The 72,089-nt window shown below is 40.5% G+C and overlaps 3 protein-coding genes across 3 annotated transcripts in view; 1 reads left to right on the top strand and 2 right to left on the bottom strand.

The window, feature by feature from the left end:
* Positions 1-42,282: 42,282 nt before the first annotated feature.
* Positions 42,283-47,941, bottom strand: LOC106095903 (odorant receptor 88a-like). The gene is made up of 4 exons (XM_013263351.2): positions 47,133-47,941; positions 42,681-42,882; positions 42,467-42,622; positions 42,283-42,397 (listed from the first exon to the last, which is right to left on the bottom strand). The coding sequence occupies exons 1-4, from the start codon at positions 47,939-47,941 to the stop codon at positions 42,338-42,340; spliced, it is 1,227 nt and encodes a 408-aa protein (XP_013118805.2). The 3' UTR covers positions 42,283-42,337.
* Positions 47,942-53,713: 5,772 nt separating this feature from the next.
* LOC106085305 (uncharacterized oxidoreductase SSP0419-like) lies at positions 53,714-60,606 on the bottom strand. The gene is made up of 5 exons (XM_059369857.1): positions 60,442-60,606; positions 59,827-59,982; positions 54,471-54,647; positions 54,036-54,388; positions 53,714-53,786 (listed from the first exon to the last, which is right to left on the bottom strand). Exons 1-5 carry the CDS (start codon positions 60,604-60,606, stop codon positions 53,714-53,716), a joined length of 924 nt encoding a protein of 307 aa, XP_059225840.1.
* Positions 60,607-71,745: 11,139 nt separating this feature from the next.
* The window catches only part of LOC106085314 (uncharacterized oxidoreductase YoxD), a 17,715-nt gene continuing 17,371 nt past the window's right edge, over positions 71,746-72,089 (top strand). Inside the window, exons 1-2 of the mRNA XM_013249518.2 lie at positions 71,746-71,951; positions 72,020-72,089. The exon at positions 72,020-72,089 is cut by the window's right edge and continues 86 nt beyond it. Coding sequence (XP_013104972.2) covers positions 71,751-71,951; positions 72,020-72,089 — 271 coding nt within the window. The 5' untranslated portion in view covers positions 71,746-71,750. The remainder of the gene's footprint in view (positions 71,952-72,019) is intronic.

Below are 72,089 nucleotides of genomic sequence, written 5' to 3'. Positions count from 1 at the left end.
TCAGGTAGGGTGGCTAATGGACCAAATCGGTCATTATTTAGATTCCATATGGATCTTCCGATTTGATTACTTATGCCCCTGGAGGACATATTTCTGTTCTGATTAGTCTAACATTTCTTATATCATACTAGCCGAACCGGGCCCGCTCAGCTGCCCCTTCTTTAACTCTCTAATTTTTTTTAGGGTGGGGGACACTTCGCTCTGAATGCGGATATCGAATTCGTGTCATTGTAGCCCATGATGCTGAACGCGTTCGAATCTTTGTGAGAACATCGAACAAAGCGGTGTTTATCCCCTCTTAATGTTAGCGACATTTGCGAGGTACAATGCCATGCATGGTCATGTAAAAAATTTTCCCCATAGTGATGTTGCACTGCGGGACACCGTTGGTATAAAAAAAGGTCCCTTATCATTGAGTTTAAACTTGAATCGGAAAGCACTCATTGATGTGTGAGAATTTGCTCCTTCTCGGTTCCTAGTGGTAATGTTCTTCCTTAAGGTAATGTTCTCATTAGGGGAGATATGGCATCTCAGATATTTCGACTCAAATATGGATATCAAATTCGTGCTGCACTTCCAAATCCACATAATTTGAGCCCCATATTGTCATGCCCGGTAAATATGAACCGTTTGGAGGGTGTTTTGGGGTTGGGGCGGCCACCGTCACCTCGCACTGAAAATAGATATCAAATTCGTTCTTTATTCCCTACGGAAATTAAGTTCAGTTAAGGGGGTAGTTTAGGGCGTACCCCAAAACACTTGACTCCAAAATTGAATATCAAATTCGTTTTCTACTCTCAAATACCTTTCATTTGAGTCCCATATGGTCATAATGGTTCCATTAACCCATTTGGAAATTTGGGACAGTGAGTTGAGTGAGGCCCTTTGACATCTTTTTATAATTTGGCCCAGATCGGTCCATATTTGGGAATAGCTGCCATATAGACCGATCTATCGATTTAAGGTCTTGAGCCCATAAAAAGCGTATTTATTTGCTGAAATTTGGGACAGTGAGTTGTGTTAGGCTCTTCGACATTTTTCTGCAACTTGGCCCAAATCTGTCCAGATTTGGATATAGCTGCCATATAGACCGGTATGTCGATTAAAAGACTTGGCTCCATAAAAGGCGCATTTATAATCCGATTTCACTGAAATGTGACACAGTGGCTTATGTTAAGTCTTTCGACATCCTTATCGTATATGGTTCAGATCGGTTTATTTTTAGATATAGCTACTAAAAAGACCAATATTTTGTTATACACAATTGAACAATGACTTGTACCTTTTAGTATTTCGTCCGAATCGGATCATATTTCGATATAGCTGCTATGGGATATAAGGTATGCATTCTTCACCGGATTTTGACAAAGGTGGTTTACATATATACCGGAGGTGGTGGGTATCCAAAGTTCGGCCCGGCCGAACTTAACCCCTTTTTACTCGTTTTTTGTTGCATAAAAAGTTGCGATGAAACATACACTCCCTTTGTATGATAATGGGTTTACTAATTTTCATTGTGCTCAAAAATGTTTTAATATTGGGTTGCCCAAAAAGTAATTGCGGATTTTTCATATAGTCGGCGTTGACAAATTTTTTCACAGCTTGTGACTCTGTAATTGCATTCTTTCTTCTATCAGTTATCAGCTGCTACTTTTAGCTTGCTTTAGAAAAAAAGTGTAAAAAAAGTATATTTGATTAAAGTTCATTCGAAGTTTTATTAAAAATGAATTTACTTTCTTTTAAAAAATCCGCAATTACTTTTTGGGCAAACCAATATATGACAGAAAACCGGTATCATTTGCTTTTAATGGTAATATCCTTTGAACTGTAGCAAAACATTTGTTAAGATCCCTTTTATACGATCTCAACACGAGCGAACACCTTCCAAGGTGTTTTTTGCATTTAATATGAAAATCTTAAAACAAAACGAAGCGAAATTGCATAACACCAACGGAAATTGCATGTTCAACATGCAACAAACACCCGTCAAGGGGTGGTGCTACAACATGATCTCATTGTTTGCTATTTGTCCTCCAAAGGACATATTGCACGCTTTCGATGCCCTCAAAAACGGCTGTTGCCGTCGTAAAAAATGTGTGGCATGGCAACACCACCACTAAAGGATGTCATTTGATCTTGGATTAGATTACTCGGGAGATTGTGTGCTGCCCTTGGCATACAGCACTCACAAGTAGGTGTTGCACAAGCACCCTGTCTGCTGCAATAGGTACACTGGTAACTCTCATTGCTGTTATCCATTTCCGGTTGCTGAAGATTTGCTTTTTGTTGCTCGATTTCAAACGCTTTTTATTGTATTTTTTAACGGGTGTTGTTTTTTTTTTCCTTTCCATCTCAATTGAGATGTAAACGAGTAACATTTACAGCTGCCCAAATGCAACACCATTGCTGCGTAGCATGTATAATGGCAATATTTTCGATTTTCTTTTTCCACCAGCCTAGCTCGGAGTTAAAATTGAATCTAAATTACCACAAACACCCATCATATAGGACGACGATTATGTTGAGGAGCAATAGTTGAACTTGCCAATGCATTAACTACGTCCGACGCTCGTCCAATGGGTGCTGCTTAGCTTTGCGGCCAGTTGCACCTGTGGCGTTTTTACCACCCAGTTAAATTTAATATCCCATCAACCTGACCAACCGAACGAACATTCGTTCATGTCGAGTCCAAGCAAAACCACAAAAATCTTCTATGCTGCACTTATATCTTAATATCGAATGGGGGGTAATGGCAACAAAAAACAAAACAGCAGTTGCAGACTAGAGCATTGAGCCGGGGAATAGACCATCAGCAGCTTCAATAGCTCCGAACATCCAAATGAGTGTAACCAAATAACCGTCATAATTGATTTCTAAATCGATGGCTGAACTGGTTTCTATGTTCAGCATCATGGTATTAGGCGAAAAACCCAAACGATAAAAATGTGAATGAACACAAAGATCAAGTGGTTGAACGTTTCATGACAGTGGTACTTGAAGAGTTGCTTGAACCCCTTGTTTTTCATTATTAATATGGCTTTAAAAAAATTTATTTATGGTCGTTTGGAAAAATGTTGTTGCGCTAGCTCCTCGAAGGGGCACCGCGCTCTCAACCAAATCTAGGGGCTTGGTGCGACTGATGCTAAGTTTATCGCCATTATATACCTCAATAGGCTGCATATTCCCAATCGCACTAAAACTGTCTGCTGTGTGAACCTCAGCGAGCCCATTATTCCGACGCAGGTCAGTCACCCTGTGGACTTGGTGGAATAAGTGCGATTCGCATCACACTTCGAATCGAGGACTAGTCCCAGGTAGGTGAGGATAGGTTGAAAAAAGCGTGTCCTATGCCACTATGTTTTTTAGTTCTTACCGTTGAACCATCCAGATCGCGTTAAAAAGCCCAACTACTTGCAAATGTTCACATCCGCTAAATCAGACAGGTTCTCAAAGAAATGAGAAACGAAAGTGGAACTCCTCCTGACTGCTAATGCGGGACACACTCACAGAAGGTGTTCTATAGTCTCTTCTTCCGCGATGTCCTCACAGCTCCTGCAAAAGTCGTTGCTGGCAGCCTTCAGTCTGTCAGCATGTTTTCCGTTTAGACAGTGACCTGTCATGACGGAGACGTCTGTTCTAGCCAATGACAGCAAAGCAGTAGACCTCTTCAAGTCTAGATGAGGCCACATAGCTTTGGAATGCTCATAGCCCCCTCATTGTGACCATCTATCATTCGCTGTCCTTCGGGCTTGGTCCTGAAAACTTTGCTTACATGTCGCTCGAGTCATACCCACAGATTCCAGTATCCCTGGAATGTGCAGGGTAGTTCTTAGTCTCGCAAGCACGTCCGCATTACAATTCCCTGGGATATCCCTGTGGCCCGGCACCCAAATAAAAATTTTGCCCATGAACATTCTACTAAGGAGCTGGGGCAAACTTCTCACATATCAATGAATTCGCTCTGATTCAAGTTTAAAGCTCAATGATAAGGGGCCTCCTTTTTATAGCCGAGTCCGAACGGCGTGCTGCAGTGCGACACCTCTTTGGAGAGCAGTTTTATATGGCATAGAACCTCACAAATGTTGCCAGCATTAGGAGGGGAAAACCACCGCTGAAATTTTTTTCTGATGGTCTCGCCAGGATTCAAACCTAGGCGTTCAGCGTCATAGGCGGTAATGCTAACCTCTGCGCTACGGTGGCCTCCGGCACCTGGCTGCCTGTCTGCCTGAGAAGATATTTATGCTAATCATCATAATGACATTATATCTTAGCTATTCCACCACTTCCTTAATTGCAAGGATCTCCGCTTGATTCACACTACAGTGGTCGGGTAATCTTTTCGATATGACCACTTCTAGATCTTTAAAGTACACCCCAAAGACCACCTGGTCGTTTAGTTTGGAACCATATGTATAGAAGTCTATGTTACTTCTATTACCAGGGATATCGTAGTTCCAATCGATTCTATCAGGGATAGTGGTTTAGTAATTTTTATCAAAAAGCGGCTCAGGCAGGGTGTAATCCACACTGCCCGGATCATCGGATGTTATATCAAGGATAACACAGTGTCCATAGCCGCCACATGACCAATGAGAAAGCTCCCTTAACCTCACGGCAGTGGTCGTTGCAATTTGTGAAGCCACAATGTCCAGAGGCATTAGATGTAGCATTAAATGCTGTGCATCAGATGGTGTCGTCCTCAGTGCGGCTGTGATGAACAAACAAGTCATCCTTGGGATTCGTTTAAGTATTGAACAGTAGGTGGACTTTTGAATCACCATCCACCAGACCACAACACCATATAAAAATATAGGTCTGACAACTGCAGTATATATCCAGTGCATGACGCGCGATCTAAGCCCCCAACTTTTGCCAATGGCTCTCTTGTAGGTATAGAGGGCAAGAGTCGCCTTTCTTGCCCTTTCCAAAATATCGGATTTGAAGTTCAATTTCCCGTGCATCAAAACACCCAGGTATTTTGTGCTTTCTGTAAACGGAACATTCTCTCCTCCCAAAGAGACAGGTGCCCGCTGAGAAGAACCACTTCTGTCTTGCACGGATTTATACCTAAACAAATTTCGTTAACCCACTTCGCTCTTGTACCGAGTGCTTCCTGAAGTATAGCTCTTAGAGTGGAGAGAAACTTTCGCCTAACCGCAATTGTCACGTCATCAGAATAAGCGACCAATTTTACACATTTTTGTTCCAAAGACTGTTAATGGCTATATTCCTAATTAGAGAAGACAGTACACATCCTTGAGGTGTTCCTCTGTTGACCCATCTTTTTCGATCCATAGATTCCAAGCCTGCCGTAATGCATCTTTAAGTAAGTAAGTTATTAATAAATTTTCTTACGCTAGAGTTGATGCCTTGAAACTCCAACTCCTTCCTGATTGACATCGGTTTTACTTCATTGAAAGCACCTTCAATGTCAAGAAATGCTACCATTGCATATTCCTTGACAGCGAGAGAACCCTCTATGAAGCCGATCAGGGCGTGAAGACCTGTTTCAGTGGATTTAGTCGGACTTAAATTTCTCATTTCATTCAAAAGTTGCCCACATATGTTGAAATCAATTTCAATAATAATTTCTTTTGCACCACTGTGCCATACAAAATCTAATGGGCAAAGTGTAAAAACCTCAATGGACAGCATTCATGGTCTGTACGTCCATCAAATATTGTAATGATCTTTCTTCCTAGTCGTAACCGGCTAGTGCTGTTACTTTTACGAGTTTGCTGTGCTGTTGATGCTGTGGCCTTTCGCTGTTACATTCTTCATTAGTTTCTATAACCATTCACTGTTACTATGGCACTGAGCAGATGTATACCCTACACTATAACTTTGTCATAGGGTAATATTAACTGCTGTAGTTGTTTGTAATGTCAATTAGGAAAAGTGTATGATAGAATGGTTAAAATGCTAATTAACTTAAATCTCTAAGGATTTTAAGTAAATCTTTTTCTACAAATCACGAAAACAATTTTCTGTTGTAAGAAGTTACTGAGTTCCTTAAGCTCCTTATCGAAAAAATAGAGCAATCTTTGCACAACAAACAAAATAATTTTCATTTCTCCCAATATATAGACAACAACAAGTTCAAATCAATTCTAATTTGATTTGTTTAACCTTTATGTCTGCAAATACATACAGGTTAGTAGGGTCTCGCAAAGTCATCATGTCCAGTAAAAGCCTTTCTTTTATTATTTGGCTGTTGGTAGCATCAATCTCCTGGCAGAGATGCGATTGTCTTAGTGAGTCTTCTCACAGCCTGTATGGGTTTGAGGGGTTTATTATCAAAGTGTTGAAGTATATCTTTTTTTATAATTTAATGCTTGGCTTCTGGTTAATTACCACTTTTGTTGTAACATGCTCGATACGCATGCGCACAAGAAAATAGAAAATAAAAGCACTCTCACATAGCCGAGCCTACATAGAAAGCATTGTTAGGGTAATCAATGGACATGAGTAAAACCCGGTTAAACGGTTTTTATAACCTCCAACATAGGATGGGGGTTTACTTATTTCGCCATTCCGTTTGTAACACATCGAAATATTGATCTGAGTCCCAACAAAGATAAGTCAGGTTTAAACAGCTCACGCACGTTTCATTTTTTGTTTCACTGTCAAACATCTTCAGTTTGGTTTATAACTTAAACATGAATCGTCTTACAAACGAACAACGCTTGCAAATTATTGAATTTTTATATTACAATGCGTGCTCTGTTAAGAAAGCTCAGTTAAGTGAGGCAAGTTAAGTAAGACGAAGCTCATTTTTGGCTTAATGGGTATGTAAATAAACAGAATTGTCGATTTTGGAGTGAATATCAGCCAGCGCTACCATTGCATCTAGAAAAAGTCACAGTTTGGTGCGGTTTATGGGCTGGTGGTATCATTGGACCGTACTTCTTCAAAGATGATGCTAATCGTAAGGTTACTGCGTATGGTTAGCGCTATCGTAAGATGATATATAAAATGCTAGAACTTGACTTGCATGACATGTGGTTTCAACTGGACGGTGCTACATGCCACACAGCACGCGTAACAATGGACTTATTGAGAGGCGAGTTTGGTGAATATCTTATTTCTCGTGCAATTTAACGCCTTAAGACTATTTTTTGTAGGGCTATGTTAAAGCTCATGTCTATACAGACAAACCCGCTTCAATTGACGCCTTGGAAGACAACATTGAAGCATTTACTTGTGAGATACCGGACGAAATGTTGGAAGGAGTATGCCAATATTGGACTAAGCGGATGGACCATTTGAGGCGCAGTTACGGTCAACATTCGCATGAAATAATCTTCAAACATTAAATTATATGGACCGTACATTCGATTCAAATAAAGATTTCATGCATTTTTCTGAATTTTATGTGCTTTTTTGAAAAACTTTTCAATAGCTTAAAAAATCACCCTTTTTAAATATTCTTCTTCTTGGGCCTCTATAAGGCGCACTTATTATACGATATGGCTCAAAGTTTGTACAAAGTGTTTTATTATGACTTCCAACAACTTTGCTAAATATGGTAAAAATCGGTGCATAACCTGATATAGCTGCCATATAACTCGATCTCCCGATTATAGTTCTTGAGCCTTTAGAGGACGCAATTCTCTGCCGATTTCGTACAACAACTTCTCCCATGACCTTCAACGTACCTGCTTAATGTGGTATGAAGCGGTCCATTAGCTTATATAAGCCCTATAGAAACCGATCTGCCGATTTTATTTCTAGAGCCTCTTCAATACCTGCTTAATATGTTATGAATCGATCCATTAGCTTATATAGCTCCCATAGAAAACGATTTGCCGATTTTATTTCTTGAGCCTCTTTAGTTCGCCCTATCCGATATGGCTGAAATGTGGCACAATGACTTCTACTGTTATCTGCAACATCAAAACCTAGTATGGCCCTAATCGCTTCATTACCTGATATAGCGCAAATAGCAAAGCAATTCATATCTGTTATGCTCTGTTTGACTATAAAGAAATACCAGGCAAAGAACTTGACAAATGCGTTCCATGGTCGAGGGTATATAAGGTTTGGTCCGGCCGAACTTAGCACGCTTTTACTTGTTTCATTGTGATTGCAACACATCGAAATATTAATTTCCGCACTTACAATGTATATATTATTCCGATCGTTATAAAATTCTAAGACGATTTTATGATATCTGTGAGTCTGTCCATCCGTAAGTTGTAATCACACTATAGCGGGCCAAATCGAATGATATTCCACAATAGGCCATATGGGGCTATCTGCCGATTTGGGACCTATGCAAACTGCATTTATTAGACAATTTCGATGAAATTTAGAATAGTGTGACGCACTAGACCCCTCGATAACCCCACCGAATATTCAAATTCGATCATATGTAGATATAGCTGCCATATAGACTGATCTGTGATTAAGTGTCTTAAGACCTTAAGATTATTATAGTCTATTAGATTCTTCGACACCTAATTCAGAGCCTTGAGTTGCATGATCGATTCAAAATCATTTTCAAAGCATACTCGAAGAGGAAGAATACAAGGCTACTTGATTGGTTGATTGGATGAGGCAGATAGGAAACTGAGATATGCGGTTTTCGTAAATAGCTCCTGGAGCCTTAAAAGACCTCTACAAGTCTAAAAGAGTTGTAATCTGCGGATTCATTAAGGTTGGGCTAAAGAAGCAACGAAGCGGTGGAGTTTGCTGGAGACTTGCCTGAGAACTATCGTCCACATCTCTTATGTCTGGTGGATTGGTAAAATTGGAAACATTGCCCATGAACATTCCACTAAGAAACTGGGGCAAACTTCTAACATATCAATGGGTTCAGTCCGATTCAAGTTTGAAGCTCAATGAAAAGGGGCCTCCTTTTTATAGCCGAGTCCGAACGGCGTGCCGCAGTGCGACACCTCTTTGGAGAGAAGTTTTACATGGCATAGTACCTCACAAATGTTGGCAGCATTAGGAGGGGAAAACCACCGCTGAACATTTTTTCTGATGGTCTCGCCAGGATTCGAACCCAAACACTCAGCGTCATGGGCGGACATGCTAACCTCTGCGCTACGGTGGCCATACCATGATTAAGCAAGTAAAAACGTATTGAGGTCAGCCATGCCGAACTTTGTATATATTAATCACCCATCTACAATATCCATAATTATATCTATATAAGGGTTAGTCTGGATCATTTTAGATTCAGGTCCCGAGAACTCTTATACACGTCACAGTTTCAGCAAAATCGGGCAATAAATCTGCTTTTTACATGATTAAGACCTTAAATTGGAACATCGGTCTATATGACAGCTATACCTAAATGTAGTCTCATCTAGTTCATATTCTGGTCGAATGGCGGGAGACTTACTACAAGGCACTATACCTAACTCCAGCAAATTCGGATAATAAATACGTCTTTTACAGGATTTAGAAAATATGTCTGCAAATTGGTCTATATGACAGCTTTATCTAAATATCGAACGATCTGGACCATACTTGGGTCAGATGTCGGAAGTAGAGGTGTGCATGTGAGTTGTCGCTACTAATCAAAACTCACGAGAAAATTACGACTCAGGAAACACTCATGACTCCGTACTTTCGCGACACTCACGAGACGCTCAGGACTCATGAGAAAATCAGGACTAAAGTTTAAAACAAGTAAGAGCGTGTCAAGTTCGGCCGGGCCGAATCTTATTTACCCTCCACCATGGATCGCATTTGTCGAGTTCTATGCGCAGTATCTCTTTTTAGGCAAACAAAGAATATTGAATAAGAACTGTTATGCCACTGGAGCTATATCAAGTTGTAGTCCGATTCGGACCATAAGTGAATGCTGAACATAATAGAAGTCATTATGTAATATTTCAGTTCATTCGGATAAGAATTGCGTTTTGTAGGGGGCTCAAGAAGTAAAATCGGGTGATAGGTTAATATAGGAGCTGTATCAAGCTATAGATCAATTCAGACCATAATAGACACGTATGTTGAAGGTCATGAGAGAAGCCGTTGTACAAAATTTCAGCCAAATCGGATGAGAATTGTGCCCTCTAGAGGCTCAAGAAGTCAAGATCCCAGAGCGGTTTGTATGGCAGCTATATCAGGTTATGTACCGATTTGCGCCACACTTTACACAGTTGTTGGAAGTCATAACAAAACACCTCATGCAAAATTTCAGCCAAATCGGATGAGAATTGTGCACTCAATTGGCTCAAGAAGTCAAGATCGAAGATAGGTTTATATGACAGTTATACCAGAGTATGAACCGATTTGAAACATACTAAGCACAGTTATTGGAAGTGACAGCAAAATTTCAGTCAAATCGGACGAGAATTGCGCCCTCTAGAGGCTCAGACAGCATGCCGAGCGTAATCCCTGATCTCGGTGCAAAGGACGGCGATTCTCATATCATCCTATGGGTCAGTGGTCATATCATCCTAGAGGTCAGTGCCGAAGCCCGCAGCCCTTGTAATAACTGGAATAGATCCGAAAGAACTCCTGGCCATGGAGCGCGTCAGGCTCTACACCGCGAGGTACAACACCCACACAGGAGAGGGTGAGATTCAGGGGCCCCCTATAGGGGGGAAACAAACAGATAGAAACAAAGTTGAACGAATAAGAATCGGACAACGGAATCCGTCACATTCTTCCACTGCGTGGGATGGGTTGAAAGACACAGGAAACTGGAAAGAGCGGTTGGCCTTCGCCTCAGACAATGCTTAAAGACTAGAAGAACTGGGGGGCAGTGATGAGCTACGGCGAACAAGTACCGAACAGTAAGAAGAAAAACCTGGATGCAGCGGAGTAGAGTATGAATGCGGAAGTTTGGGCGCGGACACAATAAAGATAATGTGGAAAACACCTGATATGGGGTCCACCTTGAAGTAATGTGTAACATCAGTTCCGAGGTGGCATTAATCCCCTGGTGTGACACAGGGTGGTTTTTTGAGCCGGTACCGTTGGAACGGAGTCCGGCAGATTTTTCCACTGCGAGGGGGGGGTCAAATCACGCAGGGAACTAGAAACAGCGATTGGCGACGTTTCGCCTTCTCCCCAGAATATGCTGGAAGACAAAATGAACTGGGAGGTGATGATGAGATACAACGAACAAGTATTGCGCAGTAAACAGAAGAACTTTGACGCTGTGGAGTATAGTATGAATGCGAAGGTCTGGGCGCGGACACAAAGAAGATGATATGGATCATCACCAGGTAAGGGGTCTACTCTGAAGTAATGCAAAAGCGGTTCCGAGGTGGAATAAATCCCTTCAGATGACAGAGTAGGTTTTAAGCCGGTACCGTTGGAAACAACGGAGTCTGGCATAAGGCGAGAGACATGTGTAAAGCATTTTCCCACCGATTGAGCGTCTACAAGAATCAATTCTTATCAACGGATATAAAAAAATCCATCGGGATTTCATATTTTGACCACGCAAAGAACTTGATAAATACAATGCATGTTAGAGGGTGTATAAGATTCGGCCTAGCTGAACTTAACAGGTTTTTACTTCCCTTCGGGAAATGTGTAGTCAATTGCCCCAAATACACCGATACTAAACTGGAGAATTAGTTACCTGTCACCGGACATATCCTACAGGGAATGGAAAGTTTCAATTGTCATTACTTATGATTCTTAATAATTATTTGTATACTCTCCACCATAGGATGGGGAGGATACTAATTTTGCACGTGGTATTTTTGCATCATTTCCAACAACTGCGCTAATTATAGCTTAAATCGGTCCATGTTTTGGTACAGCTGCCATATAAACCGATCTTGGGTCTTGACTTTTTGAGCCTCTAGAGGGCGCAATTCACGTCCGATTACTGAAATTTTGCACGTAGTGTTTTGGTATCACTTTCAACAACTGTGCTAAGTATGATTCAAAGCGGTTTATAATCTGGTATAGCTGCCATATAAATCGATCTTGGATCTAGACTTCTTGAGCCTCTATAGCACGCAATTCTCATCCCATTTGGCTGAAATTTTGCACGAGGTTTTTACGTAATTAAGCGATTTTATAAGACCACTAAAAATCCGGTTATCTAACAGCTTAACACCACTCACTTTTAAGAGAGTATTTTGCACTCATATGCTATAGACTACGAAATGATTGATTCTACGCTTATCCATGTGGTTATGAGCTCCAGCATCATCTTCATCATGAATGGATTTAATGAATGGCCCATCGAATGCCGGCGGATGTTCCATCAATGGTTTGGTGTTTTTGTTTTTATACATTGCCATTGCCGTTGCTTGGCCCAACTGCCTATTCCAGCTGAGATATGGTATGCGAGTGTCTATAAAAATTTACTTTCAACGCTTTGATGTCTGATTAATTTCTTTTTCTACGCATAGGCTAGGGATTATCTTTTATTTTCTTCAGTTTTAATGTTGCCTTTTTCCCCTATGTCGACATTGACATAATTTGAAAAGCTCTAATTGAAGTTTCATGGTCATTCATTAAGTACATAATTCTCAATAAATACAACCGCCATATGTAATGAAAACTTAATTTTCTAGGAAAGTATGTATTAAAACAAAAGTAAGATGTGTACTTACTACATACATTCGGTACCATTTGTTTTCGAAAACTCTTTTGATCAATAGTATTAATCACAAATGTCACCACCTAAGTACCGGTGTCTGATGGGAGCGAAAGCCGGGCAATGACAAAGGAAATGCTCCAATGTCTCATCATCGTCCCCTCATGCCCTACACATGCTATCACTTGCCGTACCGGTTTTACATAATTGAGCTCGTAGTCCTATGTGTTCCGTTATGATACCAATAGCTATACTGACCTCCTTCTTGCTTCCTTTCAGTAATACCCTCGTCTTCTCACGATCTGGATCCCCCCATAGGATTTTCGCCGTCCTACCGACCGTTTCATTATTCCACAATGTTGCATGCGCATTCGTCGCCCACTCCCTTTACACGGACTGCGTCGACCCGAAAGGCTTTGGGTTAACCAGGTTCATTGATGGCAGTCCTTTGGCCTTCACCGCCAAATCGTCTGTTCTTTCATTTCCCCTTACTCCGTTATGGCCCGGCACCCAAACGATGCGGATTTTGACATCCTCAGAAAAGGCGTTAATCTCCTTCTTACACTGCAAGACTATTCGTAACCCCACCGTCCTGGTTGTTATTGCCCTTATGACAATTTTACTGTCGTTAACATGTTCACAATCGACATCCTCGCGTTAGTGCCACACCACTTCACGCATTCCGTGATCGCCCGGATCTCCGCCTGCAGGACCGTATTATGGTCAGGCAGTCTAAAACAGATCTCAGTCCCTGGGTTCTCAATGTAAATCCCCAGGGCCTCTCTGTCCTCTAGCTTTGATCCATCAGTGTAACATGATCCTCTAGATGGCAATACTAGGGTTCCGTCAATCCAAGACTGTGCCGATAACAGCAGTGCCTCGCATTCGACTTCAAGGTTCATCTCAGGTATCCGATCGGAAACCTCTCCCCTTTCTTCCAGGTTTCCGATCATCGTCTCGATAATACCGCGATTGTATGAGCTGCTCCCATCCTCAAGCCCTTCTTCCATCGCGTTAAGTCTCATAGTCGCAGTAGCTGCCTCACAATTAATCTGTATGTCAATGGGTCGGATATCTAGAATAGTCTCCAGTGCCCAAGTGGGCGTGGTCCTCATCGCTCCGGCTATGCCAAGACATCATGTTCTCCGAACCTTTTGTATGGTCCTTATGTTACACTTTTTCTCCATAGCAGTCCACCAAACAACTAAGGCGTAAGTAAGTATTGCTCTAATCACGCTCCTGTAGAGCCAGTGGGCTATCTTCGGATTCAGGCCCCATTTTGAGTCTACGGCCCGTCTACATAGTGTCCAACATCTGTAAGCCTTCTCGGTGCGTTGCTGAATGTTAAATTTCCAATCCAGTTTCCTGTCCAATATCATTCCTAAGTATTTGACCTTGTCAGGTATTGAAATCGTCTTTTTGAGGAAACGTGGTGCGTTAAATTGGTCCACCTTCCTCTTCTTCGTGAATAGGTGAACAAGCATATTTCAGTCTTCTCTGGGTTAACATTGAGATCTCTGGGTCTATCCCAGTCATATGCCATATGCAGGACCCTTTCGGCCCTTCTGCATAGCTCGTTCGGATCCTTACCCCTTAGAAGTATTATAACATTGTCTGCGTAGCAGACGGGTTCAAATCCCTCCTCAGTCAGCATCCGTAATAGGTCATTTATGGTGGAATCCTCATCGGAGTGGCGATAAAATGCCCCCCTATAACGTGCCCTATACCACTTTCTCCCTTATATTTATGCCATGGGACACACAATTTGTCCACCTGTTCCGTTGCATATGGTTTATCCAGTCTCTAAGGAACGGGTTCACCCGGTACTGGTCTAAGGATTGGATCAGTGTGTCGCTTCGCTCATTGATAAAAGCCCCCTCGATTGTAATGCATACCGTGTGGACGTTTTGGCATCGAAGAATTCTTCTATTCTATGCACAATCTCGTGCAGGGCAGTCTCCACCGACCTAACCTTGACATAGGCATGCTGTTTGTATTTGAGCAGTTCGCTGGATGTCATACTCTTTATCATGGTATCCACAATACGTTCTGAGTAGAAAGGATGTAAGGCTTATGGGTCTGTATGTCGCAAAACTTGCCTTGCCGGGCTTGGGTATAAACGCCACCCTTGCCTCCTGCCAGGCTTTCGGAGTGTATGAAGGTCCTAGGCACGCTGTGAAAATTTTGGCCAGACGAGGCGCCAGATAGTCTGCTCCTTCTGCAGCAACGCCGGACATATTCCAACAGGTTCGGGTGACTTAAATGGTTTGAAGCTCCTGAAGGATTCCTTCACCATAGATTCCGTTATTATAAACCTTCGATCAACGTCATTATTCCAAGATTCCGGTGTCTTCGTGAATCCCTTTGTATCCTGTGGAAAATGGGTTTTCATCAAAAGCCTTAACATGTCCTCCGTTGTCTCTGCTCTCACACCCATATCGTCTACTTTAGTTTCAGTTTTGACATGGGTTTTTGAGAGAAACTTTTTTATCTTGGCGTCGTCATTAACGCTATCGACCTGTTCGCTCTGGTAATCTTATTGTATTCCTTGAGCCGTGTGAAATACACATCCTAATAAACTTCCGCTTTTTTACGACGCGCTCTGTTAAAAAGTCTGCGGACCTCTTTCCCAATATTGTGAATCTCCCCGGTCATCCAGGGTTTTTCTTGGACTGATTTCCTTTCCCGAAGAGGATAAATATCATCGAAGAATCCCACCAGTGCAGTTGGAATCCTGTTGACATTTTCGTCAATCTCTTCTATGCTTGGACAGTTAAAAGTATGTTGCTCAAGTCTTCTTCTGAGTAGCCTTCCGATTTTTGTCCAGTTGGTTATCAGCTTATTCCGGAATCTTATCGGATTCGGCGCTGGCCGTACTATTCTAAACCTAATGTAGCGATGGTAAGAGATAGAGTGTTCCATGGAGACCCTCCAATCCTGAATCTCATCGATTAGATTTTCCGAACATATCGTCACATCTTATACCACCTCCCTAATCCTATTTACAATGGTAGCGGCGTTACCAATATTAAGTGTTAATAGGTCGTTAGTATTCAAGAACTCTGCCAAGGCTTAGCCCCGCTTATTAATGTTGGTATTACCCCACGAAATGTGGTGAGAGTTCGCATCGGCCTCTATTAGTACCTCGTTTCCTGACTGTTTTGCTTTCCTCACCAGTCTTTGCAGTTCCGACCTGGGTGGCGGTGTCGGAAACTCGAAAGGCAGATAAAGTGATGCCAGGCATGCTCCACCGTCTCCCTGTCTCAAATGACAAATAATTCAGGTCCTCGGCCGAGTATTAGTGTTAGCATAGAATAATTGGTAGTTGATATGATTCAGTCCAGAATTAATGCAATATGAATCTTGCTGTTGCTGATTTTCTCCATCAGAGCGTGTGTAGCAGTCTCGCTCTGGTGGAGGTTTATCTGGATTACCTCAATCATTGGTCCTTAAGTAAATGGGCATCTTGGGAGTAGGTGATGATCTCATCGTCTGCTCCCTGTTCTTTACACTGCATTGACTTTCCTGTCACTGCATAGCCTGATGTCATCGTTTTTGGTTCATTGCCTAGTCTAGTCTGCAAATTGTAAATTTTGCCCATGAGCATTCCACTAAGGAAAAGGGGCAAACTTCTCACATATCATTGAGTGCAGTCCGATTCAAGTTTAAGCTCAATGATAAGAGGCCTTCTTTTTATAGCCAAATCCGAACGGCGTGCCGCAGTGCGACACCTCGTTGGAGAGAAGTTTTACATGACAAAGTACCCCACAAATGTTGCCAGCATTAGGAGGGGAAAACCAAAGCTGACAAATTTTCTGATGATCTCGGCAGGATTCGAACCCAGACGTTCAGCGTCATAGGGGGACATGCTTACCTCTGCGCTACGGTGGCCTCCACCGTTCTTGGCCTAGTCTAGTCTTCCGACTTTTTATAAGGTCGGTAATGGTTCCATCTTCGGGTCCCTGTTCGTTAAGCTGTATTGGATTTCCATTCCCTGTACTGCCTGGTGTTTCAATACTAGAATCTTTACCTATCTTAGCCTTCCAAATCTTAAGTAAATGGGATTCTTGGGAGTTGGTGATGGTACTATCATCGGCTCCTTTTTCGTTGGGTTGCATTGAGTCTCCTGTCGCTGCGCTACACTAATGTTTCAATATTAGAATCTTTACCTATCCCAGTATTCCGAATCTTTAAGTCGGTGATGGGTTCGTCATCGGGTTCCTGTTTGTTGGGCTGTGTTGGGTTTCTTGCCCCTGCACTGCTTGATATTATGCATTGTACCTCACAAATGTCGCTGGCGTTAGGAGGGGAAAATCACCGCTGAACATTTTTTTCTGAAGTTTCCGCAAGGATTCGAACCCAGACGTTCAATGTCATACGCAGACATGCTACCCTCTGCGCTACGGTGGCCTCCTAATTTGCTTACTTAGTTGGCCCTAATATCCATTAGCGGAATTGATTTCGTCGATCTTCTTCGCTTTTCTTCAATTTCTGATATATACAACATTACCTAATAATGTAATGAATGTGAAGATTGACTTTGAATCTATTGTTGACAATAGCTAATCATGTCTATCTATTTAAGTACTCCATGTTGTTTTTCCTTTTTTGAAGTTGTAGCTATTACCCTATCCACACTCAAAATCCCAAAAAAAAACCTTAGGCAATACCGCAATTAAACTCCAGACAAAATCCCATCGATGTCGGTTAAATAATTCCTTCTTTTTCAAGGTCACCAGACATTTCAACATACCAACATATAATTTCCAACCGGCAAACAAATTATGGACTGGAATTCACTTTTTTGCGGATGTTTTTTTTATACCCTCCACCATAAGATGGGGGGTATACTAATTTCGTCATTCTGTTTGTAACTACTCGAAATATTCGTCTGAGACCCCATAAAGTATATATATTCTTGATCGTCGTGAAATTTTATGTCGATCTAGCCATGTCCGTCCGTCCGTCCGTCCGTCTGTCTGTCGAAAGCACGCTAACTACCAAAGGAGTAAAGCTAGCCGCTTGAAATTTTGCACAAATACTTCTTATTAGTGTAGGTCGGTTGGTATTGTAAATGGGGCATATCGGTCCATGTTTTGATATAGCTGCCATATAAACCGATCTTGGGTCTTGACTTCTTGAGCCTCTAGAGTGCGCAATTCTTATCCGATTGGAATGAATTTTTGCACGACGTGTTTTGTTATGATAACCAACAACTGAGCCAAGTATAGATCAAATCGGTCCATAACCTGATATAGCTGCCATATAAACCGATCTTGGGTCTTGACTTCTTGAGCCTCTAGCGTGCGCAATTCTTACCCGATCAGAATGAAATTTTGCACGTCGTGTTTTGTTATTATATCCAACAACGGCGCCAAGTATGGTTCAAATCGGTTCATAACCTGATATAGCTGCCATATAAACCGATCTTGGGTCTTGACTTCTTGAACCTCTAGAGAGCGCAATTCTTATCCGATAGGAATGAAATTTTGCACTACGTGTTTTGTTATGATATCCAACAACTGTACCAAGTATGGTTCAAATCGGCCCATAACCTGATATAGCTGCCATATAAACCGATCTTGGGTCTTGACTTCTTGAGCCTCTAGCGTGCACAATTCTTATCCGATCAGAATGAAATTGTGCACGACGTGTTTTGTTATGATATCCAACAATTGTGCCAAGTATGGTTCAAATCGGTTCATAACCTGATATAGCTGCCATATAAACCGATCTTGGGTCTTGACTTCTTGAGCCTCTAGAGGGCGCAATTCTTATCCGAATGGAATGGAATTTCGCACGACGTGTTTTGTTATGATACCCAACAACTGTGCCAAGTATGGTTTAAATCGGTACATAACCTGATATAGCTGCCATATAAACCGATCTTGGGTCTTAACTTCTTGACCCCTAGAAGTCGCAATTATTATTACCGATATGCCTGAAATTTTGTACGACGGATCCTCTCATGACCATCAACAAACGTGTTTATTATGGTCTGAATCGGTCTATAGCCCGAATTGTACGAATTGGCTGAAATTTTACACAGGTCTCCAACATATAATTTAATTGTGGTCCGAACCGGACCATATCTTGATATCGTTTTAATAGCAGAGCAACTCTTTTCTTATATCCTTTTTTGCCTAAGAAGAGATGCCGCGAAAAGAACTCGACAAATGCGATCCATGGTGGAGGGTATATAAGATTCGGCCCGGCCGAACTTAGCACGCTTTTACTTGTTTCATCTTGCTTTCCATTTAGATTTAACTAAACATTATAAGGTAAAAAAAAATCCAACTCACGCTATTTCTCCTTCATCTTGTCTGGGTTCCAATCCGTTCCAAGCTCTGTCCTGTACAGCAGTTGCTATATACAAAAAAATACTAAGCATTGGAAAATGCTGTTGAATTCATATGAAAAGAAAAAATCGTGCAAACGAAAATGAACCTCCTAAAATAAAAAAAGTACAAAATTATATACTTTCTCGTTTGGGGTGATTATAATTTTATATAATTTTGAAATTACGTGCGTTAGATGTGGCTGAAATGTTTGATGCCAAATGGCAATTTCATCGATATCTTCGATGCCAACAAATACCTGCTGCAAACCGGAGATGTATGAAGTATGCACGAAATATTGAGAGAGGGGAGTTTGGGAAAAAGTGGGGTTGGCGGCAAATGAACTCAGTCTTTCACCTTTACCTCACATGAGAGAACATTTGATAGTCATGAAAGATAATTTAAAACTTATGGTGAATCATACACTTGAAAGTCCTTATGTAAGAGGACATTTTTCAAAGCTTTACTTATTCACATAAGGGGTAAATAATGGTTCTTGTGCTAGTGTAGCTGTTGAATGTATCGGAATAATGAGTTTAGGAAGTACAAAGGAACAGTTATAAAGGGTTAAAGCGAGTTAAGTTCCACCGGGCCGAATCTTATGTACCCTCCACTATGAATCGCATGTGACAACTTCTTTGAATGACTTCTTCAAATATATAAGAACTTTATCAAGTTGTGAACCGTAATTGTCACGGCTGTTAAAAGTCATAAACAATTCAAAGCGTTCTAAGTTCAGCCGGGCCGAATCTTATATACCCTCCATCATGGATCGCTTTTATCAGGTTCTTTGATTTTCTTTTTCAAATATTTTTAAGCTATATCAAGTTATTGACCGATATGGAGCGTACTTATCATGCTGTACAAGTCATAGAAAAATGTCATCTCCAAAATTTCAGGCAAATTGAGTAATAATTGCGCCCTCAAGAGGTTCAGCAAGTCAAATTTTGAGATCTGTTAATATGGCATCCATACCAGGTAATGGACTGATTTAGAGCATACTTAGCACAGTTGTTGGAAATCATAACAATGCACGTAAAATCTCAACCAAATAGGAAAAGAGTTGCGCTCTCTAGAAGCTCAAGAATTCTAATCGACAATATCAGGTTATAGACATACTTGACACAGTTGTTGAAAGCCATACCAAAACGACATGGTCAAAATGTCAACCGTATTGGATAACAATTGCGCCCTCTAGAGGCTAGAGGCAAGAAGTCTTATCAGGAGATCGGTTTATTATAGTTGCCCCTTTGTTGTTCCTCCAAACGACCGTAAAATAGATATCCAAACGTCTCGATCTTCTGGACTCCAAACTCTGACACCAAGATTCGAAATGTCTTTCTCCATCACAAAATCCATCGGAGTTTTGGTTTTTATACCCTCCACCATAGAATGGGAGTATACTAATTTCGTCATTCTGTTTGTAACTACTCGAAATATTCGTTGTGACATTTTATGTTGATCTAGCCATGTCCGTCCGCCTGTCTGTCCGTCCGTCTGTCCATCGAAAGCACGCTAACTTTCGAAGGAGTAAAGCTAGCCGTTTGAAATGTTATTTGTGTAGGTCGGTTGGGATTGTTAATGGGCCAAATCGGTCCATGTTTTGATGTAGCTGCCATATACACCGATCTTGGGTCTTGACTTCTTCAGCCTCTAAAGGGCGCAATTCCTATTCGACTTAAATTCGGCACATGGTGTTTTGGTATCACTTCCAATAACTGTGCTAAGTATGACGCAAATCTGTACATAACCTGATATAGCTGCCATATAAACCGATTTTGGGTCTTGACTTCTTGAGCCTCTAATGTGCGCAATTATTATTCGATTGGATAAAATTTGCACGACTTATTTCGCTATGACTTAAATTGGTATATAAACCGATCTTGGGTCATGACATCTTGAGCCTCCAGAGGTCGCAACTCTCATCCGATTTGACTGAAATTTTGCATATAGTGTTTTCATATCACTTCCAACAACTGTATTAAGTATGATTCAAATCGGTTTATAATCTGGTAAAGCTGTCATATAAACCGTTCTTGGATCTTGACATCTTGAGCCAATAGAGCGCGCAATTCTCATCCTATTCTGGTATAACTTTCAACAAGTGTGCTATGTATGGTTCAAACCGGTCAATGTTTTGATAGAGCTGCCATATAAAACGATGTTGGGTCTTGAATTCTAGAACCTCTAGAAGGCGAAATTTTCGTCCGATTTGACTGAAATTTTGCACGTGGTGTTTTAGTATTACTTCTAACTGTGCTTCCAACTGTGCCAAGTATGATTTAAATCGGTCTAAATATAATCTGGTATAGCTGTCATATAAACCTATCTTGGATCTTGAATTCTTGAGTCAATAGATAGCAATTCTCATCCGATGTGGCTGAAATGAGGTGTTTTGTTATGACTTCCAATAACTGTGCTAAGTATGGCGTAAATCGGTATAGAACCTGATATAGCTGCCATATAAACCGATCTGGGATCTTGACTTCCTGAAACTTTAGAGGGCGCATTTCTCATCCGATTTGGCTAAAATTTTGCATGAGATGTTTTATTATGACTTCCAATAACTGTGTTACAATAAGTATGGCGTTAATCGGTGTAGAACCTGATATAGCTGCCATTAAAACCGATCTTGGATCTTGACTTCTTGAGCCAATGGAGCGCGCTCATCCGATTTAGTTGAAATTTTGCATAAGATGCTTTGTTATGACTTCCAATAACTGTGCTAAGTATGGCGTAAATCGGTATAGAACCTGATATAGCTGCCATATAAACCGATCTGGTGTCTTGATTTCTTGAGCCTCTAGATGGCGCAATTCTCGTCTGATTTGACTGAAATTTTGCACGTAGTGTTTTGTTTTTGTTTACTTCCAACAACTGTGCTAAGTATTATTCAAATCGGTTTATAATCTGCTATAGCTGTCATATAAACTGATTTTGGATCTTAACTTGAACCAGTAGAGCGCGCAATTCTCATCCTATTGGAATGAAATTTTGCATGAGGTGTTTTGTTTTGACTTCCATTAACTGTGCTAAGTATGGCGTAAATCGGTATAGAACCTGATATAGCTGCCATATAAACCGATCTGGGGTTTTGACTTCTTGAGCCTCTAGAGGTCGTAATTCTTATCCGATTTAGCTGAAATCCAACGTCTTCTCTCATGAACTTCAACATTCGTGTCTAATATGGTCTGAATTGATCAACAGCTTGATACAGCTCCCATAGAAACCTATCTCCCGATTTTGCTTCTTGAGCCCCTACAAGGCGCAATTCTTATCCGAATGAACTGAAATATTACACAATGACTTCTAAAGGGTGATTTTTTTGAGGTTAGGATTTTCATGCATTAGTATTTGACAGATCACGTGGGATTTCAGACATGGTGTCAAAGAGAAAGATGCTCAGTATGCTTTGACATTTCATCATGAATAGACTTACTAACGAGCAACGCTTGCAAATCATTGAATTTTATTACCAAAATCAGTGTTCGGTTCGAAATGTGTTCAAATTTTGACAAATTTTGTTCAGCGATGAGGCTCATTTCTGGTTGAATGGCTACGTAAATAAGCAAAATTGCCGCATTTGGAGTGAAGAGCAACCAGAAGCCGTTCAAGAACTGCCCATGCATCCCGAAAAATGCACTGTTTGGTGTGGTTTGTACGCTGGTGGAATCATTGGACCGTATTTTTTCAAAGATGCTGTTGGACGCAACGTTACGGTGAATGAACACATTTCGAACCGAACACTGATTTTGGTAATAAAATTCAATGATTTGCAAGCGTTGCTCGTTTGTAAGTCTATTCATGATGAAATGTCAAAGCATACTGAGCATCTTTCTCTTTGACACCATGTCTGAAATCCCACGTGATCTGTCAAATACTAATGCATGAAAATCCTAACCTCAAAAAAATCACCCTTTACAATGTTCAGCATTCATTTATGGTCCGCTTGACATAGCTCCAATAGCATAACAGTTCTTATTTAATATTCTTTGTTTGCCTAAAAAAAGATACCGCTCATAGAACTCGACAAATGCGATCCATGGTGGAGGGTATACAAGATTCTGCCCGGCCGAACTTAGCATGCCTTCCCTTATTCGCATTACAATCTCCCAAATAATGTTGTGACTCCTCCTTTGAAAGTCAGCGTGCTTCGACAGATGGACAGGCATGGCTAAATCGACTTAGAAGGTCAAGGTGATCAAGACCTAAACATAAAACATAGTTCTTGCCACGCAAAGCGGGAAGTATATCTTGCAGACAGAAAAATTTCGATCTGTTGCACTTAATACGCCCTTTTGGCAACAGCTCGCTATAGCAAATGAAAGCCCACCAAAACGGCCTTGCATGACATAGCTTGCCACCTGGAAGGCTAAATCGATGGCACCAATATGGGAGGTGTAAGCTAGGGTGATGGTATGAGCTGATTACAGTAAAACCCCATCTGAGTTTAAAGTTCTCAGATCAATGTTTCTTCTTCAAGGGCCTTACGAAACGAAGGAACCACGGAGTATATTTTACGATATATCATAGAAATATTAGAGGAGGAGGAGATGAACTGGCTCCACTTCTTTGAAATAAAACCAGGGTATCTGACACGACCATGTGTTTTTGAAGTGAAAATAATTTTAATTGATTGTAATCTCAATTACAGCACTCATTCGCCTTTTGCCTTCGATGTTTTGTAATGTTCTTGCCTTCTATTTTCCACAGCCATACACTATACTATCTATGCTTGTGTCCCAATCGGCATGATCAAACTTTTTAGAACCAGTGGACCATCTTGGGATTCATTTCCCATTGCGATACTGTTTTTAATTGCTTGATATTGATACCTGCTGTCTGGCCAGCAACATGTCGTTCCCTAGGCTCGCTCCACCTTCCTGCAGAGAAAATTTGGATCGTTCCCCTCAGAAGTATTAAAACATCGGAAGGAAGCAGGGATTTTTCCACGTAGATTTTTTGTTCCAATCATGATGGCCATATTTAGAGAACAAATATCAATTGATAATATTTGGCACTTCGTCCATTATTCTATATCGATACATGTATTTCGTAAGCGGTTGAGTAATTGTTTAAAATGGCTCAAATAAATGACTTCACCGTTGCACTTAAAGACTCAGTGGCCCCTTGCCCATCACTTACCCTTCCCCAAACTAATGTTTACAAAAATGTTATGGCAGCAAGCTATGAAACTGCCAATTTTGGATTAATTGTGGCAAAGTTGAACACTTCACAAGTCAATTTGTTTGTCTGATGGCTGTTGATATTTTTATCATTTTGGGTAAATAATAATTAAGTTTTCGCGCTTGTTCTACTCGCTCTTCACTTCTTTGTTTTCAATTTTGTTTTTTTTTTAATATCAGAGGGGCAATAAAGAAATCAGATTAATTGACATATCAGTCAAAGCATTTACCGAGCGTGGAGTTTAACACCACAACTGCCGTGTATGGCACTGCAGCAGAGCCAGCCACGAAGAACAATTGCCCAAGAGTAATAATTTGCAATACAAAATAAACAGCACTTAGCCGTAATACAAGGACTCCCAAGGCTCAACAAACAATGGCAACAGCAGCAACAAAAGTGAGGGGAATCTCCTTCAAAAAAGGGAAAAGCAGAAACAAATGGAAAAACAAAAATCTGAACTCAAAACAATACCACAGAAGTACGAGTGAATTCCGGTACTGTGGATGGATATGAAAACAATGGGATTTTTGTGCAGCTCTCGTTCATCGTTTTTTTTTTTGCTTTAAATAGGATTGAGAACTGAATCTTGACAAAATAAAATGGACAGACAAACCATGCATACTTGAATGTTGGCAGTTGTGCCATACAGAGTCAAATCTCAAAACACAGTGTTAAAAAAATGGTACTGAATATTTACTTGGTTTAAAATATTACCAAGATGAGGCTAGACAAGTAAAAAAGTGCTAAGATCGGCCAGGCTGAATCTTGGACACCCACCACCGTGATTTTAGTTAGCAGCACTCAACAAACCGATTGCTGGCTTAGGTATATGCCCATAGTGGCATGGGGCGGATTAATATCCGCATCTTCTTTTTAACCTAACCTAACAGAGCACCTCGTAAAAAAGCGGAAGTTTATTGGGATGTGTTTAACACCTGGCTTAAGGAATACAATAAGATTACCCGAGCAGCAAAACGTGCCTCCTGGAAGCTTTTCTGCCAACAGGTCGATAGCGTTAATGACGCCGCCAACATAACCAAGTAAGAGCGTGCTAAGTTCGGCCGGGCCGAATCTTATATACCCTCCACCATGGATCGCATTTGTCGAGTTCTATGCACGGTATCTGTTTTTGTGCAAACAAAGAACATTGAATAAGAACGGTTATGCTATTGGAGCTTTATCAAGTTATAGTCCGATTCGGACCATAAATGAATGCTGAACATTGTAGAAGTCATTGTGTAATATTTCAGTTCATTCGGATAAGAATTGCGCCTTGTAGGGGCTCAAGAAACAAAATCGGGAGATCGGTTTATATGGGAGCCGTGTCAAGCTATAAATCGATTCAGACCATATTAGACACGTATATTGAAGGTTATGAGAGAAGCCGTTGTACAAAACATCTTCCAAACCGAATGAGAATTGCGCCCTCTAGAGGATCAAGAAATCAAGATCCAAGATCGGTTTATATGGCAGCTATATCAAGTTCTATACCGATTTGCGCCATACTAAGCACAGTTATTGAAAGTCATAACAAAACACCGCATGCAAAATTTCAGCCAAATCGGATGAAAATTGCGCGCTCTATTGGCTCAAGAAGTCGAGATACAAGATCGGTTTATATGACAGCTATACCAGATTATCAACCGATTTAAATCATACTAAGCATAGTTGTTGGAAGTGCTACCAAAACACTACGTAATTTTCAGCCAAATCGGACGAGAATTGCGCCTTCTAGAGGCTCAAGAAGTCAAGACCCAAGATCGGTTTATATGGCAGCTATATCAAAATATGGTCCGATTTAAACCATACTTATCGTAGTTGTTAAAAGTGCTTCCAAAACACTACGTGCCAAATTTCAGTAAAATCGGATAAGAATTGCGCCCTCTAGTGGCTCAAGAAGTCAAGACCCAAGATCGGTTTATATGGCAGCTATATTAAACCATGGACCGATCAAAACCATACTTAGCGTAGTTGTTTGGAAGTGCTACCAAAATACTACGTGCAAAATTTAAGTCAAATCGGATAGGAATTGCGCCCTCTAGTGGCTCAAGAAGTCAAGACGCAAGATCGGTTTATATGGCAGCTATATCAAAATATGGACCGCTTTCAACCACACTTAGTGCAGTTGTTGGAAGTGCTAAAGAAATACTACGTGCAAAATTTCAATAAAATCGGATAAAAATTGCGCCCTCCAGAGGCTCAAGAAGTCAAGACCCAAGATCGGTTTATATGGCAGCTATATTAAAACATGGACCTATTTAGCCCATTTACAATATCAACCGACCTACGCTAATAAAAAGTATTTGTCCAAAATTTCAAGCGGCTAGCTTTATTGCTTCGAAAGTTAGCGTGCTTTCAGAAGACGGACGGACGGATGGACGGACAGACGGATGGACATGTCTAAATCGACTTAAAATGACATGACGATCAAGAACATATATACTTTATGGGGTCTTAGACGCATATTTCGAGGTGTTACAAACAGAATGACGAAATTAGTATATTCCCATCCTATGGTGGAGGGTATAAAAAGTTTCTCTCAAAAATCCATGTCCAAACCGAAACTTTAGTAGACGACATAGGAGTGAGAGCAGAGACAACAAAGGACATGTTGAGGCTTTTAATGAAAACCGATTTCCACAGGATACGAAGGGACTCACGGAGACACCGGAATCTTGGAATCATGACTTTGATCGAAGGTTAATAATAACGGAATTTAAGGTGAAGGAATCCTTGAGGAGCTTCAAACCTTTGAAGGCACCCGGACCTGATGGAATATTTTCGGCGTTACTGCATTAAGAGGCAGACTATCTGGCGCCTCGTCTGGCCAAAATTTTCAGAGCGTGCCAAGGACTTGCATATACTTCGAAAGCCTGACAGGAGGCAAGGGTGGTTTTTTATACCCAAGCCCGGCAAGGCAAGTTATGCGACACCAAAGGCCTACACACCCATAAGCCTTACATCCTTTCTACTCAAAACCATGGAACGTATTGTGGACACCATGATAAAGAGTAGGACATCCAGCAAACTGCTCAAATACAAACAGCATGCCTATATCAAGGGAAGGTCGGTGGAGTCTGCCCTGCACTAGGTTGTGCATAAAATAGAAGAATCCTTCGACGCCAAAACGTACACACTGGCGTTATGCATTGATATCAAGGGTGCTTTTAACAATGTGCGGAGCGACACACTGATCCAATCCTTAGACCAGTGCCGGGTGGACCCGGTCCTTAGTGACTGGATAAACCATATGCTAAGGAACAGGTGGATAAATTGTGTGTCCTATGGCATAAATATAAGGGACAAAGTGGCACAAGGCACGCCATAGGGGGCCTTTTTATCGCCACTCCTATGGGTGACCATCATAAATGACCTACAATATTACGGATACTGACTGAGGAGGGATTTGAACCCGTCTGCTACGCAGACGATGTTATATCACTTCTTAGGGGTAAGGATCCGAACGAGCTATGCAGAAGGGCCGAAAGGGTCTTGCAATTGGCAAATGACAGGGCTAGACCCAGAGGTTTCAATGTTAATTCAGAGAAGACTGAAATATGGCTGTTCTCGAGGAAGACGAAGGTGGGCCAAATTAAAGCACCACGTTTCCTCAATAACACGATTTCGATATCTGTGTGATACTTAGGTGTGATCTTGGACAGGAAGCTAAATTGGAAGTGTCACATTCAGGAGCGTACTGAGAAGACTCATAGATATTGGGCACTATGTTCAGGGGCCGTGGGCTCGAAATGGGGCCTTAATCCGAGGATAGTCCACTGTCTCTACAGGAGCCTGATTAGACCAATACTTACTTACGTCTCAGTAGTTTGGTGGACTGCTATGGAGAAAAAGTGCAACATAAGGACCATACAACAGGTTCAGGGAAAATTGTCTAGGCGGAACGATGAAGACCATGCCCACTAGGGCACTGGAGACTATTCTAGATATCCGGCCCATTGACATACAGATTAAGTGTCAGGCAGCCACTGCGGCTATAAGACTTAAAGCGATGGGAGAATGGATTGAGGATGGGATCAGCTCATACCATCGCTGTATAATCGAGGCGAGGAAACCTGTAAGGAAGGAAAGAGGTTTCCGATCGGATACCTGAGATGAACCTTGAAGTCGAATGCGAGGCACTGCTGGTATCGGCACAGTCTTGGATTGACGGAACCCTTGTATTGCCATCTGGTAGATTATGTTACACGGATGAATCAATGCTAGAGGACAGAGTGAGCCTGGAAGTCTTCATTGAGAGCACAGGGACTGAGATCTGTTTTAGACTGCCTGACCATAATACAGTCGTGTAGGCGGAGATCCGGGAGATCACAGAATGCGTGAAGTGGAGTGGTGCTGACGCGAGGACGTCGAGTGTAAACATATTTACCGATAGTTAAATTGCCATAAGGGCAATAACAACCAGGATGGTAAGGTCACGAACAGTCTTACCGTGTAAGAAGCAGGTTAACGCCTTCTCTAAAGGTGGCAAAGTTAGCATCGTTTGGGTGCCGGGCCATAACGGAGTAAGGGAATGAATGGGCAGACGATTTGGCAGTGAAGGCTATAGGACTGCCGTCAATAAACTTGGTTAACCCAATGCCTTTCGGGTCGACGCAGTCCGAGTTAAGGGAGTGAGCGACGAATGCGCATGCAACATTGTGGAACCGCGGAACAGCCGGTAGGACGGCGAAAATCCTTAGGGGGATCCAGATCGTGAGACGACGAGGCTATTACTGACAGGAAGCAAGAAGGAGGTCAGTATAGCTATTGGTATCATAACGGGACACATAGGACTACGAGCTCACTTGTAGGGCATGCGGGGAAGATGATGAGACGTTAGAACATTTCCTTTGTCATTGCCCGGCTTTCGCGTCCAACAGATACCGGCACTTAGGTGGAGACAAAATACCAGACATAAATCAACTTAGGGGAGTGGTATTGAAAACAATTAAGGATTTTGAAAGTAGCAGGGAACTCCTAACTTGAATTTTCTTTTTATACCCCCCACCATAGGATGTGGGTATACTAATTTCGTCATTCTGTTTGTAACTACTCGAAATATTCGTCTGAGACCCCATAAATTATATATATTCTTGATCGTTGTGACATTTTATGTCGATCTAGCCATGTCCGTCCGTCCGTCCGTCTGTCGGTCGAAAGCACGCTAACTTTCGAAGGAGTAAAGCTAGCCGCTTGAAATTTTGCACAAATACTTCTTATTAGTGTAGGTCGGTTTGTGTTGTTAATGGGCCATATCGGTCCATGTTTTAATATAGCTGCCATATTAACCGATCTTAGGTCTTGACTTCTTGAGCTTCTAGAGGGCGCAATTTTTATCCGATTGGAATAAAATTTTGCACGACGTGTTTCGCTATGACTTGCAACAACTGTGCTGAATTAGGTTCAAATCGGTCAATAAACTGATAAAGCTGCCATATAAACCGATCTTGGGGCTTGACTTCTTGAGCCTCTAGAATGCGCAATTCTTATCCGAATAGAATGAAATTTTGCACGACGTGTTTTTTTATGATATCCAACAACTGTGCCAAGTATGGTTCAAATCGGTCCATAAGCTGATATATCTGTATTATAAATCGATCTTGGGTGTTGACTTCTTGAGCCTCTAGAAGGCGTTTACGATTCTTTTACGATTGGAATGAAATTTTGCACGACGTGTTTTGCTATGACTTACAACTTCATATGTGTTTTTTTTTTTGGTCTGTATCGGTCTATAGCCCGATACAGCTCACATATAAATCTCTCTCTCTATTTACTTCTTGAGCCCCCAAAGGGCATAATTCTTATTTGAACTCTTATTTGACTCTATTCTTTATCTACTATTCCATCGTCTAAATTGACATAGCCTCAGTGAAGACAGCCACTGCTATTTAATCCTCGTCAAACTCCTATAAGGAGAAATTTCATTTTGCTCCATAGGATCGACCACCGCGGGAACGTTATAGCAAATGGATATTCAAAGGCGCCATTCCAATATCAGCAATCTGCGAATCGTGGAATGGCATAGTATCCAGTTAAGCTTATCGTCATAACGATGAACACCTAACAGATCGAAGCTCAAAGTACTAGTCCATGTAATGGTCATAGTTATCCTGTTGTAATTTCCTCACATTGAACTTCTTCATAGCCTATCTCACCTATGCATCACGATCCTGTAGAGTGGATTATCTTTAAAGTGAGTTTCCATTTTGAACCTACGGGCCACCTAAAGGGTGATTTTTTTGAGGTTAGGATTTTCATGCATTAGTATTTGACAGATCACGTGGGATTTCAGACATGGTGTCAAAGAGAAAGATGCTCAGTATGCTTTGACATTTCATCATGAATAGACTTACTAACGAGCAACGCTTGCAAATCATTGAATTTTATTACCAAAATCAGTGTTCGGTTCGAAATGTGTTCATTCACCGTAACGTTGCGTCCAACAGCATCTTTGAAAAAATACGGTCCAATGATTCCACCAGCGTACAAACCACACCAAACAGTGCATTTTTCGGGATGCATGGGCAGTTCTTGAACGGCTTCTGGTTGCTCTTCACTCCAAATGCGGCAATTTTGCTTATTTACGTAGCCATTCAACCAGAAATGAGCCTCATCGCTGAACAAAATTTGTCAAAATTTGAACACATTTCGAACCGAACACTGATTTTGGTAATAAAATTCAATGATTTGCAAGCGTTGCTCGTTTGTAAGTCTATTCATGATGAAATGTCAAAGCATACTGAGCATCTTTCTCTTTGACACCATGTCTGAAATCCCACGTGATCTGTCAAATACTAATGCATGAAAATCCTAACCTCAAAAAAATCACCCTTTATTTAGTGTGCAACATCTGTGAGCATTCTTAGTACGCTTGTACATAAGGAACTTCCAGTTCAATTAACTATCTAAGGTCACTTCCATCTATATAACCTTGAAGATGTCGAAATATTTCTGTTAATAAAACATGGATTTTCGAATCGGCCACCCTTGGCTTTCATTTTCAGGCATATTTTAGTCTTCTCTTGAATAACTTTCAGACCCAAAGGATTAACCCAGTCGAACGCTATCTCCAAAACACTTTCGAAATTTCTACTATCAGATTCAAATTCCAACCTCTTTAAAGTCCACTTAGCAGACACGTTCAAATCCCTTATGTATGATTAGCAAGAGGCTAATTATGGTGAGCATAATCATAAAAGTGACGATAAAATGCCCCCCTGAGGCCTGCCCTGATCCACACATCCCTTATCCCTTATGCCATGTACATTCTGACTTAAATTTTTCTTCTTTTTTTATTAAAAAAAAACTCTCTTGGATTTGTCTCCATCATCTGTTTCATATTCGTGCCACTGTATTTGGTATTCAGCATTTGTGCTTCTGGAGTTTAGAAGTTGTGCAACCAGGAACCCAATGTTTGAGTGTTGTGAGTATGTCCCTAAAGGGAGCAAGACAAGAACAATCGACTATGGCAGTTATTTTGCAATTACAACAGTAAAACAAACACACTTGTATTCCACAAGCCGCAATTCAAACCATGAAACAGAACCAGCAAAACTCAGGACGGACGGAAAGGACATTCCGGTACAACTGTTTGCAACACACTGCTACACGCACTGAATGCAGAGGAGGCAAAAGCAGGGCGACTACTCTTGCATGGACCCGCGCTCAAAATCCTTAAAAAACATAAAACAATAGAAATTTCTAAAAAAAAAACAAAGCGAAAATCTCTACCAAAGCATTGCGACTCAAGAAGCTCACACCCAAAGTGTATAATTACACAATCACAATCGTTGTCGTCATCTTTAGCCATGGTAGAAATGTTGCTTCAAGCGACAGTACGTCCCTTCGTTTGCCCAATAGCATGTCTTTTTCATACATTCATGCATTTCTGGTTAGTCCTTTGAATGAATTTTCGAGATTACACCACTCACAGTTGTAGCATTTCCCTCACGAGGACAGCGATAGTGGTGGTGGTGGTGATGATGATGATGATGGTGGTGTTGGTGTTGGAAGGCTACTGCGACGTTGATACACCCCCAGCATTAAGGCAATATGCTCGAGTACCCTGAAAGTACTCGCCGTCTTCATCATCATCATCATCATGATTCTGTGCAACATTCAACAGCGGAAGCTGAAACAAGCAAGACATTCCTGGGCCCCCTTTTATGTGAATCCTTTGTGCTATCCTTTGATATGGCTACATACAACTCTCATAGGTTTCATTCGTCGTCTTGCCTGAGATTTCTTAACAGGCTTTTGATGTTTGCTGCCCGGCAGAGCTGTGCCATTTGATTCCCTAGTCCCCAAACTGTGTGGCAAACAGCAGCACCTTTAGCTGTGTTTTTTCCTATTCTTCTCTGTTTTATTGCGTTGTGTTTTTTTCTCTTCTTTATTTTTCTTCTTTAAAGGTACTCAATTGTTTTTTATGCCGTTTATGTAGTTAGTATTCGAATCGTTTTGTCATATTTCAATGCACAATGTTGGGGCGTGTCCTGAGATATTTGTCAGACGATTTCCGGCTGAATTCTGATACAAATGAGATGCAAGAAAATATGATGGTATGGAAGACAGTTGAAAATTTATTAATTAATCTAGAATATCTCGAAGGGTTTATTAGTTATAGGAGTTATCAAAAATATGTCTTAGTCAGTTTTTGGGACAAAATTCTACGAGTAAAAGAAAAATTCGAACAGATTGTTTCTTCATTCCAAAAGTTATTCGTTTCATTACATAAAATTTAGGGAAAATAAAAATTTTGCATTTTTTGCAAAAAATTTTGCATTATCTACCCTTCACCATAGGATGGGGGTATACTAATTTCGTCATTCTGTTTGTAACACCTCGAAATATGCTTCTGAGACTCCATAATGTATTTATATTCTTGATCGTCATGTCATTTTAAGTCAAACTAGCGATGTCTGTCCGTCCGCCCGTCTGTCTGTCGAAAGCACGCTAACTTTCGAAGAAATAAAGCTAGCCGCTTGAAATTTTGCAAAAATACCTTTTATTAGTGTAGGTCGGTTGGTATTGTAAATGGGCCAAATCGGTGCATGTTTTGATATAGCTCCCATATAAACCGATCTTGGGTCTTGACTTCTTGAGCCTCTAGAGGACGCAGTTCGCGTCCGATATGACTGAAATTTTGCTCACGGTGTTTTGGCATCACTTCCAACAACTGTGCTAAGTATGGTTTTAATCGGTCCATGGTTTGATATGGCTGTTATATAAACCGATCTGGGGTCTTGACTTCTTGAGCCTCTAGAGGGCGCATTTCTCATCCGATTTGGCTGATATTTTGCATGAGATGTATTTTTATGACTTCCAATAAGTATGCTAAGTATCTGTCAATGTTTTGATATAGCTGCCATATAAACCGATCTTGGGTCTTGATTTCTTTAGCCTCTAGAGGGCGCAATTCTTATCCGAATTTATTGAAATTTTGCACGTGGTGTTTTGGTGTTACTTCCAACAACTACGCTAAGCATGGTTTTAATCGGTCCATGGTTTGATATGGCTGTTATATAAACCGATCTGGGGTCTTGACTTCTTGAGCCACTAGAGGGCGCAATTATTATCCGATTTAGCTGAAATTTTGCAAAAGGTGTTTAATTATGTCTACCAACAACTGTGCTGAGTATGTTTGAAATCTGTCCATAACCTGATATAGCTGCCATATAAGCCGATATGGGGTCTTGACTTCTTGAGCCCCTAGAGCAATTATTATCAGATTTAGCTGAAATTTTGCAAAAGGTGTTGAATTATGACTTCCAACAACTATGCTGAGTATGGTTGAAATCTGTCCATAACCTGATATAGCTGCCATATAAGCCGATATGGGGTCTTGACTTCTTGAGCCACTAGAGGGCGCAATTCTCGTCCGATTTAATTTAAATTTGGCACGTAGTGTTTTGGTAGTACTTCCAATAACTACGCTATGTATGGTTTTAATCGGTCCATGGTTTGATATAGCTGCCATATAAACCGATCTTGGGTCTTGACTTCTTGACCCAATAGAGGGCGCAATTCTTATCCGATTTTATTGAAATTTTGCACATGGTGTTTTGATGTTACTTCCAACAACTACGCTAAGCATGGTTTTAATCGGTCCATGGTTTCATATAGCTTCCATATAAACCGATCTTGGGTCTTGACTTCTTGAGCCACCAGAGGGCGAGATTCTCGTCCGATTTGACTGACCGATTTGACTGATTAGCCTCTAGAGGGCGCAATTCTTATCCGAATTTATTGAAATTTTGCACGTAGTGTTTTGGTGTTACTTCCAACAACAATACTAAGTATGATTCAAATCGGTTTATAATCTGATATAGCTGTCATATAAACCGATCTTGGGTGTTGACTTCTTGAGCCCATAGAGGGCGCAATTCTCATCCGATTTGGCAGAAATTTTGAATAACGGCTTCTCTCATGACCTTCAACATACGTGTTCAATATGGTCTTAATCGATCTATAACTTGATACAGCTCCCATATAAACCGATCTCCCGATTTTGCTTCTTGAGCCCCTACAAGGTGCAATTTTTATCCGAATGAACTGAAATGTTACACAATGATTTCTACAATGTTCAGCACTCATTTATGGTCCAAATCGGACTACAACTTGATATAGTTCCAATAGCATAGCAGTTCTTATTCAATATTCTTTTTTTGCCTAGAAAGAGAAACCGCGCATAGAACTCGACAAATGTGGTCTATGGTGGAGGGTATATAAGATTCGGCCGTCCGAACTTAGCACGCTCTTACTTGTTTCTTCTAGTACGTATTAGGCATGCATTTGAGCCGTACGCTGGAGGTCCACAGTACATTCCATGGTCTTGATTAGAAAGGACGTAGGGCTTTTAGGTCAGTAGACTTTAAGTGTCGCATAACTTGCCTTCTCTGGCTTGTGTATAAATACCACACTTTCATTCGGCCAGGCTTTTGGAGTAAATGCAAGCTCTAAGCATGCGGTGAAAGTAGTAGCGCGATAAGGAGCCAGAGAGTCGACCTCCTTCTGTAGACCCCACTATTGCAGTCGTAATCATGTTGACATGGTCCCCAAGCCTTCTTCTGAGTAGTCTTATGAATTTTTTCCAGTCGGTATTCAACTTGCCGTGCTATTCTAAACCTGATGTAGCGATGGTCTGGGAAGAAGTGCTCCCTGGAGACCCTCTAATACTTAACCTCATCGATCAGATTTTCGGAACATATTGTCACATCTAAATCCTATTAACAAAGATATCGGTGTTGGCAATATTAATTGTTATTAGGTCGTTTGTAATTAAGAATTTTGCCAGGGCTTGGCTCCGCTTATTAATGTTAATGCTACCCCACGAAATGTGGTGAAAGTTCGCATCGCACCCTACGAGAATTAGTACCTCATTCCCTGTCGGTTTTACTATCCTTAACAGCCTTTGCAGCTCCGACGTGGGTGGCGGTGACGCAGAGTCAAAAGGTAGAGAAAGTGATGCCAGGTATGCACCACCGTCTGTTCCTTGGTATATTCAGTCTTTAAGGATCCGGTCCGCTCAGTACTGTTTGGATTGGATAAGTGTGTCGGAGTTTATATTGTCAAAAGCCCCCTCGATGTCGATGCATACCCATTGAAGGATTCCTTATTTCATGCACAACCTTGTGTAGGGCGGTTTCCACCGACTTTCCCTTAACGTAGGTATGTTGCTTTCATTTGAGAGATTTGCTGATTGACCAATTCTTTATCATATAATCCTCGATAAGTTCCATGTTTTTGAGTAGAATTGACGTAAGGGTTAAAGGTCGGTAGTCCATAGGTGTCGCATAACTTGGCTTAGGTATCTTGTTTACTTTTCCATCTTGGCGGCGTATTAGTGCTATTGAACTGATCGCAGAAAAGCTTACAGGAGGCACATTTTGAAGCCCTAGTCATCTGTTTTTGTTTCCTGAGTTGTGGTTTATACACACCTTTATAAACTCTCACTCTTGTATGAGGTGCTCTACTATTAAGCCAACGCAATGCATCTTACCTTAGGTTTAAGTGGCAGTGTGCCATCAGACACACTAAGACGTTTTCAACTATTTTTACCACAGGAACAGGAGAAGGAAGATGCCTTCTAGTTCCTACCGTAGAACCATTCAGATCGCTTTGAAAGCAACTTAAGAAAGTTCTCTTCCGCTGAACGAGACAAGTTCCTTCTATAGTCTCTTGTTCCTCGATGTCCTCACAGCTTCCGCAAAAATCATACCTTGCAACCTTCAATCTGTGTGCATGTTTTCGGTTCAAACAGTGACCTCCCATGACGGACACAATGACTGAGACGTCCGTTCAAGCCAGCGACAGTAAAGCGGTAGACCTCTAGACCAGGCCATATTATTTTGGAATGCCCGCTATCGATTCCAGTTATAAGCTCAATGATTAGGGGCCTCCTTTTTATAGCCGAGTCCGAACGGACTGCAGTACAAAACCTCTTGGGGGTTATCAACATTAGGAGGAGATAACCACCACTGAACACTCAGGCGTTATGGGTTTAAGGCCCTATAAGTATTTAAATCCTTCAATGTCATCTAATATGAATTTGATCTAATCAGTTTGTCAGTTTGTCCGTCCATCTCTCAGTCGGAAGCACGCTAACTTTGGACGAACACAACTAGCCACTGGAAATTTTGCACAACTACTTCGATTTTAATGGGTCCAAATTGGTCCATGTTTAGATAGAGCTACGACAAAAAGTCTCCTGCGATTACCTTAATTATCTAACTCTTCATTGAAATACATTAAACGAAATCAGCCCTTATACGAAGTTTTAATCATGTCTTAGTTGAAATACCACATTCTCAAAACCCCATTGGAGCAAATGAAACAAAAACCAACTTTCAAATGTTGTTGAAAGTATGAAGAAAACATTCAAAGGCATATTATTAAATATGGCGTCATTGGGACTATAGTCGTCATCCTTCTGGGTTGGTTACTGACTTTTTACAACATACATAGTTGCAGTCTTCAGATGTGCGTGTTTATGGTTGATTGCGAGTATAAACGCAAATAGGTTTTGCGTTCTCCATTCAAGTTTCCCCATGAAGGCGATACAACGGACAGACTCAAGCCAGGCTAAGAAAAAAAAGGCAAAAAAAAAAAAGAACAGAAATTTTTTTGCAACATTTTACTTTTTTCGCAAATAAGTGTTTGGTTTTATGGAAACATGAACACTTGCTAATACCTAACATATATTTGTACTTACTTTACTTCATTTTTAGTGGTTTCTCTTTTACTCACTTGAAAGTCATGCATCCACATAATTGTCCATGTTTAGATATTTAGTTACATGGGCTTTGGGGAGTATATTAAAATTTTATCGAAGAACTTGTGATCTAAACATTCCACACGTCGAAAATAGTTGAAAGCGAAGAAACATCCAAATATATGTCAGATTTTATCTGATTGATTCTCAGACTCCCAAAAATTTAAAAATAAATTAAGAGCGTGTTCGGCCGGGCCGAATCTTATATACCCTCCACCATGGATCAAATTTGTCGAGTTCTATGCGCGTTATCTCTTTTTAGGCAAACAAAGAATATTGCATATGAACTGTTTTGCTATTGGAACTATATCAAGTTATAGTCCGATTCGGAGCATAAATTAATGCTGAACATTGTAGAAATCAATTTGTAATATTTCAGATCATTCGGATAAGAATTGCGCCTTAGTAGTTAGTTAGTTCTACCTCCACGGCATATAGAGCAACCCTGCAATCAGTAGCAACGCGCCAGGTGAAGGAGAGGTATAGGGAGTAAAGGAGAGAGGAGAAACGTCTATTCGGCAGAAAGAAAAAGGAAAGACGTGAGTGTGAGCAAATTGAGATGTACAGGAGTCAGAATGAAGTCCGGAAATTCTACCAAAGAATTACACGTCAAACCGATGGCTTTGGTGCAGGCACTTCCTCCTGCAGAGACAAAGAAGGAAATATGGTAACTGGCACAGATAACATGCTGAGGATATGGAAGTAACATTTCACCCAACTGCTAGTGTCCGACGTTGGCGGCGAAGAGGATACCGCAGAACCAAACCCTGATGATGATATAGAATGTTTACCTGCTAGTCAGAATGAGGTCCAAGTAACAGTGACCCGACTAAAGAACAACAAGGCAGCAGGAGCCGACGGGTTAATCGCTGAACTATTCAAGACCGGAGGCGACACGCTGATAAGGCGTATGCATCAACTTGTCTGCGCAATCTGGCGAGAAGTACGCATAACCGATGATTGGAACTTCAGCATAGTATGTGCTGTACACAAGAAAAGAGACAAGATGGAATGTGCCAACTACAGAGGAATAAGTCTCCTCCCCATCGCATACAAGATACTCTCGAGCGTACTGTGTGAAAGATTAAAACTTAAAGTCAATGAGATTATTGGGTTTATCAATGCGGCTTTAGACCTGGTAAATCTACCCTAGCCACTTAGCCTTGTTTCTTTGTAACGCTCTTTGTGACCATAACATATTTAGGAGGGGGAAGGGAGGATACATATCCATAACCAACGCAAGGGGACATTCACTCCAGACTTAGCAAGTATTGTACGTAGGCTTTTTCATTTCCCTCTATATTCTTGTGCCCCAGCACCCAGCATAGGGTCAATGTATGATATTTCTGTAGACGCATCAGTAACACCGGACAGCGGCCCAGGACCTTGGATCTCACACACGTACTGTTTAACGCCTTCAATGTTGCTTGTCTGTCGCTAAAAATATGAATTTTCAATCGAACGATATCTACGCTACTACAGCCATCGCATACACCTCCGCTCGAAAGATGCTGCAATCATACCTCAACTGTAGGGAGACATTGATATCGAGTTCGTGGCAATATTGAGCTTAAACTTGAATCTGACAGCACTCATTGATGTGTGAGAAGTTTACCCCTGTTACTTAATGGAATGTTCATGGGCAAATTTGCATTTGCTGTATTCAAGAATTCTTCCAGGTTTTGGCTCCGCTTATTAATGCTAGGTGACGATAGGAAACCTTGAAGGAAGTGGAGAGGTTTCCGATCGGATACCTGAGATGAACTGCTGCCTTCGGCATTGTCTTGGATTGACGGAACCCTAGTATTGCCATTTGGAAGATCATGTTACACGAATGGATCAAAGCTAGAGGGCAGAGTGGGGCTGGGGGTTTACATTGAAAACCCAGGGACTGAGATTTGTTTTAGACTGCCTGACCATAATACGGTCCTGCAGGCGGAGATCCGGGGGATCACGGAATGCGTGAAGTGGTGTGGTGCTAACGCGAGGACGTCGAGTCTGAACATCTTTACCGACAGTAAAATTGCCATAAGGGCAATAACAACCAGGACGGTAAGGTCGCGAACAGTCTTGCAGTGTAAGAAGGAGATTAACGCCTTCTCTCAGGATGGCAAAATCCGCATCATTAGGGGGCCGGGCCATAACGGAGTAAGGGGAAATGAAATGGCAGACGATTTGGCGGTGAAGGCCAGAGGACTGCCGGCAATAAACTTGGTTAACCCGAAGCCTTTCGGGTCGACTCAGTCCGAGTTAAGGGAGTGGGCGACGAATGCACATACAACATTTTGGAACAGCGAAACGGTCGGTAGGACGGTGAAAATCCTATTGGGGATTCAGATCGTGAGATAAAGAGGCTATTACTAAAAGGAAGCAAGAAGGAGGTCAGTATAGGTATTGGTATCATAACGGGACACATAGGACTATGAGCTCACTTATGTAAAATCGGTGCGGCAAGTGATAGCATGTGTAGGGCATGCGGGGAAGATGATGAAACGTTGGAGTATTTCCTTTGTCATTGCCCGGCTTTCGCGTCCAACAGATACCGGTACTTAGGTGGAGACAATATCAGACATGAACCAAATTAGGGGAATGGCATTGAAAACAATTAAGGATTTTGTAAGTAGCACGGAATTCCTAACTTAAAAATTTCTTTTTAGAGGTTACTTTTTAGTTTGTAGAGCGCACAACAAGCCGATTGCTGGCTTAGATGTATGTCCATAGTTTCATGGGGCGGATTAATATCTGCACCCTCTTTTCATCCTAACCTAACCTAACCTATTAATGCTAGTACTACCCCACGAAATGTGGTGAGAGTTCATATCGTACCCTATTATACCCTCCACCATACGATGGGGGTATACTAATTTCATCATTCTGTTTGTAACTACTCGAAACATTCGTCTGAGACCCAATAAAGTATATATATTCTTGATTGTCATGACATTTTAAGTCGATCTAGCCTTGTCCGTCCGTCCGTCTGTCCGTCTATCGAAAGCATGCTAACTTTCGAAGGAGTAAAGCTAGGCGCTTGAAATTTTTGCACAAATACTTACTATTAGTGTAGGTCGGTTGAGACTGTAAATGGGCCAAATCGGACCATGTTTTTATATAGCTGCCATATAAACCGATCTGGGATCTTGACTTCTTGAGCCATTAGAGAGCGCAATTCTTATCCGATTTGGCTGTCATTTTGAACGTTGTGTTTTGGTATCACTTCCAACAACTGTGCTAAATATTGTTGAAATCGGTTCATAACCTGATATAGCTGCCATATAAACCTATCCTGGGTCTTGACTTCTTGAGCCACTAGAGGGCGCAATTCTTATCCGATTTGGCTGTCATTTTGAACATGGTGTTTTGGTGTCACTTTCAATAACTGTGCTAAGTATGGTTCAAATCGGTTCATAACCTGCCATATAAACCGATATGGGATCTTGACTTCTTGAGCCATTAGAGAGCGCAATTCTTATCCGGTTTGGCTGTCATTTTGAACGTTGTGTTTTGGTATCACTTCCAACAACTGTGCTAAATATTGTTGAAATCGGTTTATAACCTGATATAGCTGCCATATAAACCGATCTTGGATCTTGACTTATTAAGCCGCTAGAGAGCGCAATTCTAGTCCGATTTGGTAGAAATTTTGCACAACGGCTTCTTCCATGACCTGTTTTTGGCTTCTTCCATGACCTATTTTGAGATGTTTTGCTATGACTTCCAACAACTGTGCTCAGTAAGGCGCAATCGGTATCGGTACATAATCTGACATAGCTGCCATATAAACCCATCTGGGATCTTGACTTCCTGAGGCTCTAGAGGGCGCAATTCTCATCCGATTTGGCAGAAATTTTGTACAACCGCTTCTTCCATGACCTTCGACCTTCCAATATAAACTGAACCAATCTATAGCTTGATACAGCTCTCATATAAACCGATCTACCGATTTTGCTTCTTGAGCCCCTACAAGGCGCAATTCTTATCCGAATCATGTGTTACACAATGATTTTTACAACGTTCAGCATTCAATTCATTTATTGTCCGAATCAGACTATAACTGGATATGGCTATAATAGCATAACAGTTCTTTTGCATTATTCTTTGTGTGCCTAGAAAGAGATACCGCCCAAAGAACTCGACAAATACGATCCATTGGAAAAGGTATAAAAGATTCGGCCCGCCCGAACACGCTCTTACTTGTTAGTATCTATTTCCTGTCAGTTTTCGGGCAGTCTAATACATTGTACTGTTCCAAATCTCACCGAAATGCGTCTGTTTTGAAGCCATGACCATAAATCCTGTTATTGGTCTATGTAGCAGCTATATCCAAATATGGTCTTGGTTGCTATAGAATAATCCGATATAGCATAATAAGGAAACTTGTTATTCTCTGAGTGTTCTTTATGCCAGTTTTACACTCGAATAACCGAAATTTAGAATAGTTTTGCCTCTTATCCGTCAATATCTTAAAACAATACTAAAACACGGGACCTTGTCGTATATTAACACTGGTAGAATTGAAAAAGATTTGTAAAATCGCTTCAAATCAATGAATTGGCGCAAACCAGGTTTTAATAGATTTATTGTAGAACAATTAATTTATGAAGTAAAATAAAAGTTGCTATAGCTAAATAAAGTTGAAAAAGTCCTTAAGGACCTAACTCATCGTGTACAGAAGGGCTAAAACACTATTTGTATATAAGTGGCTGTGGTGCAATGTGGTAAGGCGTTTGTGAACCCTCAATGACAGGATGGATGGAATACAGGTTCGATTCTCAGCAGTACACAAAAACGTTGACAGAATGTGAACTTCTGTGGACGATTCGTTTACAAAAAAACTTTTGTTGATTTCTGAACAATTGTGGTCGATTTGATAACATCTGTATGTAGATTCACTTTTATGAACCATTGTGTTCAATTTGTCAACGCCGTGCTTGGTTTTTTTTCTATGGGTCTACGTAGTGCTAAAAAAGTGATTTAACTGCTGGACTTTTAACTCAACAACAACTACCGTATGCGCATCTAATTTCTTTCTCCACGAGCCTGTAGGAATGTGAACATGCGGTATGCAATCATCATGGACTGAAAGAAAATTAAAAAAACTTAAACAACGTTCCAAGAGTTTCTAATGCCTAGAGTTTCAATACTTGCCATTCTAAAATGGACCATGTCAATTCTAAACAAATTGTAGCCACTTAAAGTAAAGGGTCTGCTGGCAAACTGCAACATTTGATACGTGATCTTGCGATACTCAACAGAGCCTTCATACCAATTGTGTCCAAAGATAACATTAGCCGTTTCTGAGGTCTGCAATGCAATCATATATCATTTGTCGGAGTGGCTCATTTGGAGCATTATCACTTACCGCCACCGCAATGCGTGTTCCCTGGTAACAATTATCAAAGGCAAATGCCACTTGGACAAGGCAAGGAAATGAAAAAAGGATTATGGAAAGATAGTCGTCACTGTTGGCGATCAGATACACATGGAAACAAATTGAAGCTGCGCTTACTAAATTGGTAAAGAAAAGCGACAAATTGAAGGCATTGCAGAATTTATCGCCCAATCTGAAAAAAGAAATCCAAGAACTTATCGTAATGTCAAAAATTGATTTATATCCATCACCGTTGGATGTTGGGTCATTGCTGCTCAATATGTGCATTGAAAATGCAAATTCGACCATGAACATGCCATTAATGAACAGCGGGGATACTTCTCACATACCTATTAGTGCTGTTCGATTTAAGCTCAATGATGAGATACCTCCTTTTTATTGCCGAGTCCGAACGGCTAATAGCAGATCGTAATCACTAAGCAGAGAAATTTACACACGCAAATGAAAAATTTTGCCCATGAACATTCCACTAAGGAACAGGGGCAAACTTCTCACATATCAATGAGTGCAGTCCGATTTAAGTTTAAGGTCAATGATAAGGGGCTTTTCTTTTTATAGTCCGAAAGGCGTGCCGCAGTAAGACACTTCTTTGGAAGAAGTTTTACATAGCACCTCCGCAGAAAATTTTTTCTGATGGTCTCGCCAGGATTCGAACCCAGGCGTTCAGCGTCATAGTCGGACATGCTAACCTCTGCGCTACGGTGGCCTCAGAACACAGCTGACCTACACAGCTGTTTGCAAATTCAAATTTGCCCATGATCAGGATCAGGGGCAAAACTTCTCACATATCAATGAGTGCTGTCCGATTCAAGTTTAAGCTCATTGATAACGGGCCGAATCCGAATAGCCGAGTCCGAACGCCGTTTTATACCCACCACCGCAGAATTGGGGTATATTCATTTTGTCACTCCGTTTGCACCACATCGAAATATCCATTTCCGACCCTATAAAGTATATATATTCCTGATCAGCGTAAAAATCTAAAACGATCTAGCCATGTCAGTCCGTCTGTCTGTTGAAATCACGCTACAGTCTTTAAAAATAGAAATATTACGCTGAAATTATGCACAGATTCTTTTTGTGTCCATAAGCAGGTTAAGTTCGAAGATGGGCTATATCGGACTATATCTTGATATAGCCCCCATATAGACCGATCCGCCGATTCAGGGTCTTAGGCCCATAAAAGCCACATTTATTATCCGATATTGCTGAAAGAGTGAGTTCTGATAGGACCTTTGACATCCTTCTTCTATGTGGCACACATTTGGATTCGGTCCAGATTTGAATACAGCTGCCATATAGACCGATCCGCCGATTCAGGGTCTTGGGCCCATAAAAGCCACATTTATTATCCGATTTTGCTGAAATTTAGGACAGTGAGTTGTGTTAGACCACTCGACATCTTTCTTCAATTTGGTTTAGATCGGTCCAGATTTGGATATAGCTGACATATAGACCCATCCCTCGATTTGGGTCTTTCGCATAATCAAAGGCCATTTATTGTCTGATTTTGCCAATATCTGGGACAGTGAGTTGTGTAAGCGCCTTCGACATCATTCTTCAGTTTGGGCCCGAATCGGTCCAGATTTGGATATAGCTGACATATAGACCAATCTCTTGATTTAAGGTTTTGGGCCCATAAAAGACGCATTTATTGTCCGATATCGCCGAAATTTAGGATAGTGAGTTGTGTTAGGCTCTTCGACATCCTTCTATAAATTGGCCTAGATCGGTCCAGATTTGGATATAACTGTCATATAAACCTATCCGCCGATTTAGGGTCTGAGGCCCATAAAATTCACATTTATTATCCGATTTTGATGAAATTTGATACAGTGACTTATGTCAGGCTGTTCGACATCCGTGTAGTTTATGGTTCAGATCGGTTTATTTTTAGATATAGCTACTAAAAATATAAATTTTTTGTTATACACAATTTAACAATGACTTGTACCAATTAGTATTTGGTCCAAGTCCGAACATATTTGGATATAGCTGCTATGGGGCATAAAGTATGCATATTTCACCGGATTTTGCCGAAAGGTGGTTTACATATATACCCGAGTTGGTGGGTATCCTATGTTCGGCCCGGCCGAAATTAACGCCTTTTTACTTATTTTTATACCCTCCACCATAGGATGGGGGTATACTAATTTCGTCATTCAGTTTGTAACTACTCGAAATATTCGTCTGAGTCCCCATAAAGTATATATATTATTGATCGTCGTGACATTTTATGTCGATCTAGCCATGTCCGTCCGTCAGTCTTTCGAAAGCACGCTAACTTCCGAAGGAGTAAAGCTAGCCGCTTGAAATTTTGAACAACATTCTATGTCGATCTAGCCTTGTCCGTCCGTCTGTTCGTCCGTCAGTCTGTCGAAAGCACGCTAACTTCCGAAGGAGTAAAACTAACCGCTCGAAATTTTTAACAAATACTACTAATTAGTGTAGGTCGGTTGGGATTGTAAATGGGTCATATCGGTCCATGTTTTGATATAGCTGCCTAATAAACCGACCTTGGGTCTTGACTTCTTGAGCCTATAGAGGGCGTAATTCTTAGTCGACTGGAATGAAATTTTGCACAACGTGTTTCGCTATGGCTTCCAACAACTGTGCTGAGTATGTTTCAAATCGGCCCATAACCTGATATAGCTGTCATATAAGCTGATCTGGGGACTTGACTTCTTGAGCCTATAGAGGGCGCAATTCTCATCCCATTGGAATGAAATTTTGCATGACGTGTTTTGTTATGATATCCAACAACTGTGCCAAGTATGGTTCAAATCGGTATATAACCTGATATAGATGTCATATAAACCGATCTCTCGTCTTGACTTCTTGAGCCTCTAGAGGGCGGAATTCTTATCCAATTGGAATTAAATTTTGCACGACGTGTTTTGCTATAATATTCAACAACTGTGCCAAGTATGGTTCAAATCGGTCCATAACCTGATATAGCTGCCTTATAAACCTATCTTGGGTCTTGACTTCTTGAGCCTCTAGAGGGCGCAGTTCTTATCCGATTTGGCTGAAATTTTGCATGATGTTTTTTATTATGACTTCCAACAACTGTGCCGAATAAGATTCAAATTGATTCATAACCTGATATAGCTGTCATATAAACCGATCTGGGATCATGATTTCTTGAGCCTCTAGAGGTCGCAATTATTATCCGATTTGCCTGAAATTTTGTACGACGGATCCTCTCATGACCACCAACATACGGGTTTATTGTGGTCTGAATCGGTTTATAGCCCCCTACAGCTCCCATATAAATCGATCTCTCTATTTTACTTCTTAAGCCCCCAAAGGGCGCATTAGGGTGACATTTTACTCAGGTCGCCAGCATATAATTTAATTGTGGTCCAAACCGGACCATGTCTAGATATCGCTCTAATAGCAGAGCAAATCTTTTCTTATATCCTGTTTTTTTGCCCAAGAAGAGATGCCGGGAAAAGAACTCGACAAATGCGATCCATGTGGAGGGTATATAAGATACGGCCCGGCCGAACTTAGCACGCTTTTACTTGTTTTTTCCTAATATAGTCTCCAAAAAGACCGATCTCCCGATTTAATCTCTCGGGCCAACAAAAGCAGCATTTGTTGCCTGATTTCGATGAAATTTAACACATTGAGATGTGATCAGTCCTTCGACGTCAGTGTCGAGTATAGTTCAGACCGAGCATTTTTTGGATAAAGCCCCATATAAACCGATCTCCAGATTTATGGTCTTTCACCCATTATTAGCGTTTTAATTCCTACCACCGTAGCGCAGAGGTTAGGATGTCCGCCTAGGACGCTGAACGCCTGGGTTCGAATCCTGGCGAGACTATCAGAAGAATTTTTCATCGATGGTTTTCCCCTTCTAATGCTGGCAACGTTTGTGAGGCACTATGCCATGTAAAACTTCTCTCCAAATAGGTATCGCACTGCGGCACGCCGTTCGGACTCGGCTATAAAAAGCAGGCCCCTTATCATTGAGCTTAAACTTGAATCGGATGCACTCATTGATATGTGAGAAGTTTGCCCCTGTTCCTTAGTGGAATGTTCATGGCAAAATTTGCATTTGCATTCCTACACATCCTCCCTAATATGGTGCAGCTCGGATCATATTTTGATATAGCTGCTATATTTATACGTATAGATCGATCTTCCGATTTACGCTCTTGAACCGATATGAGACTTTTTTATTGCCGGATTTTGCTGAAAATTTGAAGATTGAATTGTGGCTAGTTTGGTCCAAATCGGATCATACTTCGATACAGCTGCTAAAGGTGCACATTCATGCATTTTTCACCGGATTTTAACGAAATTTTGTTTATATACCCCCGAGGGTGTGGTTTACCAAAGTTTGGCCCTGACGAACTTCATGCTTTTTGCTTGTTTGCACCCATGGTTTGCACAAAATATTTCATCACTTACTTTAAAACATGCTGATGATACTGGATAATTCCCAAAAGTCTACTGAAGAATTTGCGCCTTCTCTTTCCCTGATGCAAAGATTCACGGGCATCTAAATTTGCCAACTCGCTATTGACAAAATCGAAATGCATTAGAAATTCGGCCACAGACACAGTGTAGATGTGATCCCAAGCAAATACCAGATTTATACTGCAAATGGTGTTAAAACCTTCGTAGACATAAACGTAAGGATAGGTGCGGGGATTATCCTTCAGGTGGTAGGGATACCAAGAGGCATGCTGATGGTATTCATCGGGAATTACTTGCCCACTGCTCGCATCATAGTATAGCAAATATTTCAGCAGAGGTGTACCAATAAACACTGTCACACCCACAAGTGTATAAAGACCTACAATGCGAAATCTTACATCAAGATATCTAGCGAATTTGGCACAATTCATGCGTAGCTGCTGTTCAGAGTCGCGCGGAAATATTTTATCCAGATCATTGGTCAATTCCAGCATATTACGCTGTTTCAGGACCAGCGATATACCACGCACCAGACATAGACTTTCTATGCTCCAGACTGCAGCAATTTGTTTGGCCTCCTGTAGCCGCTGTTCCCTAATGTAGAGGGAAATTTTTATAACATTACACACAAAATCGATCAGTGTTACTGCCACAGCTACATAAAGGGTGACAAGGGATTTATAGCGGAAATCCATTGCTCGATTTTCCCTGAAGAAATCCAAACAAATTATTCGTGTATATCGTTGCGAAGGCAACAATCTGAGAAGAAATTCGTCCAAAGTGTAATAGCGCTGCGCCATGACTGAATCAAAGTAGGGAGCTCGAGGTTGTTTGACACAATGGGAAATTTACGAATTACGAATTTAAAAATTTACAAAAAGAAAAAACAGTTACCACTCAATACACTTTTTTTTGTAAACTAACAAAGAGAATTTATAAAATGTGCAAAAAAACGGTCTATGGCTCCAAAACTAATATCTCACAAATTGCCCATTTAGTGTTGTTCAAAAAAACATGAACACATAGTAATGTCAAGTGTTTTAAAAGACCAGTAAGGACTTTTTCAGCCTTGAATTTTATTTAAAACCCAATTGAAGGTAATTTTATGTAATGAAGACATTTGCGATGGAATATTGAAGGTAACAATCTTATCTATGTATAACAAATAAAAATGTGATAAGTTCACACCATGGGTTGTACAGTAAATCTACACAAACCAACTTAGTTGATGGACTTTAAATAAAAAACTTTTGCCAATTTTGCCAAAAAATACACTGAGATAATAGAAGACTAATCGGGAGATAGTTATAAATTGGGTTATGTCAGGGTATAGACCGATTTGGCTCATACTTACCACTGCAAAGTTTTGCAAGTTTTGCCCATGAGCATTCCACTAAAGAACAGGGGCAAACTTCTCATGTATCAATGAGTGCAGTCCGGTTCAAGTTTAAGCTCAATGATAAGGGGCCTCCTTTTTATAGCCGAGTCCGAACGGCGTGCCGCAGTACGACACCTCTTTGGAGACAAGTTTTTACACGGCATATTACCTCACAAGTGTTGCCAGCATTAGGAGGAGAAAGCCACCGCTGAAAATTGTTTCTGATGATCTCGCCAAGATTCGAACCCAAGCGTCACAGGCGGACATGTTAACCACTGCGCTACGGTGGCCTCCTTACCACAGATATGGGTAAGATATTATGTGTACATTTTCAGCCAAATCGTACAACAATTGTGAATTCCAGCAGCTCAAGATCTCAAATCAAAATATAAACTTTTTGGTTTTCAATTGAGTTAAATAAGCAAAGGCATCGCGTTAAGGCTTCATTCATCCCGTAGTTGAATCTATGATTCCTTTCCATACATCTAACAAATGACGTTCTCTTAAAAATCTATTAGAAACATTGAATGGCAAGAAAGACAACAACTCTAAGCAGTAAATTTTTGTGCCAATTAAATCTTTTATAAAAACAAAACCTTGGAGTTTTGAAAAGTAGGTGGTGTTTTTAAGACCCGTCCACCAGACAATAACACCAAAAGTATTAGTGGTTTGAAATTTTTTTTATACAACCAATGTCTGAGGAGCCAAATAGCTTTTCGCCGTAGCAAATAGTAAAACGTTGAACTTGAAGTTAAATTTTTTAAAAATATGCTCATGGAGAAGAAGAAGAAACCCATGGTACGACCAAGAGTGTCGAGATGCTACTGAAGCCAAGAATGAGGCATATGGAGCAACCCTGCAATCAGTAGCAACGCGCCAGATGAAGGAGAGGTATAGGGAGAAACGTTTATTCCGCTGAAAGAAAAATGGAAATGGAAAGACGTGAATGTGAGCGAATTGAGATGTACAGGAGTCAGAATGAAGTTCGGAAATTCTACCAAAGAATTAAACATCAAACCGATGGCTTTGGTGATGGCACATCCTCCTGCAGAGACAAAGAAAAAAATCTGGTAACTGACACAAATAGCCTGCTGAGGATATGGAAAGAACATTTTACCCAACTGCTAGTGTCCGACGTTGGCGGCGAAGAGGATGATGATATAGAATGTTAACCTCCCTGTCAGAATGAGGTCCAGGTAGCAGTGACCCGACTAAAGAACAACAAGGCAGCAGGAGCCGACGGCCTACCCGCTGAACTACTTAAGACCGAAGGCGACACGCTGATAAGGCACGCTGCATCAGCTTATCCGCGCAATCTGACTAGAAGAATGCATACCCGATGATTGGAACCTCAGCATACTATGTCCCGTACACAAGAAAGGAGACAAGACGCAATGTAGCAACTGCAGAGGAATAAGTCTCCTCCCCATCGCATACAAGATACTCTCGAGCGTACTGTGTGAAAGATTAAAACCAAAAGTCAATGAGATAATTGGGTCCTATCAATGCGGCTTTAGACCTGGTAAATCCACCATAGACCAGATATTCACACTGCGCCAAATCCTGGAAAAGACCCGAGAAGGACAAATCAACACCTACCATCTCTTTGTTGACAACAAAGTCGCCGTCGATACTCCTTTACGTTCAAAGGTATTTCAAGCCATGTCTGAGTTTGGTATCCCTGCAAAATTAATAAGACTCTGCAGGATGACAGTTGCTGATACGCGTTCCTCAGTAAGAATAGGAAAGAATCTCTCCGAATCTAATACCAAACGAGGTTTCAGACAAGGAGACAGCCTATCGTGTGATCTCTTTAATATCCTGTTGGAGAAGATTATACGAGATGCAGATGTGAATAGATATGGCACACTAATCACAAGAGAACACATGCTACTAGCCTATGCCGACGATATCGATATCATAGGTCGGTCACCGGAAGTAGTAACTGCAGCCTTTTAAAGAATGGAAAGAGAGTCTGTGAAAATGGGTCTGGCCGTAAATGGAGATAAGACGAAATGGATGGTTTCAACTCTCAAAAAGCCTTGCACAACCGAGCAGATAAAGAACATGGAGAAAGTTGGGAACCACAACTTTAAGATAGCCAGTAACTTTATCTACCTCGGCACCGCCATAAGCGAAGAATAATACTGGCAAACAGATGCTACTTTGGACTAAGTAAGCAGTTTAGAAACAAGGCCACCTCCCGACAGACGAAGATTACACTATACAAGACACTGATACCGCCCGTGCTGTTATATGGTTCTGAAGCATGGGTACTTGTGAAAGCAGATGAGGCAGTGCTTGAGAGTGTTTGAGAGAGGGGTTCTTCTAAAACTAAATATGGACCAGTTTGCGTTAATGGAGAATATGGGCGACGTATGAACCACGAAATGTATGAGCTGTATTGTATTGCGTTGCATAAAAAGTAATTGCGGATTTTTTAAAAGAAAGTAAATGCATTTTTAATAAAATTTAGAATGAACTTTAATCAAATATATAATTGCCATTTTGCCATTCGATAACCTTTTGCCATCTTCCTGGCAAATTTAGTATTCCACGCTCATAGAACTTCTTTCCTTTATCTGCAAAAAACTGAACCAAGTGCGATTTTATAGCCTCATCATTGCCGAAAGTTTTACCATTTAAGGAGTTCTGCAAAGATCGAAATAAATGGTAGTATGATGGTGCAAGCTCAGGGCTATATGGTGGATGCATCAAAAGTTCCCAGCCAAGCTCACTCAGTTTTTGGCGAGTGACCAAAGATGTGTGCGGTCTAGCGTTGTCCTGGTGGAATATGACACCTTTACGATTGACCAATTCTGGTCGCTTCTCCTTGATGGCTGTATTCAATTTGTCCAATTGTTGACAGTAAACATCCGAATTAATCGTTTGGTTCCTTGGAAGCAGCTCAAAATATACCACAACCTTCCAATCCCACCAAACAGACAGCATAACCCCCTTTTTGGATATCAGCCTTTGAAGTGCTTTGAGCTGGTTCACCATGCTTGGACCTTGATCGTTTTCGACTAACGTTGTTGTAAACAATCCATTTTTCATCTCCAGTTATGATTCGTTTTAAAAACGGATCGAATTCATCGCGTTTAAGGTGCATATCACAAGCGTTGATTCGGTTTGTTAAATGAATTTCTTTCAATACATGTGGTACCCATATTAAAATTGACGCCAAACAAACAAATGTAAACAAAATGTCGCGCACTTTTTTTCTAAAGCAAGCTAAAAGTAACAGCTGATAACTGACAGAAGAAAGAATGCAATTACAGAGTCACAAGCCGTTGAAAAAATTTGTCAACGCCGACTATATTACTACTATATTACCGACAATTATTTTTTAGGCAACCATAGGTCTCTAGCGTACTTTTTGCAGGGATTTATGAGCACTATACAGGAAATTAAGAAATTAAACAACAAATGAATATTTGCCAGCACGAACAAATTTTCGTAATTCCGAGGTGACCAACCATAAATTCCTACCAAGAGGCGCCCGGACCACCTAGTGCCTTCAAGTTTTTGCGCACTAAAGAAATATGAATACCCGATCTCAAACAGCAGATTTTCTACGAGTTTTTTATACCCTCCACCATAGAATGGGGGTATACTAATTTCGTCATTCTGTTTGTAACACCTCGAAATATGCGGCTGAGACCCCATATATTCTTGATCGTCATTCATTTTAAGTCGATCTAGGCATGTTTGTTCGTCTGTCCGTCCGTCCGTCTGTCTGACAAAAGCACGCTAACTTTCGAAGGTGTAAAGCTAGCCGCTTGAAATTTTCCCTAAATACTTTTTATTATTGTAGGTCGGTTGGGATTGTAAATAGGCCAAATTGGTCCATGTTTTGATATAGCTGCCCTATAAACCGATCTTGGGTCTTGAATTCTTGAGCCTATAGAGGGCGCAATTCCTACCCGATTTGGCTGAAATTATGCATGAGGTGTTTTGTTATGCCTTCCAATAACTGTGCTCTGTGTGGTTCAAATCGGCCCATAACCTGATATAGCTGTCATATAAACCAATGTGGGGTCTTGACTTCTTGAGCCTCTAGAGGGCGCAATTCTCGTCCGATTTAACTTAAATTTGGCACGTAGTGTTTTGGTATCACTTCCAACAACTGCGCTAAGTATGGTTTAAATCGGTCCATAACCTGATATAGCTGCCATATAAACCGATCTTGGGTCTTGACTTCTTGAGCTACTACAGAGCGCAATTCTTATCCGATTTGACTGAAATTTTGCAAGAAGTGTTTTGCTATGACTTCCAACAGTTGTGCCAAATATGGTTTTATTTGGTTCATAACCTGATATAGCTGCCATAAAAACCAATCTGGGATCTTGACTTCTGGAGCCTCTAGAAGTCGCAATTATAATGCGATGAGGCTGAAATTTTGTACAATGGCTTCTCCCATGACCTTTAACATACGTGTCACATATGGTCTGAATCGGTCTACAGCCTGATAGAGCTCCCATATAAACCTATCTCCCTATTTTACTTCTTGAGCCCCTAAAGGGCGAAATGTTTATTTGAATTGGCTGAAGTTTTACACAACGACTTCTACATTCAGTTTAAATATGATTGTTGATATAGCTCCAATATCATAGAAATGTTATTCTTTTATCAGATGTTTGCCTAAAAAGATATACCTGGAAAAGAACCGGACAGATGTGATCCATGGTGGAGGGTATATAAGATTTGGCCCGGCCGAACTTAGCACGCTCTTACTTGTTTTCTTCTATCCCATAGTGCGACGTACTTTACTAATAAATATCTGGTTATTAGAACTTCATAGAACCAATTTAGTTTAAAGGTTTACAAATCTTTACTTCATTTATCTGGGTATAAAAAGAACAGAAAATTACTACAAACTTAATTTATTTACACAGCCAAAATCATAATATTCATATATCTACTATAATACTTTAATGGTATTTTACAAATTATTATTAACCATATCCAAATTTGAGGAGCCTTCTGCCAAAATTTTGCTCACTCTTGATGATCTGACATATTTTTGGTAAGAGTCACTCATTATCAAAGCAAAGAACCTCTCTTTTATGTAGGTTGGCAGTATTCTAGAATGAAAATAAAACACATAATATAATAAATCATTTCATTTTAAATGAACAATAAAACTACATATCGGCATAAAAGAACAAAAAGCAAATGGGACCCACAATGACTATTTTTTCAATGTTTGCTTTTTTACGAATATCCCTGTGTAAGCTTCAATGGGTATTCTGCAAACCAAGTTTCTTCAAAAATAAGTAGCTGTACAACAACAACTTCTTTGAAATGAGGTCCACAAATGTGGTCAGTATCAGTGACGGCTAGCTGCCACTTAAATTTTAACATTTCTCATTGGAACTTGAAGTCAGTAGTTTGAAAAGGCTTGCTAGTCTATTCAATACGGTGAGTCCATCACATATTGAATTATAGATTTATCGTAGGAATTTCCATTGCTTACATAGATCCTTAAACATACTTACTCAAATAATTTGTGCATATATGAAATTGATGATGGTATCACAAGCTCATCTTCACCATTCAGCATGCCCTCGACAATTTGTTTTGCCACACGATCCCCTTTGATACCTTCATTGAGGCCATTTAACTTCACTAATTTCTCCACGTGCTTATTGGTATCCAAAAAAGAAGGCATTACCGTTGTGCCCGTTATGTTGTGACCCAAAACCATCATTTCCATGCGCAGCATAGATGTCAAACGACGCACCGCCACTTTTGTGGCGGCATATATGCCAAAAGTTGGAAACGATAGAAGAGCAGATGCTGAAGAAATATTCACAATATGGCCATGATTGAGTTCCTTCATTTTGGGCAAAAATACTTGGGTAGTCTATACAGAGTAAAAAGGATACAAATTAAAAATTATACATAACTATTCATAGGTTTGGCAAAGCTTCGCGAATGTCACCTACATAACATATGGCACTGACGTTTACATTAATCATGCGAGAGATTTCTTCTAGAGGTGGATTTTGAACGCGTGACATCATAAGTATGCCTGCATTGTTAATCAAAATTGTTGCATCCCCTAAACCATTGGTGACTTTCTTCTGCAGTTCCTGAACTTGCCGGTAATCCGAGACATCGACCTGTAAAAGAATAAAATAAAGAATACTTGGAGATCATAAAAGAAGTTTCCTTACCAAAAGTTTCACAACAGAAGTCTCCATGCGAATGTTATCACATTGGCCACAATTTTTTTGGAGCAATATGATGCTTTATACCGATTCGCATTCAACATAGCACGAATACTTAGATTCAACATTTTTATACCCACCACCATAGGATATGGGTAAACTAATGTTGTCATTCCGTGCCATCCGGAAATATAGATCTGCGACCCCGATTTGGACCGTACTCGGTGCGGTTGTTGGATATTGTAACGGAATTGTGATCTGGCGATTTGTAATAAAGGGGACAAACCGACCTTTATTGCCAGGAACAGGCAGGCGCTACTAGATATTACCTTTGTATATGATATGAAGATATAAGTGGAAGAATATGCGACTGGGAAGTGTTGAATGACCACAGCTTCTCTGATGATGCATTTACTTTCTTTTAAAAAATCCGCAATTACTTTTTGGGCAACCCAATAGTTTCAGCCTTGGAGAAAATACTGCAGTAGTGGTCCCTCGGCTAAACAGAAGAAAGGCGGATTGGGATAAATTTCTACACAAATTCTGCACGTCTATCCCTTCTAGACCAGAAAAGGAAGTGGAAACTGCGGAGGATATGGACATTATGGTTAAGCGGTTCACGAAGGTCCTGAATAACATGCTTGTGACAGCATGTCCTAAAACTAAGCCAAGAGGCAAACAGCGTCCGCCATGGTGGACCCCATAGCTAGTTGGTCTAAGGAAGGACTGAAGAAAACTCTTCAACAGAGCAAAAGGCACAAGAGAACCACACGATTGGGAATCTATAAGGCTGAGCTAAGGAAATATAATGGCGAGCTGAGAAAGAAAGAAGAAAAAAATTTTGCGTAGAATTCGGCAGCTCTGTGGAGGATACATCTGAGGCCTCTAGGCTAAGAAAGATTCTGTCCTCAAGACCTATTACGGTGGGTTATATTCAGAGATCAGAGAATGTATGGACAATGTCTAGCGAGGAAACACTAGAACTACTCATTTCCCGGGAAATTCTCCAAAGGACAACGTGGCGACAGAAGAGTTGTGACTGGTATGCATTTATCGGAGGTTATTAGAAAAATTATGTCTGAGCCGAAAATCCTTAGGGCGATAAGAAGTTTCGACTACTTTAAGTCGCCAGGCCCTGATGATGTATCACAGGTTGAATTACAAGCTGTGTCTGATAGCCTGGTTCCCTGGCTTAGGGAGATATACTCTGCTTGCATCAGCATGTCATATATACCTGCGGGATGGAGGGACACGAAGGTCATTTTCATTCCGAAAGCAAGAAAATCTTACAAGAAGGCGAAAGATTTTCGTCCTATTAGTCTGTCATCCTTTATGCTGAAGGCTCTTGAGAGGTTGATAGAACATATCTTAGAGCAAAGATCCCTAGAAATTGACTGTCTCGGCAACAGCATGAATATAGTAAGCGCAAGTCCATTGAAACAACCCTTCACGACTTAGTCGCCTGCATAGAGGGTTCTCTCGCTGTCAAGGAATATGCAATGGTAGCATTTCTTGACATTGAAGGTGCTTTCAATAAAGTAAAACCGATGTCACTCATGAAGGAGTTGGAGTTTCTAGGCATCAACTCTACCGTACGAAAGTTTATTAATAACTTACTTACTAAAAGATTCATTACGGCAGGCTTGGGATAAAAAGATGGGTCAAAAGAGGAACACTTCAAGGAGTTGTACTGTCTCCTCTACTTTGCAATATAGCCATTAACAATATATTATTATCTCTGGAAGAAAAAGGTGTAAAAGTGGTCGAGTATGCTGATGACGTGGCAATTTCGTTTAGGGGAAAGTTTTCCAGCACCCCAAGAAATATACTTCAGGAAGCTATAGGTGCAACAGCAAAGTGGGCTACCAAAAGTGGCCTGGGTATAAATCCGTGCAAGACAGAAGAAGTACTCTTCAGTAGGAAATACAAGTTGCATACAGTGGCACCTGTCTCCTTGGAAGGAGAGTATGTTCCATTTACAGAAAGCGCAAAATAGCTGGGTGTTTTGTCGGACAGGAAATGGAACTACAAATCTAACATTTTGGAAAGGGCAAGAAAGGCCACTCTTGCCCTATACACCTGCAAGAAAGCCATTGGCAAAATATGGGGTTTAGACCGCGTGTCATGCATTGGGTATATGCAGTTATACGACCCATAATGTTATATGGTGTTGTGGTCTGGTGGACGGCGCTTTAAAAGTCCACCTACTTCTCAATTCTTAACCGGATGCAAAGAATGGCTTGTTTGTGCATCACAGCCACACTGAGGACGACACCATCTGATGCACTGAATCTAATGCTACATCTTATGCCTCTGGACTTTGTAGCTAGTCAAACTGCTGCCACCACTGCCGTGAGGTTAATGTAGCTTTTTTTGTTGGTCATGTGGCGTCTACGAACACTGTTTTATCCTTGATACAATGTCTAATATTCCAGGTAGTGTGGATTACACCCTACCTAAGCCGCTTTATGATAAAAAGTACTGTACCACTATTACTGATGGGACCGATTGGAACTATTGTACTATATCCCTTGACATAGACTTCTGTACGGATGGTTCCAAACTAAACGACCAGGTGGGCTTTGGGTGTACTCTAAAGATCTAGAACTGGTCATATCGAAGAGATTACCCAACCACTGCCATGTTTATCAAGCGGAGATCCTTGCAGTTAAGGAAGTGGTGGTATGGCTAAGATATAATGCCACAACGACGAGTGGCATAAATATCTTCTCAGACATTCAGACAGCCATTAAATCCCTGGAGAACGTATTTCTGAACACAAAAACCGTCCTCGACTGTCGCAGATCTCTCAACGAGATGGCTGAACAGTTAAAAATTCACTTGTTCTGGGTGCCGGGCCACAGAGATATCCCCGGGAATTGTAAAGCAGACGAGCTTGCGAGACTAGGAACTTCCTTACACATTCCAGGGAAACTGGAATATGTGGGTATGCCTCTGGCGACATGTAAGCTAAGTTTTCAGGACCAGGCTCGAAGGACAACGAATGATAGATGGTCACAAAGTGGGGGCTGTGAGCATTCCAAAACTATTTAGCCTAATCTAGACTTGAAGAGCTCTACCGCTTTCCTGTCACTGGCTAGAACAGACGTCTCCGTCATTGTGTTTGTCATGACAAGTCACTGTCTAATTGGAAAACATGCTGACAGACTGAAGGTTGCCAGCAACGAGTTTTGCAGAAGCTGTGAGGACATCGAAGAAGAAGAAGGGACCATAGAACACCTGCTATGTGTGTGTCCCGCTCTAGCAGTCAGAAGGAGTTCCACTTTAGGTTCTCATTTCTTTGAGAACCTGTCTGATTTAACGGATGTGAACAAGTGCAAGTTATTGGTCTTTTTCAAGCGATCTGAATGGTTCAAATGTAGGAACTAGAAGGCATCTCCTTTTTCTATTCCTGTGGTATCATAATGGACGAAAACGCCTAAGTGAGTCTGATGGCAGACTGCCACTTTAACCTAACCTAAACCTAACCTAAACCTTAACCTAAACACAAACCTAACCTAAACTTTACATAAACCTAACCTAAACCTAACCTAAACCTAAATTAACCTAACCTAAGAGTGTGCTAAGTTCGGCCGTGTCAAATCTTATCTCTCCAGCAAAATCGGATGACAATTGCTCCCTCTAGTGACTCAAGAAGTCTAGATCCAAGATCGGTTCATATGGCAGCTATATCAGGTTATGGACTGATTTCAACCAACTTTAGACAGTTGATGGAAGTCATAACAAAAAACTTTATAAAAAATTTAAGCCAATCTAATAAGAATTACACCCTCTAGAGGCCTTAGAAGTCAAGATCCCGTATCGGTTTATATGGCAGCCATATCAGGTTTTAGGCCGATTTTGGCCATACATAGCACAGTTGTTGAAAGTTATAACAAAAACCTGAAGCAAAATTTCAGACAAATCGGATGAGAATTGCGCCCTCTAGTGGCTCAAGAAGTTAAGATGGAAGATCGGTTTTTATGGTAACTATATCAGGTTATTGAAGGCCACCTTAGCGCAGAGGTTAGCATGTCCGCCTATGACGCTGAACGCCTGAGTTCAAATCCCAGCGAGACCATCATAAAATTTTTAGCGGTGGTTATTCCTTCCTAATGCTGGCGACATTCGTGAGGTGCTATGCCATGTAAAAACTTTTCCTCAAAAGAGGTGTCGCACTGAGGCACGCCGTCCGGACTCGGCTATAAAAAGGAGTTCCCTTATCATTGAACTTAAACTTGAATCGGACTGCGCTCACTGATATGTGAGAAGTTTGCCCCTGTTCTTTAGTGGAATGTTCAAGAGCAAAATTTGCAAATTTTTATATCAGGTTATGAACCGATTTTGACCATACTTAGAACAGTTTTTGGAAGTCAAAACGAAACACTTCAGCCAAACCGGATAAGAATTGCGCCCTCTGTTGGCTCAAAAAGTCAAGATCTTAGGTTGGTTTATATGGCAGCTATATCAGGTTATGAACCGATTTGGACTAAACTTAAGACAGTTGTTGGAAGTCATAACAACAAACTTCATACAAAATTTAAGCCAAATCGGATAAGAATTGCGCCCTCTAGGGGCCTAGAAATCAAGATCCCAGATGGGTTTATATAGCAGCTAATGTATATCAGGTTATGTACCGATTTGAATCGTACTTCGCACAGTTGTTGAAAGTTATAACAAAACACCTCATGCAAAATTTCAGCCAAATCGGATGAGAAGCGTGCCTTCTAGAGGCTCAAGAAGTCAAGATCCAAGATCGGCTTATATGGTTGCTATATCAGGTTATTGACAGATTTGAACCATACTTGGCATGGTTGTTGGATGTCGGTTTCTATGTCAGCTATATCCAAACATGGACTGATGTGGCCCATTTACAATCCCAACCGACCTACACTGGTAAGCGTTTAGCTTTACTCCTTCGAAAGTTACCATGCTGTCGACAGACGGACGGAGGGACGGACATGGCTAGATCGATCAAAATGTCATGACGATCAAGAATATATATACTTTATGGAGTCTTAGACGAATAATTCGGGGTGTTACAAACGAAATGACGATATAAGTATACTCCCATATAAGTATACAGGGTATAACACTCTGACTTTCAATGCTTTGTTTCAATCATACTTACCTTATATGCTTTTGTCTTCACATCGTAAGCTGTTGATATGTGTTCTGCAGTCTCTTCAGCTAAAGTTTGTTGAACATCTACAATGGCTAAGCGGCAACCACGTTTAGCCAATTCAATGGCAATTTCACGACCTAGACCTCGAGCAGAACCAGTTATCTATGATGCAGACGAAAATATGTTCATAACAAAAACCAAAAAGAGATAGAATAAAGAAAACGGAAGGCTGCTAAGAATAAGTCAGAAACTTGATAAGAATATAAAGTTTAAGTATGCTAAAAAAAACATTCTAAAAAAAGTATACTAAATTCATATAAAACTTGAATTTCTTATTTTCTTTTATACAAACAACAAAACAGATGCATTTGTTTAAATACAAAAAAAAAACCAAAATGCTAATAAGGAAATCGTTAGATGCCATATTATAATAAACTAAAATGTACATAGGTGCAGCATATTTCCAAAAATACTTTTATAAAAAAATGGCAATATTTGTAAAGAAACCTTCCAAATTCGTTATTGGCATCACCGAACTTTTATAATTTTCTTTTCATTTAAATTTAGAGATATTTTGCTATAGTTCACTGACACTTTATTAGATATTTTCTTCAAAATTACCACTGCCACTTCAGTTTTGAGTGAAACTTCACTTTTGTCTGCCTTTAGCCATTTGACCGCCCCATAAACTATGGATGCAGCGATAAAAAGCGGATATGATAACACTAGGCCAACGAGTGGCAGATTGTTTAGCATAAAAGCCATAACATTAGCCCGTTTAAACATTGTTTATTGTTGTTGTTTTTGTACTTCTTTTTCTTGAATAATTAAACTTTGTTTTGATTTCTTTTCGTTTATTTTGTTTACTTTTCGATTTCTTTGGTTTGATGTTTGTTACCGAATACACGGTTAGAGTAACATTAAAAGACAGAACCAAACTCCGCATGTATTTATAACTGTGGTCAAGTGAAGCCACCAGCATTGATGTTTGTGAATAATTCAATGTCATAAAATTCAGAAATGATATTAGGTGTGTTTTCTATATTACATAGTAAAAAATTGGGTTTCAATTCACGAAAGAAAGAAAACAAGTAAAAAGGCATTAAGTTCGGCCGGGCCGAAATTTGGATACCCACCCCATCTGGTATATATGTAAACCCCATTTCGTCACAATCCCGTGAAAATTAATTACCCAAATTTGGCACGGACATTGAGTGGTCTAATATATATGTCACAATTCAATTTTGTAGATATATCCAATTATAATTATCCGATCTGAACCATATTGAGGTCGTATATCGTGAGGTTCAGAAAAACTCACTATTTCAAATTTCAGCAAAATCGGGTAATAAATAAAGCTTTTATGGGATTCAGTCCCCTTATTGGTAGATCGGTCTATATGGCAGTTATATCTAAATATAGTCCCATCAGAACCATATTTAGATCGGATTTTGGAAGATCTTAACCTACTCACTCTTTAAAATTTCAGCGAAATCGGGTAATAAATGAAGCTTTTATTGGCTTCAGACCCATTATCGGCAGATCGGTCTATATGGCAGCTATATCTAAATATAGTCCTATCTGTACCATATTTGAGTCGCATGTTGAGAGACTTAAAACTGCACACTGTTCCAAATTTCAGCGAAATCGGATAAAAAATAATGCTTTTATGGCCTTCAGATCCTTTATCTGGAGATCGGTCTATATAGCAGCTATATCTAAATATATTCCGATCTGCACCATATTTGGGTCGGATATTAAGAGGCTTAAGACTGCGCACTATTCTAAATTTCAGCGAAATCGGATAAAAAATAAAGCTTTTATGGGCTTCAGACCCTTTATCGGCAGATCGGTCTATATGGCAGCTATATCTAAATATAGTCCAATCTGAAATATATTTGGGTCAGATGTCGGGAGGCTTAAAATAACCTACTGTTTAAAATTTCAGCGAAATCGGGCAATAACTAAAGCTTTTATGGGCTACAAATCCTTTATCGGGAGATCGGTGAGTATGGCAGCTATATCTAAATATGGACCGATCTAATCCATATTAATTTCAGATGCCGGGATGCTTATAATAATAACTTAAGCTTTTATGGGCTATAAATCCTTTATCGGGAGATCGTTGAGTATGGCAGCTATACCTTAATATGGACCGATCTAATCCATATTTATTTCAGATGCCGGGAGGCTTATAATAACGCACTGTTGGAAACTTCAGCGAAATCGGGTAATAAATAAAGCTTTTATGGTCTTCAGACCCTTTATCAGGAGATCGGTCTATATGGTAGCTATATCTCAATATAGTCCGATCTGAATCATATTTGGGTCAGTTGTCGGGAAGCCTTAAAATACTCACTGCTTCATATTTCAGCAAAATCGGATGAAAGGTAAAGATTTTATGAGCATTAGACCCTTTACCGAAAAATCGGTCAATATAGCAGCTATATCCGATTGGTCCGATTTGGCCCTTTCAAGAACTTAGCCAGCATGCATCAAAAAGACGTATTTGTGTCAAATTTCAGCTCAATATCTCAATTTGTGAAGTCTCTAGAGTGATTATAACAGACGGACGGACGGACACACGGACATCGTTAAATCGTCTTCGAATTATACGACGATCCGAAATATATATATACTTTGTAGGGTCGGAAATTGATATTTCAATGTGTTGTAAACGGAATGACTAAATGAATATACCCCCTATCCTACGGTGGGTATAACAAAATCTTTAGAGGAGATCGACCAACATGGTGGCTATATCAAGATATAGCCATGTTGGCTATATGTTAGGATTTAAACTTCCTACGAACAAACAATTTTCAAAAGCTCTACTTATATGACAGCTATATCCAAAACTAAAGCAATTTGGCCTATTTGCAATCCCTATGTGGAAATTTTCAAGAGAACATTTTAATTCGTTCAAACGCTATCGTGTTTTCTACAGACGAACGGAGGGACATGGCCATATGTATATCGACTAAGTTATAGGGTCAATTGATATTTCATTATATTCGAAATGAATGACAAGATTATTCAACGGTGACAACAAAACATGACTATTGTTTAACAAAGGTCAAGAACTTCCAAAAATCTCACCCATGTTTCATCTCAAAACCAGCTTTGTAATATCAAAAATAAGCACATATTATTAAAGTGTGATATAATTTGTTACATTAGAAGCGAATGTATAAAATTATTATAAAAAGTCAATTATTGGTTGTTACTGAATTAAAAAAAAAATAAATAAATGCATAACGACGGAAGCGGTCCTTATGTATTGTCGGGTAAGAGTCTGTGTCGATTACTGAGATTTTAGTGTAAGGTTGTATATAATCCAACAAATTAAACAAAAAAAAATAAAAGCGTGCTAAGATTGGCCGGACCGAATCTTATATACCCTCCCCCATGGATCGCATTTGTCGAGCTCTTGCCACGGTATCTCTTTTTAGGCAAACAAAGGATGAAAGAAAAGAACTGCTATGTAATTGGAACAATATCAAGTTATGGTTCATTTCGGATCATAATTGAATTGTATATTGGAGACCATAGTAGAAGTCATAGTGTAAAATTTTAGCCTAATCTACAATAGTAAGAATTGCGCACTTTAGAGGCTGAAGAAGTAAAATATGGAAATCGGTTTATAGGGGAGCTGTATGAAGCTATAAACCGATTCATGCCAATTTCGACACGATATGTTAAGGGTCATAAGAGAAGCCCTTATACAAAATTTCAGCTAAAACGGATAATAATTGCGCCCTCTAGTGGCTCAAGAAGTCAAGACCATAGATCGGTTTATATGGCAGCTATATCAGGTAATGGACCGATTTGAACTCTTCTTAGCACAGTTGTTGGAAGTCATAACGAAACGCGTCGTGCAAAATTTCAATCAAAGTGGACGATAATTGCGACCCCTAGAGGCTCAAGAAGTCAAGACTCAAGATCGGTTTATATGGCAGATATATCAGGTTATGGATCGATGTGGACCACACTTAGCACAGTTGGATAAGAATTGGGTCCTATAGAGCCTCAAGAAGTCAATATCCCAGATCGGTTTATATGGCAGCTATATCAGGTTATGGACCAATTTGTACCATACTTGGCACAGTTGTTAGAGGTCATAACGAAACACGTCGTGCAAAATTTTAGCGAAATCGGATAGGATTTGCGACATCTAAAGGGTCAAAAAGTCAAGACGCCAGATCGGTTTATATAGCAGCTATATCAGGTTATGAATCGATTTCATCCGTACTTGGCACAATTGTTGGAAGTCATAAGGAAACACGTCGTGCAAAATTTTAGCCAAATTGGATAATAACTGCGTTCTCTATTGGCTCAAGAAGTCAAGACCCAAGAGCTATATCAAAACATGGATCTATATGGTTCATTTACAATCCCTACCGAACTACGTGACCTATTAGACCTATTAGAAGTATTTGTGCAAAATTTCACAGTTGTTGGAAATCATAACAAAACACCTCATGCAAAATTACAGCCAAATCGGATAAGAATTACGCCTTCTAAAAGCTCAAGAAGTCAAGACCCAAGATCGGTCTATATGGCACCTATATCAGGTTATGGACTGATTTAAACCTTACTCAGCACAGTTATTAGAAGTCATAATAAGACACCTCATGCAAAATTTCAGCCAAATCGGATAAGAATTGTGCCCTCTAGCGGCTCAAGAAGTCAAGATCCAAGATCGATTTATATTGCATCTATATCAAAACGTGGACCGATATGGCCCATTTACAATCCCAACCAACCTACACTAATAAGAAGTATTTGTGCAAAATTTCAAGCGGCTAGCTTTACTCCTTCGAAAGTTAGCGTGCTTTCGACAGACAGACGGACGGACGGACTTGGCTAGTTCGACTTAAAATGTCATGTCGATCAAGAATATATATACTTTATGGGGTCTTAGACGAATATTTCGAGGAGTTACAAACAGAATGACGAAATTAGTATACCTACATCCTATGGTAGAGGGTGTAAAAATCAATTTGTGTTTGTTTGTGTGTTCCTTATAGATTCGGAAACGGCTGAACCGATTTTCTTGACATTTTCACAGATGGTGCATATTGATCCCGTGTTGAAAATAGGGTAATACAATTTTTGATATCTGAAGGGGGAGCGGACCCTCCCCCTTGCTCTAGACTTCAAAAACGCCAGATCTCGGAGATGGGTGGTGCGATTTAGGCTAAATTTGGTGTGTTCTCTTATCGTAACCTACAAACAAAAATTTGGTATCCAAATATCGGATGGGATACCTAGGGAGCGCCCCACCCCCAAAACCTACTAAATATATATACACCTATCACGACAATATGGGACTTAAATGAAAGATGTTCTTGAGCCTCTAGAGTGCGCAATTCTTATACGATTGGAATGAAATTTTGCACGATGTATTTTGTTATAATATCCAACAACTGTGTCTAGTATGGTTCAAATCGGTCCATAACTTGATATAGATGCCATATATACACCGATCTTGGGTCTTGACTTCTTGAGCCTCTAGAGTGCGCAATTCTTATCCGATTGGAATGAAATTTTGCACGACGTGTTTTTTTTTTATAATATCCAATAACTGTTTCAAGTATGGTTCAAATCGGTCCATAATCTGATATAGCTTTTAGAGAGCGCTATTCCTTTCAGATTTGGCTGAAATTTTGCATGACTTATTTTATTCTTATTTTCAACAACTGTGTCAAATAAAGTTCAAATCGGTTCATAACCTGATATAGCTGCCATATAAACCGATCCGGGATCTTGACTTCTTGAGCCTCTAGAGGTCGCAATTATTATCCGATTTGCCTGATGTTTTGTACGACGGATCCTCTCATGACCATCAACATACGTGTTTATTATGGTCTGAATCGGTCTATAGCCCGATACAGCTCCCATATAAATCGATCTCTCTATTTTACTTCTTGAGCCCCCAAAGGGCGCAATTCTTATTCGAATTGGCTGACATTTTACACAGGTCTCCAACATATAATTTAATTATGGTCCAAACCGGACCATATCTTTATATCGCACTAATAGCAGAGCAAATCTTTTCTTATATCATTTTTTGCCTAAGAAGAGATGCCGGGAAAAGAACTCGACAAATGCGATCCATGGTGGAGGGTATTTAAGATTCGGCTCGGCCGAACTTAGCGCGCTTTTACTTGTTATATATAAGAAGAAGATATTTTATATATTTCAATTGTAAATAATAAAGTCAACGGACCTCTTTCCCAATGTTGCGAATCTCCCGGCCAACTAGGGTTGGGCTAATTTTCTTTCTCGAAGAGGACTGATTTCCTTTTTTCGAAAGATCCCACTATTGGAGTCGTAATGTTTTCTATGCTTGGACAATCTTACAGCCGGACTTTCAGGATATACAACACATTTAGTTGCAATAATATTAAACTGGCACTGCCTGATTTTGGAGAAATGTAATCTTTATAATATGCTATAAATAAGCCTTTCTCATGTTACTGCTCGCAATAACAATTGTTATAAATATGTTGATATCAAGAACATTCAGATAATTATTAAAAATGCATCGATTAAAATGCATTTAAAAATGCACTTGACCATATTTGTCATATATACACTGCAAAAACAAATTGGTTCTAACTTTAGAGATTTAAGCCAAAGATGATGAAGAAACTTTAAATGCGTCCAATTTTCTTACCTTTTTAAAGGGTCACCGCTTAATATTAAGGAGATTTTTATCCAAACTGTTATTTTAATAGATCCCTATATATGCGTCTTAGGTATAACCGACCTTAGTTCGGCCGGGCCAAATCTTGGGAACCCACCACCATGGATTCTGCTAAAAATTTATACAAAATAAATTTAGTTGAAGGGCATAATTTTATTCTACATACCAAACTTCTGTCAAACCAGCAAACATTAAAGCTTCTAGGAACCGAACAAGGATGGTCGAGAAACCGGTCTACACGGGAGCTATATCAGGTTATAGACTGATTTGGACCGTATTAGGCACAGTTGTTGGAAGTCGTAACAGACCAGCATATGCAAAATTTCAGCCAAATCGGACAAAAATTGCGGCTTGCAAAGGCTCAAGAAGTCAAATCGGAGGGCGGTTTCTTTGGGAAACCGCCCTTGGTCTGACGCTACTGTGATATCACAATGGACCTTAAATTGTCTAAGTGAGTCTGTAAAGGACTGCCACTCTTACCTAACCTAACCTAGCCTTATATCAGAACAGTATGTGCAAAATTGCAACCAAATCGGATAAAAATTGCGGCTTGTACGAGCTCAAGAAGGCAAATTTCGTCCCAAATTTCGGCTACTTCGGACAATAAATATGCCTTTTATGGGTCCAAAATCTTAAATCGAGAGATCGGTCTATATGGCAGCTATATTCAAATCTGGACCGATCTGAGCCAAATGGAAGATGGATGTCGATGGGCCTAACACAACTCACTGGCCCAAATTTCGAAGAAATTGGATAATAAATGCGCATTTAATGGGCTTTAGACCTTAAATAGAGAGATCAGTCTATATGGCAGCTATATCCAAATCTGGACCGATGTGAGCCAAATTAAAGAAAGATGTCGAAGAGCCTAATGCAACTCACTGTCCCAAATTTCAGCAAAATCGGAAAATAAATGTGGCCTTTTTGGGCCTAAAACCTTAAATCGGCGGATCGGTCTATATGGGGGCTATATCAAAATATAGTCCGATATAGCCGATCTTCGAACTTAACTTGGTTATGGAGAAAAAAAAAATCTGTGCAAAATTTCAGCTCAATATCTCTATTTTTAAAGACAGTAGCGTGATTTCAATAGACAGACGAGCAAACGGACAGACGGACGGATATAGCTAGGTCGTCTTAGATTTTTACGGTGATCAAGAATAGAGTTGGAAATGGGTATTTCGATGTGTTGCAAACGGAATTACAAAATTAATATACCCCCATGCTTTGGTGGTGCTTATAAAAATCAATTTGTGTTTGTTTGTCTGTTCCGTATAGAATCAAAAACGGCTGTACCGATTTTCTTGAAATTTTCACAGATGGTGCATAATGATCCCGTGGTGAAAATAGGGTACACAATTTTTTAATATCTGAAGAGAGGGCAGACCCTCCCCCTCACCCTAATTTTTAAGAAACGCCAGATCTCGGAGATGGTTGGTGCTATTTAAGCGAAATTTAGTGTGATCTCTTATAGTAACCTAAAAACAAAAATTTGGTATCCAAATTCCGGATGGAGTCCCTAGGGGGGAAGCCCCACCCCCAAAACCTACCAAATATATATTTGGACCAATTACGACAATATGGGGGGAAGCCCCACCCCCAAAACCTACCAAATATATATTTGGACCAATTACGAAAAGGTATTTTCGAGTAGAATACGAATCTGACATCCAAATGTGGGACCAAGTTTCTGGGGGTCCACACCTTTCCCAAAACACCCTACAAAAATGACTTACTTACTGACCATGGCAATATGGGGCTCTAATAAAGAAATTTGCTTGACGATATCCAAATGTGGGACCAATTGTTTGGGGGCTGCACCTCCCAAAAAACAAGGGGAACAAATTTATTACCACAGCAATATGGGGCTCCAATGAAAGGTCTTTGGAATTTTCAGAAACGCCAGATCTAGGAGATGGGTGGTGAGATTTCAGCAAAATTTTTTGTGATCTCTTATAGTAGTCTAAAAACAAAAATTTGGTATCCGGATGGAGTACCTAGGGGGGAAACCTCACGCCCAAAACCTACCAAATATATATTTGGACCAATTACAACAATATGGGGCTCAAATGAAAGGTACTTTCGAGTAGAAAACGAATCTGACATCCAAATGTGCCACCAAGTTTCTGGGAGGTCCACACCTTCCCCAAAACACCCTCCAAACAGGGCTTACTTACTGACCATGGCAAAAGGGGCTCCAATAAAAGGTATTTGCGTGGCAATATACAAATGTGGGACCAATCGTTTGGGGGCTACACCTCCCCAAAAACACCCCCAAAGACAACAAATTTACTACAATAGCAATATGGGGCTCAAATGAAAGGTCTTTGGAAGTTAAGTACGAATCTGACCTCAATATTCGGGAAAAAGTATCCCCAAATAGAACGTATTTTACGGCCATTGCAATAAGTCGGAAAGGCCGTGACTGCGCCTCAGATGGTCCATTCGCTAAGTCCAATTTTGGCATACTCTTTTCAATATTTCGGCCGGTATCTCACGAATAAATGGTTCAATGCTGTGTTCCAATGCGTCATTTGTCTGTATAGATATGAGCTTTAACGTAGCCCTTGCAATGCTTTTGGCTGATCTTCACTCCAAAATCGATAATTCAGCTTATTTACGTACCCATTGAGGCAAAAATTAGCTTCGTCGCTGAAGAAGTAGAAGCGCGCGAAGAACTTTCTTAACCGACCGACAGACTGATCCAATCCTTAGACCAGTACCGGGTGGACACGGTCCTTAGAGACTGGATAAACAGACGAGACGATGTTATAATACTTCTAAGGGGTAAGGATCCGAACGAGCTATGTAGAAGGGCCGAAAGGGTCTTGCATATGGCATATGACTTGGCTAGACCCAGAGGTCTTTACAATAATTCAGAGAAGACTGAAATATGCACGTTCACGAGAAGTACGAAGGTGGGCCAATTTAACGCACCACGTTTCCTCAATAAGACGATTTCGATATCTGACAAGGTCAAATAGGTGTGATCTTGGACAGGAAACTGAATTGGAAGTGTCACATTCAGGAGCGTACTGAGAAGGCTCACAGATGTTGGACACTTTGTAGAAAGGCCGCAGGCTCGAAATGGGGATAGTCCACTGGCTCTACAGGAGCGTGATTAGACAGGAAACTGAATTGGAAGTGACACATTCAGGGGCGTACTGAGAAGGCTCACAAATGTTGGGCACTATGTAGACGGGCCATAGGCTCGAAATGGGGCCAGAATCCGAAGATAGTCTACTGGCTCTACAGGAGCGTGATTAGAATAATACTTACTTACCCCTCAGTAGTTTGGCGGACTGCTAAAAGTGCAACATAAGGACCATACAACAGGTTCAGAGAACATGTCTAGGTATAGGCGGAGCGATGAGGACCACGCCCACTAGCGCACTGGAGACTATTCTAGATATCCGACCCATTGACATACAGATTAAGTGTAAAGCAACCAATGCGGCTATGAGACTTAAGCCGATGGGAGAATGGATTGTATAATCGAGATGACGATAGGAAACCTGGAAGGAAGGAAAGAGGTTTCCGATCGGTTACCTAAGATGAACCTTCAAGTCGAGTGCGAGGCACTGCTACCATCGGCACAGTCTTGGATTGACAGAACCCTAGTATTGCCATCTGGAAGATCATGTTACACGGATGGATCACAGCTAGGGGACAGAGTGGGCTGGGGAGTCTACATTGAGAACCCAGGGACTGAGATCTGTTTTAGACTGCCTGACCATAATACGGTCCTGCAGGCGGAGATCCGGGCGATCACGGAATGCGAGAAGTGGTGTGGTGCCAACGCGAGGACGTCGATTGTGAACATCTTTACTGACAGTAAAATTGCCATAAGGGCAGTAACAACCAGGACGGTAAGGTCACGAACAGTCTTGCAGTGTAAGAAGGAGATTAACGCCTTTTATGAGGATGGCAAAATCCGCATCGTGGGTGCTGGGCCATAACGGAGTAAGGGGAAATGAAAGGGCGGACGATTTGGCGATAAAGGCCAGAGGACTGCCGTCAATAAACTTGGTTAACCCGAAGCCTTTCGGGTCGACGCAGTACGAGTTAAGGGAGTAGGCGACGAATGCGCATGCAACATTGTGGAACTGCGATCGGTGGGACGCCGAAAATCCTATAGGGGGATCCAGATCGTGAAAAGACGAGGCTATTACTGAAAGGTAGTAAGAAGGAGGTCAGTATAGCTATTGGTATCATAATGGGACACATAGGACTACGAGCTCACTTATGTAAATACGGTGCGGCAAGTGATAGCATGTGTGGGGCATGCGGGGAAGATGATGAGACGTTGGAGTATTTCCTTTGTCATTGCCCGGCTTTCGCGTCTAACCGGCACTTAGGTGGAGACACAATACCAGACAAGAACCAACTTAGGGGAGTGGTAAGTGGATTTTGGAAGTAGCACGGAATTTCTAACTTAAAATTTTCTTTTTAGAGGTTACTTTATAATTTTTAGAGTCGATTACTAGCTTAGGTGTATGTCCATAGTGGCATGGGACGGATTAATATCACTTTTCCACCACTTTTCAACCTAACCTAACCGCATTTTGATAATAAAAATAATTCAATATTTTGCAAGCGTTTGTAGTTTTTAAGATGATTCATGGTTAAATTATAGACCAAACTGTAAATCTTTGACAGTGAAACGAAACATGAAAAGTGGGTGAGCTGCTGTAACCCGTGTTGCCCAAAAGATGATAGCTAAAAAATCACCCTTTATATAGGAGCTGTATATAAATTCGAACCGGTTTTTTATAAAATTTAGCTGTAACATCAAAAATTATTAAAAAATCCTGAAAAATTTCGTATTCTAGCAATATAAGTCAAAATTGAACGAACATCATATATGGGTATAGGAGTTATATCTAAATCTGATCCGATCTATCTATCAATTCAATAGGCTTCATAAGACACCGTTGCCTTATTTAAAGAAAATCGGAAATAAAATCCCATTTAAACTTTGTACTCCTATAGAATTTTAAAAACAAACAGACTGAGGTAAATGATTCTTAATCGACTCATACTCATGGCTCTATCTCGCTTACTTACAAATGCTCCATTTTATATTGCCCTGTTCCACAGTGGTGTTGAAAGATATAACAATTATTCTCAGCGTTATGTTTAAAGTCCATCTATCGCTAGCGATTATAAATACCAGTAATTATTGAAAATTCTTATCAATTTACTCCGCGATTTTCACATGTTAGTAGCATATTGTCAAGCAATGCATACACAAGTACTAAAAATCGAGGCTCTGTCTAGTCTTTATGTGATTGGAATCATACTGGGGTATCCCATAATAATAACAGTTTCGCTTGTTGCTCACATTTTTCAATTGCTGGTGAAATTTGTCAAAAGCCGTTTCGGTCATTCCAAATCAATTGCAGGTGAAGTTGCCTTGGTAAGAAGTCTGAAGGAAACATTTGAGTATGATAAAATGAGACTTAAGTTGTTTGTCATTTCAATTAGGTAACAGGAGCCGGCCATGGTTTAGGTCGTGATATAGCAATTGCTTTGGCCCAACAAGGTTGCCATATTG

This window comes from Stomoxys calcitrans, chromosome 5 (genome assembly GCF_963082655.1).
Source record: "Stomoxys calcitrans chromosome 5, idStoCalc2.1, whole genome shotgun sequence".
Taxonomy (NCBI): domain Eukaryota; kingdom Metazoa; phylum Arthropoda; class Insecta; order Diptera; family Muscidae; genus Stomoxys; species Stomoxys calcitrans.
The sequence above is the reverse complement of the archived record's forward strand: the minus strand, read 5'-3'. Positions and strand labels throughout refer to the sequence as shown.

Excerpts from the sequence above, each read along its gene's own strand:
- LOC106085305 (XM_059369857.1), bottom strand. The coding sequence starts at position 60,606 with ATGTTTAAACGGGCTAATGTTATGGCTTTTATGCTAAACAATCTGCCA. Across the intron at positions 54,389-54,470 it reads ACGTCAGTGCCATATGTTAT|ACTACCCAAGTATTTTTGCC; the intron begins GTAGGTGACATT and ends TACTCTGTATAG. Across the intron at positions 53,787-54,035 it reads CCATCATCAATTTCATATAT|AAACTTGGTTTGCAGAATAC; the intron begins GCACAAATTATT and ends TTATTTTTGAAG.
- LOC106095903 (XM_013263351.2), bottom strand. The coding sequence starts at position 47,941 with ATGGCGCAGCGCTATTACACTTTGGACGAATTTCTTCTCAGATTGTTG. Across the intron at positions 42,883-47,132 it reads TATCATCAGCATGTTTTAAA|ATTGGGCGATAAATTCTGCA; the intron begins GTAAGTGATGAA and ends TTCTTTTTTCAG. Across the intron at positions 42,623-42,680 it reads GAACACGCATTGCGGTGGCG|ACCTCAGAAACGGCTAATGT; the intron begins GTAAGTGATAAT and ends ATTGCATTGCAG.